Source organism: Nicotiana sylvestris, chromosome 4 (genome assembly GCF_000393655.2).
Source record: "Nicotiana sylvestris chromosome 4, ASM39365v2, whole genome shotgun sequence".
Lineage (NCBI taxonomy): Eukaryota > Viridiplantae > Streptophyta > Magnoliopsida > Solanales > Solanaceae > Nicotiana > Nicotiana sylvestris.
In genome coordinates, this window is record NC_091060.1 from 96260599 (window position 1) to 96332687 (window position 72089).

Sequence of the window (72089 nt, forward strand, 5' to 3'; positions counted from 1 at the left end):
ATTGGGCTTGAGAGTAAGCTGATTGTGACCCATATAGAACGGCAAGCTTGGCCCAGAGATTTGTAGGAAGGTCATATAGTATTGGGGATCAAATGTGGCATAACTATAACATTAAGAAAGGAAATTCCTAGTTGTACTTTTACAAAAATTACCATTCTTAACTATATTTGAATTTTATAGGAAATATACCTATAGTATTGAAACAAGAAAATAATTATTTTAAAATAAAACAAAAGAGCAACAAGCTCTAGTAGGCTAGTTGGTTAGAGCACTTGTTTAGTAAACGAAGATCTAGGTTTGACTCAATTAAAAGTATTGACACAGCTTGTATTCGTTGCGCGTCTGAATACAAATAATTTTGCACTTGATATGACTTTTTAGCCACTAGTTGAAATGTAATCGAAAAATAATTAATACTTTTTAAAGCGAAAATAATTTTTGGACAAAAATACCCCTATCCCAAAAAAGGCTATTGCAGTTCAATCCCCATGATTTAAACCTAAAGTTCTAAAGTTCTCTACAGGGGAAACTCCAACAATGTGTGGCACTTTAAAGGTAAAACTCCAACACTCCTCGCTTAAGGTAGTCATTTTCTATAAAACTATCTTGACTTATAACTTTATATTACTTATTCCAACTAACACTTAGACATAATTATTAATCTTTAGTATCCAAAAATTTCACTAAACACTCTTTGATTTACTACTAATAATAATATTTTAATTTTTAATTTTTTTTTAACTTGCCAACCAAAATCGAAAAATTTATTTTAGGATAACAATTTTTATATAAACATATTATTAAAAGACAAGTTGGACATAGAATGAGAACTGGTTTCACCAGCCACATCAGGAAAAGACAAGAGAGGTTGGTCTGATGGTAAGCAACATCCACTTCCAATCAAGAGGTCGTAAGTTCGAGTCTCCCCAAGAGCAAAGTGGGAAGTTCTTGAAGCAAAGGATGTTCGGGTTTCTATTTGGAAACAACCTCTCTACCCAGGGTAGGGGTAAGGTATGCGGGGTTGATACATACTCTCTATTCATCGAAACACTTTAATGCCAAGACCTGGACTAAACGTGCTCCAATACTGCAAACGTAAAGGACCATTTCTGTTCATGGTTACATTATAAGGACCAAAATACAACCTATTAGTATACTTAAACTATCTCAAAGAGAGAGCGCGAACCAGAAAGCAAGCTGAGTTTCTCATTTTTGGGGTTTAGGGTTTTTGCAATTTTGCTTCCGATCTTCCCATCTCATGGAGGAACCAAATAGTCCTGTCTCTAATCAGTCTCCTCGCAGCTCCACCTCCTCTTCTTCCTTCCTCAGAGAAGTACATTTTTTTTCTTAATAAAAATTTAATAATTTTGAATTTCCATTAGTTACATTGAATTTTAGTATATACTAAGTGTTCACTGAGAGGTGCATGTAATTTCTTGTGCAGGTTCACTTATACGATTGGTGGTTGACTAAAGCCGAGGATGATGCTGGAGGCAAGCAATTGGCTGTTGAAGGTTTCACTTGTAAAGAGTAAATTCTACCCTCTTCTTCAATTTCCTTGTTATTTGTAAAAACATGTTAACAGTTTCTACTTTATTAGAAGTTAGTTTTTAGAGCAGCACTTAATCTTATCAATCAATAAATCAATCCGTCAATCAACCAGGCTTAATCCCAAACTACTGTGGTCGGACTATGAATCCTCTTTATTGATTCCACTCCTGGCTAATTCAATTCATGTGCTACTTGCACTATCTTTCGGGGCATTTCTAATCTTATTTACTTTAATATGACCAAAAATTCATTTTAAAATCCACATTTCTACTACACTTATTTTGTGGATATGTTGGATCTTAGAGGCGCATTATTCACTTCTTTATAACACTGCTTAACCTCATAACCATTTTATAACATGCTTTTATTTTTGTTAAAATTTAATCAAGACGCAGATGATATGTGGATTTCAAAGTTTTGCTTTGATTGTCTCTCAAGTAGCCACGCAAATTCTTATGATCTTTTCCATGTTTTTTCCATTGATCAGGTAAGAAACACGGTTCGAGAAATGTTCTTTTACATGGATTGTTTTCCAAGTTGCATTCATAAGCTTTTAGAACCTTTTCTGGAAGGGTATGAAGATTTCTTTGGCAACGATCTCATTTTCTAGAACATAATTAGCATAGCTCAGTTTGGAGGCCTTCTTTTGATTTCTTTTCCATGAGTATGTCCGATAAAAGATTTAATTCTCTTTGCACCTGGATGCCCCTACTGGACTGCTCATATCCAAACATAGTAATTCATAAGCTTATCTAGTCTAAAAGTGTTTTAATGGAGCTAGCGTACTGTATTTATTTGATTTCATGTGACAAGGCATTTATTGGATTCCAATCATGTGATATTTTGTTGCACCCCCGTTAAATAGGCGACCAGATGATAGACTTTTCACCTCCGCAGCAATTACAAAGAGGCATGATACTGTCACTTTAGTGACAGTGGATGGCATCACCATTCTTGTTAGCGGTTTAATAAATAGGGCTCGGACTCTTCAAAATGGGTTCTCGTCAGAGGTATTGAAGTTATTTTAGTTCCTAACTCCTCATATGACTGCTTTATTTATTGACAGCTGTTGAGATGGAACATATGATTGAGGTTTACGTTAGCTAACAAGTTTTAGAGGTTCTATTTGAGCCCAACTGTAGCATTAACTGTTGAAATCATAGTACTAGCGGTAGTTTGTCAAACTTGGTGGATGACAATGTACGACACAACAGTGTCACACGCACATCTTGTACATATTTTTTCACGTCAACTTAGTGTTTATTAATGAAATTTTTTACTTGTAAAAATATTCATATTACTATCCAATGGGTCCTTTCTTGTTCGTTTATTTTTGCTTACCTGTTCTGAAATTTGCTCCCCACTCCCCTTTAAGTTCTTCTGAAATCTTTCATCAGCTATCAATCTTCTTACAGATAAACTTTAGTCTTTTTCTGCTTTTGTGCTTTTGCTAAAATAGGAAAGAAAGCCTGCTAAATCATAAAAAGGACTCTTTATTAGCACATTAGTTACAAATTAGAATAAAGTTTTTTTTGAAGATGAAGATAATAAAACTAACTTTCAAACCAACAGGTTTGCAACCAGTTCCTTATTGGATTTCCTTACAACTGGAAAGAATCGGCTGCTCTACCATTTGGAGAATCAACCAATGAAGATACAGCCTTTGGACTTCCTGGTTTCTCGGAGTCAAAGGCATCAGCTGATCGCACAAGTAGCTCCTTCTCTATGCCTATTGATCATCTTACCGCCACTGTTTTACGAGATATCTTAATATCGAGTGCTGGTAATCTAGAAGGTGGGATGCTAAGAAATAGTATTTTTCGTGAAATAGTGCAGAAATATGGCACCAATGCTTTTAATATTGGTGAAGCCTCTTGTTTGAACCAAAAAAGTAGTAATCAGGTCACAACCGAAGATCCTTCTTTGAATGAAAGTCCTATTCAAAAGATGAAAGCTAAAACTAACTGGAAGCAAGAGGATAGCTGTACACCAGATGCAAAATCTGGAAAAGAAGACTTTCAGCAAGCTACTCCGGAGGATATACCAGAAAAGAGTGTTTTGAGTAGAATGCTACATAAAAGTGGTGACAATGCTTCTATCCTTGGTGAAAATTCTTGTTTGAACCAAAAAAGTGGTACTCAACTCATAAGCAGAAGTCTTTTACTGGATGAAACTGCTTATCAAAAGAAGAAAGCTGCAGCTAATTTGAAGAATGAAGATGATAACCATGTGCCCGATGCACAAAGTAGAAAAGAAGTGCTTCAGAAATGTAATGATGAGAGTGGAGCTGGCATTGATAACAATAGCTCAAGTAGCAATCCTTTCACAAGAAGTAAAGATACCCTATATAAGAAAATCACAGTTAACCAGAAGGAAGAAGAAAAGAGAGATGTGCATAAAGTAGAATTTTTACTAGGAGATTTTGAGATACTTAACCATGCCACTAGCTCGAATAATGGTCCATTGACAAGAAGTAGAGCTCAAAAACAAGTTTAAGCAACAAGTTCAAGAAGGAAATAGATTTTTGTGAAAGGTGTTATCGGAGTTCCGTTGTGCAGATTAACTACCTCTGAATAGTAATGGAATTTCCATAAATCATAGTGTTTGTAGATTTATCGCCATGTTGTTGTAGTCCATAAGGGAGACCGGGGAACCATTCTTGTTCAAATTTTGAAGTTTATGTTTTGTTTTGTCAATCTAGCATTTCAATTTTTCTTTTTTGTGTTCCTCTTAAGAAGATGGTGATCGTGCTTGGACCAAGAGGTATTAAGAAGATTAAGCAGTTTCATCTTGTGACAGGGTACTTCAATGCTGATGCTGTATTTTGCACTTTGTCAAAGTTACGTTATTAAAAGAATAGCAGTTACTTTCACTCTGTGAAGAAGTAAATGATATAGAACAATTGAGGGATCTATATTTCAATGAGATATTTGTACTACTCATCTATTGACCATACTTCGAGTTTTTGCTAGAACGTTTCTTGAAATTTACCACAACATTAGATATGCCCTAAAAGAAAATCAATCTATGTATTGATTTTGGGTCATAGTTAGGAAGCTAAGTGAAGGTTACCAAGTTTGAAAGTAGGTAAATTAGACGAGCAATGTTGTGAACCAAGTTGACTTCATAAGGGCCTATAGGCTAGAAGAGATAAATGAGACTGGGTCAATTGAGATTATTGGATCGACTAAAATGTTGGAGAATTATATATGGGATCTAGGCCCAGTTAGAAAGTGGATAAAAAGGACTACAAGGACTACGAGGTTAGAAAGAAGGAATATGTGAATTATGTTGAAGCTTCGGCTCGGCTCAAGTCTGTGCTTCTCATCTCATCTTCTGGTTTTGTATCTCATCCTTTTTCTTCTTAGCTTCCTGTTGCAGTTTCTTTTCTCATCTCGTCTCTATTTCTTAAGTGTTATTTTCTATTGTTCTATGAACATTTGGTTATTGTAATTTCGTTTGGTGAATTAATACCATCAGTTGATTTGGGTGTAATCTCTGGTTTGTTACATTGGTGCTTTCACTGATTAGTACTCCAATGACAGTATTATTAGATCGATTCAGCGGTGGTGACCCAGCGGGTTGGATTTTTTGGGCCGAACGGTATTTCAACTTTCGTGGTTTCTCAGAGAAGTACTGGTTATCTTTGGCTTACCTCTACCTTGATGGCGCTGCACTTTCTTGGTTTGATTGGTTGTATCGGAACAACCAGTTTTGGGATTGGAAGCATTTTAAAGAGAAATTAGTAATGCGCTTTCAGAAACGAACCTTTGCCAATTCTGTGGAGCGTCTAGCCTATCTTTCACAGACACGTTTTCAATATGTACATTTCGAGACTATGGTTCCTCTTAAACCTCAGGGCCCTATCGTTGCTCCTCTACATAATAGCTTCAATTCTTCTGATTTAGACGATGGAGTAGATACAGATGCTTTGGAGGCCAAGTTGCAGGGGTCCCAGACAGATACATCTTTGGGATCAAAGGATGAGTTTGTAGCGAAGGATAGGGAGGACTCTAAGTTGTCTGTAACAGCCAAATCCGCTCCTGTCTCTCAAGATGTCGTTTCGGAGCTTGTCGAGTCTGTTAAGAGCTCGTCAGCAACTTTCGAGCACCAAGTGTTTGATAAAATTTCTCATAGAGCCGAGATAATTTTACCAGAGTTATCCCTTATAGAAAATGACTCGGAGAATATTAGTCCGGTTTTCAACAAAAATCTGGAGTCTGAGACTGAATTATGCATGCATCACAGTCTAATAATTGGTGACTATGGAATTTCTCTGGTCATTAAGGATGGAGACGGTTACAAAGTCACTTATGGAGATGAAGAGAACTCACACACTGGTGTGTGCCAGGCGTTTGATAATTATTCTCAAAAAGCCAGAGAATTTTTGTTTAACAGTGCAGTGCTCTACTCACTTTGGGAAAGGAGTGACCCCTTGATTTTGGATGGAACCCGATTGATGCACAAGCATATATTCATACACTTTCCATTTGATCCTGGAATTGATATTGAAGAAAGAGGGAGTAAAAATGGCATCACAGATACTGCTAGCTGTGAATTGCTATTGAAATGTATAGCAAATGTCTCTTGCATTGCTGAGAATGTTCCTGGGACAACTAATAGTGCTGCTAAGCTCAGACAAATGACTTATGGAAGCTTGAGTGACACCGTTAGGAGCTTCGCTGTTTTGGACACATCTCAAATTGTCACACTTCTTTGCCATGTTATTTGGAATACATTTATTGTTCTTCTGAAGCTAAGCAATAAAGATGAACCCAAGCCTAAACTCCAAGCTACCAACCAAATTATTATATTATTCCTAAAAGTTTCTGCCTATCGTAGCCCATGTGTTTATAATACTCTAAATTGACCAACGAGATTTACTTGCTTGAACCTTGAGGACAAGGTTCTTTTTGAGGGCGAGAGTATTGTTGTGAACCAAGTTGACTCCATAAGCGCCTATATGCTAGAAGAGATAAATGAGACAGGGTCAATTGAGATTGTTGGGCCGAGTAAAATGTTGGAGAATTATATATGGGATCCAGGCCCAGTTAGAAAGTGGATAAAAAGGACTACAGGTTAGAAAGAAGGAATATGCGAATTATGTTGAAGCTTCAGCTCAAGTCTGTGTTTCTCATCTCATCTTCTAATTCTGTATCTCATCCCCTTTCTTCTTAGCTTCCTGTTGCAGTTTCTTTTCTCTTCTCGTCTATAGAGAGTTAAGTGTTATTTTCTATTGTTCTATGAACATTTGGTTATTGTAATTTCGTTTGATGAATTAATACCATCAGTTGATTTGGGTGTAATCTCTGGTTTGTTACAAGCAGCAGGCTGTTCACTTAAGTCATTCCTTTTGGTGTTGGTTCATCTAATTTTGCTTTTCTTGAGAATGAGATTTAGTAAACTACCTATGTTAGACTCAAGGGCATTAAACTATCTGCTGATAAAAGATGGCATAAGTTTATTTTGCAAAATAGGTCTATATTCTTGTAACTTCTGTCAAATGAAGGACAATTCATACAATTTGATTTTAAAATTTGGAGGAGGAAGTGTGTGAATTGATTTAGGCAGGTGAAAATGCTCAAGGCTTAACCAACACCGTCTCCCAGGGAACTTCCTTCTGTAATAACAGATACACTTCAATATACAAGGATCAAATTAGCTTAAACGAAAAGAAGAAGAAAAAAATAGTGCGCATTAGCTCTATCTTTTTTTAATTGTACTATTTTCATGCTTAAAAACTATTACAACTATATTTAACAATAAAAAAAAAATACAAAAATTGTACGAAGTCATGATCGAAGTGCTTCGATTTTTGTTGAATATCATTTGCGTCATTTAGAATTGTGTCGTATATAATTTTTTTGAATAATTTAAGATTATCAGTTGTTATTTGTCTATTATACAATTGGATTGAGGGGAACGACATCCAACTTAACCATGACCACCAAGCCCTCCTCCGTTCTAATGTTAACTTGTCAACGGAATGTTTGGAGCAAAGTTTCAAAGGTAACTATTAACTCAAAACACATCATTTAATTAACACCGCAGTATCCTAAGTATCCTAATTTACTTGTTTAGTGTTTACATCGAACAATATTAACTTACTATAGTTAATAGTAGTATAGAGATTTAGTTCCAAGTGGTGTCACGTGATACCGTTTCATTGAAATTTTTATATGTATGTATACAGTCAAAATCGAGCTTACCCGATTTTACTATTTGATCGAGACAAGGGAGTTGCATCGGGGGTAGCCTCGTAATGAATCAGACACGAGCTCGAATACGAGGCATCGAATCTAAATATCGGAGTGTCTGTTGAGACCGAGGCCAGCAGCAATCGAGATTAAGTATGACCGACTTCGAGTGAAGTGCAGTAACGAAAAGGCGAGATATCCATAACCAGTCGAAGATCACGGTGAAAATCTCCGAACAGATCAAATCAAGGGAAGTTATCTGTACCAATCATGAGATTTACTTTCGTAATTCAAATTGTTCTATAATTAAGATTCATCTAGTATATAAAGGGGGTCCCCATTATTTGTAAACACTTTACATTCACGAATACCAAGACAATATAATATTTCTTTCTTCTGCTCATCAACTTACTGCTCTTGAACTGTTCTTACTTTACTATTCTCGAGGGTTCATCAGCTCGAGGGCATTGCCCAAGCATTGGTTTGTTTTACATTCTTGTCAATTTCCATCATTTATCTCTAAATTAATCAATTGGTATTAAGTGAAATCATGTATCCTTAAAACCATATTACAAGCTTAATTGTTACTCGATTTTTAGGGTAAACAGTTTGGCGCCCACCGTGGGACTAAGGATAATAGTGATTGCTTAATATTAACCTTCATAACACACACTGCTTTTACATTTGTTCTCATAAGTGTTTTTGATTTCAGGAATCAACATGTCAAATTATCAAACAGTACCCACTCACACTGACACCGGCATTGGTCTTCAGGACGAAAACGAACACGTAGGCGCCCTGGGAAACGGGGTGCCTCCAATCAATCCCGATGCACCATAGGCGGTGGATCTGGTTGATGTCAATTCTCATGTCGCCATTCATGGGGATTTAGGTGCCAACCCTGAAAATAGCCTCCGTAGAGACGCCTCAGTAGCCGATCGGAATGCACAAAATGGTGAAGAAGGCGGAGTTAGCCTTCGAATGATATTTGACATGCTACAAACTCAGTAGGCCGCAATAGCGCAACTCCAAAATTAGAATCGAGCCTCAAGTAGAATCGAACTCGATACATCACAGGAAGTTGCTCATAAGATCGAACCCGTGTAGGAAAAATTGAATGATAATGGATCGGGAACTAATCCTGCCATCATGAGAATGCTCGAGAAGCTCACCAAACGGATAGAACCAGGTGAAAAGAAAATCGAGGCTAATGACAAAAAGGTAGAAACGTACAACTCACGAGTTGACCAAATACCGGGGGCACCCCCGATCCTAAAAGGTTTGGATTCGAAGAAGTTTGTGTAGAAGACTTTTTCTCAAAGTGCGGCTCCAAAGCCCATTCTTAAGAAGTTTCGTATGTCGTACATCTCCAAATACAACGGGACCACCGATCCTAATGAACACATCACTTCGTACACATGCGGAATAAAGGGAAATGACTTAGAAAATGATGAGATTGAATCTGTTTTGTTGAAAAAATTTGGAGAAACTTTATCGAATGGGCAATGATATGGTACCATAATTTGCCGCCCAATTCCATCGATCGCCATGCTCATCGATTCGTTCGTAAAGGCACATGCTGGAGTGATAAAGGTCGCGACCAGGAAGTCGGACCTCTTCAAAGTGAAACAAAAGGACAATGAAATGCTAAGGGAATTCGTATCTCGATTTCAGATGGAACACATGGACCTACCCCCGGTTACCGATGATTGGGTTGTCCAAGCCTTTACTTAGGCTTTGAACGAGCGAAGTTCGATAGCATCACATCAACTAAAGTTGAATTTGATTGAATATCTAGTGGTGACCTTGGCCGATGTGCATAATCGATACCAATCAAAGATCAAAGTCGAGGATGATCAATTGGGAGCTCCATCCGGTTCCATTTACCCAAACAAGTCCGAAGGAAGGATTCAAAGAGACATAGACAGAGAGCCTCAATCGAACAGAGATCGATACCAACCATATAGCACAGATCGAAGAAATAACAAACTGGGACATAATGTCGTTCGAAATGATCGAAGGAATGATCAAGGTCAAAATTCTCGATGGCTCATGAGAAAGAATGGCTCTGATAAACATGTCGAGCCTAAGGAAGCACCACGGTTATCAGAATACAACTTTAGCATTGATGTTTCAGGTATTGTGTCAGCCATTGGACGGATCAAGGATACTAGGTGGCTCAGACCCCTACAAACCGATCCAGCTCAAAGGAATCCGAATCAAATGTGCAAGTACCATAGAACCCATGGTCATAGAACCGAGGACTGCAGACAATTAAGGGAAGGGGTAGCTCGTTTATTCAATGAAAGCCATCTTCGAGAGTTCTTGAGTGACCGAGCAAAAAATCACTTCAGAGACAGGGATGCAAACATGAAAAATGAACAGGTGGAACTGCAACACGTGATTCATATGATCGTCGGTGGGGTCGATATCCCTCAGGGCCAAACATTTAAACGCACCAAAGTCACAATCACAAGGAGAAACGTACCTGAGGCTACTTACCAGAAGATACCTTATCCTTCAACGATGAGGATGCGGAAGGGATCAAACAGCCTCACAACAACGCACTAGTAATATCTATCCTTATGAATAAATATCAAGTTAAACGTGTATTGGTTGATCCAGTTAGCTCGACGAATATTATTCAATCGAGGGTCGTGGAGCAACTCGGCCTTCAGTATCAGATTGTTCCTGCAGCTCGAGTGCTTAATGGTTTCAACATGGCGAGTGAAACCACCAAAGGGGAAATCATGTTGCCATTAAACATGGTCGGAACTATCCAGGACACGAAGTTCCACGTGATCGAAGGAGATATGAGGTACATGCACTGCTCGGAAGACCTTGGATCCATAACATTAGGGTAGTACCTTCAACGCATCATCAAGTCTTGAAATTCCCAACACTAGAAAGAGTCAAAATGGTGTACGACGAGCAACCAACAACCAAAGAGATGTTTGCAATTGATGAAGTAGTACTGGTATCAGCACTAACATCAACAAAGGGACCAAAATCAAAGGAAAAACAGGATGTCAAATAGCAACCACAGTCGACGGCCTCGACCAGATTGAAACAGTAGGAAATTATCAAGGATGATGCTTGTATGATACCTCAAACCTTCGTAATCCCCGATGATTCCGATGCCATAAAGTTGACGGTCAAAGAGCTGGAGCAAGTCATACTGATCGAGCATCTGCCCCGATCGAAAGGTATACCTGGGCACGGGGTTAACTCCCGAGCTCAGGGAAAAACTCATTAAATTACATATTAAAAATATGGATTGTTTTGCTTGGTCCCATCTTGACATGATAGGGATCCCACCAGAGACCACTACTCATCAATTGAGTTTGGACCCGAAGTTCAGACCGATAAATCAAAAGAGAAGGCCACAATCTGAGGTAAAGCATGCATTCATCAAGGACGAGGTAACCAAACTTCTCAAAATAGGATCCATCCGTGAAGTAAAATATCCCGAGTGGTTAGAAAACGTAGTTGTAGTCCCCAAGAAGGGGAATAAACTTAGAATGTGTGTAGATTACAAAGATTTAAATAATGCATACCCTAAGGTCTCTTTTCCACTACCGAATATCGATCGCATGATCGATGCCACGTCCGGCCACGAGATTCTAAACTTTCTCGATGCCTACTCGGGGTACAACCAAATACAAATGAACCCAGAGGATCATGAAAAGATCTTATTTATCACTAAGTGTGGTACTTATTGCTATAATGTAATGCCGTTTGGGCTAAAAAATGCTGGTGCTACCTATCAACGCCTAGTGAGCTAAATGTTCGAAGAACAAATAGGTAAATCAATGGAGGTTATTGATGACATGCTAGTTAGGTACCTGTGCGCAGAGGACCATTTGACACATTTGCAATAGCCTTCGACATATTGAGACAGTACAACATGAAGCTTAACCCCGAGAAATGTGCATTCGGGGTCGGTTCAGGCAAGTTCCTCAGCTTTATGGTGTCAAATAGGGGAATCGAGATCAATCCCGATAAAATCAAGGCAATCGAGGACATCACAGTTGGTGACAGCGTTAAGGCCGTACAAAGATTAACAAGCGGATAGCCACTCTAGGCCAGTTCATCTCGAGGTCTTCAGATTGAAGTCACAGTTACTTCTCACTGCTCAAAAAGAAGAACAATTTCACTTGGACCCCAAGTGCCAACAGGAATTGGAAGAACTAAAATAGTATCTTTCCAGCCCGTCGTTGCTTCATACTCCAAAAGCGGACGAGTCGCTACTTATATTTGATAGTCTCGAAAGTTCCTGTAAGTGGTGTCCTAGTTCGAAAAGAGCAAGGTACGCAATTTCTTGTTTACTATGTTAGCCAAACATTAGGCGAAGTAGAGACCCGGCACCCACACTTAGAAAATTAGCATTTGCCTTAATAAGCGCCTCTAGAAAATTAAAATTGTATTTTCAATGTCACCCAATTTGCGTCGTAACCACTTACCCCGTTCGTAATATTTTGCACAAGCCCGAACTCTCAGGCTGATTGGCCAAATAGACCGTCAAAATTAGTGGGTACGATATCGAATATCAACCTTGAATGGCCATCAAGTCCCAAATCTTAGCAGACTTCGTGGCCGACATCACGTAAGCCCTCGTACCCGAGGTCGAAAAGGAACTTTTGATAAAAGCGAGTATGTCTTCAGGGGTGTAGACCCTTTTCACAGATGGTACTTTAAATGTGAAGGTATCCCCTCTAGGCATCATTTTTGAAGCCGCCTATGGGAAGTACAATTAGACAATCTATCAAAACTCCTAAGTTGACTAACAATGAGGTTGAATATGAGGCCATGATTACAGGTCTCGAGCTAGCTAAAAGCCTAGGAGCATAGGTCATTGAGGCCAAGTGTGACTCCCAACTCATGGTTAACCAAGTCAACAAAACCTTCGAGGTTAGAGAAGATCAAATGCAGAGGTACTTGGAAAAATTGTAGGTAACCTTACACCGGTTCAAAGAATAGATCCTGCAGCATGTACCTCGAGAGCAGAACGGTGAGGCTGATGCCCTTGCAAACTTGGGATCATTAGTCGAAGATGATGAAATTAGCTCGGGGACTGTCGTACAACTTTCAAAGTTGGTAGTCGAGAAGTCCACACCTAGATAAACTCCACAAGCCTAACTTGGGATTGGAGAAACAAATACATCCATTATCTGAAGAATGGGAAACTTCCGTCGGATCCAAAGGAATCGAGGACTCTGCGAACGAAAACTGCATGATTCACATTGGCCGAAGATGGGACATTGTACAGAAGGACATTCGATGGGCCATTGGCAATATGCTTGGGTCCGAGAGACACCGACTACATCATACAAGAAGTTCACGAGGGCACTTGTGGGAATCATTCTGGTGCTTAATCACTGGTTCACAAAGTCATCAGACCATGGTATTATTGAGACAGCATGGAAAAGGATACTAAGGAGTTCGTTCGGAAATGCAACAAATGCCAAATACATGCGTTGATGATTCACCAGCCCAGGGAGCAGCTTCATTCAGTCCTATCCACATGGTCGTTCATGAAATGGGAAATGAATATCGTCGACCATCTGCCATCGATCCCAGGTAAAGCTAAGTTTATTTTATTTATGACTGACTATCTCTCTAAATGGTTTGAAACACAAGCCTTCGAGAAAGTCAGAGAGAAAGAAGTTATACACTTTATCTGGGATGACATTATATGCAAATTCGGGATACCCACCGAGATAGTGTGCGACAATGGGAAACAATTTATCGATGGAAAAATAACGAAGTTTCTCGAAGATCACAAAATAAAAAGGATATTATCGATACTGTATCATCCTAGTGGGAACGGGCAGGCCAAATCAACGAACAAAACCATCATTCATAACCGAAAGAAGAGGTTGAAAGACGCTAAGGGGAAATGGAGAGAAATTTTGCCTGAAGTTCTTTGGGCATATTGGACAATGACAAAATCCAGTACGGGGGCAACGCCGTTATCCTTAGTATAAGGAGCCGAGGCTCTGATACCGATCAAAGTCAGGGAACCAAGCGTCAGGTTTTGATATATAACAGAAGAATCAAATCACGAGGCTATGAACACAAGCCTCGAATTGTTAAAGAAAAAATGGGAAACCGCCCTCGTCTGAATGGCCGCCCAGAAACAACGAATTGAAAGATACTATAATCAAAGAGCTAATCTTCGACACTTCAAAATAGGGGACTTCGTTCTGAGGAAAGTCACCCTCAACATTCGAGATCCAAAAAGGGGAAACTCAGCCCAAATTGGGAATGACCATATCAGGTCCTCGGTGTCATCGGAAAGGGATCTTACAAGCTTGACACGATGAACAGCGAACAACTGCCAAATAATTGGAACATATCACTCCTCAAACGATATTATTGCTAAGGTATGACTCTCTCCTTTTTTTCGTTTATATTCGATACTAACTTTTTGCAGGTGTTCGGTCAAAGACATCGGGAAATTCTTCAACACAAAGACCTCAAGTTTTAAAACATGCATTGTACGCTTTTTCCCTTAGATCGATTTTTGTCCCAAATGGGTTTTTCCGACGAGGTTTTTAACAAGGCAATAATTACCTGTGCTACTTGGGGACAAATTCAACAGTATCCAAGGCTTCTTTACAATCAACCTCGAATACTGGGGGGCATCACCCTCGGATGTTGTGTTTTCAAGGAAGATGCTTCATGTCAACAGGTCTCAATAGGAAAATTTTGTAAAAGGCCAAACGGTCAAGTGAACCGTGCCCAAGTAGATTGCCCGAGCCCTGATAACAAAACATGTACGCATGAATGGTCTATTGAAAGAAGTACCTTTTCCTTATCAGATATTCCATGCCTTAGTGAAATTTCTACTTTACAATTTCGTACTTACGATATTTTATGGAAACTAGCTCAAGAGCCATTCGCAACTAAAGCTCGAGCAATTAACCCCGTACTCGGGGACTGTCGTCCGAAAATCGACATGCTCGAATCGTTAAACTTCGAAATCTTAAGACCTTAAAAAGGCGATCCTCGATTTTATAGGCCACGACCACCCCACTCAGGGACTAAAACTTCGAACAAGTTTGAAGTATAATCGAGAGACAAGCCCGATGGGAAAATATCAAGTTAAAGGCTACGACCAAACTAAACTAACACGATTCGGAGACGTTCGAATTCCATAATCAAACAGGCCTTCAAATAATTTCATAAAATCGGTTAAAATAGGGCTACCCTTAGCAAATTTACATAGGGTTTCGATAACATCGTGTCACGCCCCAATCCTCGGGGAGCGTGACCGGCGCGCAACCGAGCGAACCCGGTCGAGCAAGCCTATCCAACCTTTCCTACTCGACTCACTCTATATCGGAAGAAGTTAAGTAATGCATCACCAATTATTAAGCACGGGAGAGAGGGAGGGAGTCATTATATAAATGCATAAACGTTGCTAGTTAAATTTTTACTTAAATACAACATGCCATAGTTAAGCTTCCAAAAGGTCATACAGTTGACAATCTATTGGAGAAAGATTTCAAAATACACCGTGATCCTATGACCACCCCGGCACCCATACATGACCCACATAAACATCCACGGAGCCTCTAAGGATACAAGACCAAAATAACAATGCCGGCAACAAGGCCCCGACTATACTTCAAAATATGGAAATTTGTACAAAAGAAGAACTATAAAACCCCTGGAAGAAATGGGGGATCACCAAGACTGTTGTGAAGTGATAAAGAGAGCACTACTATCTGCGATCAGCACGATCAGCAACAGAACTACCTACATCCATTCAAAGATATAGTGCCTCCAGCAAAAGGGACGTTAGTACTGTCGAATAGTACTAGTATATAAGGCAAACATAATTCTTAATAAGATGAACAGTGAACAAATAGAAGACAGTTATAACATCAACAAGTACTTCATAAGATTTCAAGAACACACCAAATAAGGTTCGCATAGTTCCGGTTAAGTCTTTCCATTTCTTTAGGTTAATATTATTTAGTGCCAAGTGCCATAACCCTTAATGCCACCGTGATTTTACACGGAGTCCGGTCTCGGCCTGACTGGCTAAGCCATCCCAAGTAAGACATATCCAAATCCACAATGATAATCAGAAGTCCAATGTAAATGCCACCATGTGTACAACATGGCGTCCGATCTCGGCCCGATCGGCTAAGCCATCTCACTTGGGACATAACCTCTTTCAATTCTTCCTTAGTTCACATTTCCTTCCATTTTTTCATTACATGGCACAACACGCCTCTTTTATTAATTAATTCTTGGCACTTGGATATATTTTTATAATTCAAGTCTTTCCCTTTTTTATTTGTTCATAGAGCTTCATCATCCATGTCGATAAGGGCTATCATATAAGGCATGCGCACATGAGAAAAGAAAAGAACACTTGAAAAACATAATCACATTTTTTAACTAGCATGATTTCAGAGTAAACACATAGCACAAATTTTTGGAACAAAAATCTGTCAACCCAACACATTAATGAAATCCATCTAGTATGATCAATTCGAACTCACGCCAACTATTTGCACATTAAGAATTCAACACTAAGAAGAAGAGGGTTAGCCATACATACCTCAATAGAGCCTTTTCTTAGATTCTTACATAAGTTCCGGAACTCTTAGCCACTTCGATCTATTTTATGAGAATTACAAGTTGAACCAACAATTAGAGAGATATTCAAGATTCTAGCTCACTTGAACACATTATCAAACACCAAGTGGGCATTATGAATTTTAAGGTCTTTTTGTGAAACATTCTATCACCCCACACCCCATTTGTTACATTCTTAGTTCACAATCTCTCCATACCTTTTTATCATACATGCATGCAAGACAATCAACCCTTATACCTATGAACCCATTTGTTAATTACTTATTCTAGTAGAAATTTCGAAATCAAAGGTTAGAGCACAAGTCCTTACCTTTTAGGATAAAGGCTTGGTAACTTTTGAAAATCTTCAAGGATTGAGTAGAGACTCGGTGATGATCACTTTCTCCCTCTAGAACTCTTGCTCTTACTCTAAGTGTAGTGGAAATTAGCTCAAAAGGGTCTAATGGGGTGTTTTTAACCGGATGGGGTCGGGTTTTAAAAGTTAGAAAATAGGAGCCCCAACATATGCGACTGCATAACTGATATGCGGCCCGTAAAAGTGGCCCTCAGACCTGGATACTCTGCCTGGGTATATGACCAATATGTTGTCCGCATACCTATTTTGCGATCGCATAATGCACCGCAGAACTGCCCTATACAAAAATCCCAAGGAGGTTGTGCGACGACTATGTGGCCCACATATCGATTATGCGATCGCATAATTGTCCTCAAATTGGCCAACATACTGACTCACTTTGCGGCAGATATGCGGACCGCATTGTTATTATGCGGCCGCATAATGGGCCGCAGAAACGCGCTCTTCTGAAAAAACATTTTTCCTTAAAGTTTTAATGCACAAATCACCAAACATATTCTTAACTTGGCACTACAAGATTTCGGGTTTTTGAGTAAAAAATTCACGAGGCCTTACATCCTCCCCCACTTAGGATCATTCCTCCTCGAATGAGGAACAAGGTTCACTTAGCAGCACCTTATGCAACTTCAGCTCCACACTACTTACCAACAACCCCCAAATTTGGCTAACGCTCTAGATTTCCGAAATTTTTGCTAGAGTTTCCTTTGTATCTAGGCCTATCCACCTACCAGAAAGCCTCCAAAACACATCTTAACAACATATATATGATCAAATAATACGACAAAATGCATAACAACACCAACTGAGGTCTCATGAAGAACATATAACTAGAAAGGAATGTCTTTATATTAATTAAACAAGTAACACAACAATTTAGGGGAAACAACTTCATAGAACTATTACATGGTTATTCAAACAGGGTGGGGTACTTCTCTTTCATTCATTCTCGGCTTCCCAAGTAGCTTCTTCGACTTGCTGATTTCTCCATAACACCATTACGAATGCAATCTCTTTGTTCCTCAACTTTTGGACCTGTCTATCAATAATAGCAACGAGGACCTTTTCATATGACAACTCTTCGCTAACCTCAATGGTCTCAACCGGCACAATAGCGGACGGATCTCCAACTACCTTTTTCAATATGGACACATGGAATACCAGGTGCACTTGCGACATTTCAAGTGGCAGCTCGAGTTTGTACGCCACCTGACCTATCCTTTGAATGATTCTATATGGTCCGACATACCTCGGGCTCAATTTTCCTTTCTTCCCAAACTGCATGATACCCTTCATGGGGGATACCTTCAAAAATACCCAATCACCTTCCTTGAACTCTAAATCTCTGCGACGAACATCCGAATAGGATTTCTATCGACTCTGAGCAGTTTTCAACCGCTCTTTTATAATTTTAACCTTCTTCATAGCTTGATGCACAAGGTTTTGTCCTATCAGCTCAGCTTCTCCAACCTCAAACCACCCAATCGGTGACATATATCTTCTACCATACAATGCCTCAAACGGCGCCATATGAATACTGGCATGGAAGCTGTTGTTGTAAGCAAATTCTATGAGCGGAAAATGATCATCCCAACTGCCTTTAAAGTCAAGCACATAAGCATGCAACATGTCCTCGAGCATCTGAATAGTTCGCTCTGCTTGTCCGTTAGTCTGTGGATGAAAAGTTGTACTAAGATTTACCTGCGTACCCAAACCTTGCTAAAATTTCTTCCAGAAATTAGCTGTGAACTGGGGCCCCGATCAGAAATGATGGAAATGGGACTTCCATGAAGCCTGACTATTTCCTTGATATAAATTGAGCAAACTGTTCCGTGGTGTCGGTGGATTTAACTGGTAAGAAGTGTGCCGATTTCGTGAGTCGATCCACGATTACCCAAATTGAGTCGAACTTGCGTGGAGTGCGCGGTAGCCCCACCACAAAATCCATATTGATCATTTCCCATTTCCATATTGGAATTTCTATACTCTGAGCTATCCCACCGGGCCTTTGATGTTCGGCCTTCACTTGTTGACAGTTTGAACATTTTGCCACAAAGTCCACTACGCCCCTCTTCATGTCATTCCACCAGTAAACTTCCTTGAGGTCATGATACATTTTCGTAGAACCTGGGTGCACGGAATACCTAGAAGTGTGGTCTTCTTCCATAATTCTTTCCTGAAGACCATACACATTTGGAACACATAGTCGTCCTTAGTATCGTAATGTACCGTCTTCTATGCCAAGAGAAACAACCATAGTCTTGTATTTATGAATCCCTTCCTTCAGTTGTACCAACACTGGATTGTTGTACTGCTTTTCCTTGACCTCCACCACAAGCGATGATTCTACCCTATTCCGCACAATCACTCCCCCTTCGCTAGAGTCCACAAGACGAATTCCCAAACTGGCCAACTGGTGAACCTCTCTAGCCAAAGGCCTTTGACCTACCTCCAAGTGAGCCAAACAACCCATAGATTTCCGACTAAGAGCGCCCGCCACCACATTAGCTTACCCGGGATGATACAGAATGTCGATGTCATAATCTTTGAGTAACTCAAGCCACCTTCTTTGCCTCAAGTTCAATTCTTTCTGTTTGAAAATGTACTGAAGTCTCTTGTGGTCCGTGAATACATCCATATGGACTCCATACAAATAATGACGCCAGATTTTCAATGCAAAAACCACCTCCGCCAGCTCTAAGTCATGAGTTGGGTAGTTCTTTTCATGATTATTAAGTTGCCTTGAAGTATAAGCTATAATCTTACTATGTTGCATTAATACACACCCAAGACCGATCCTTGAAGCATCGTAATACACAATAAACCCTTATGTACCATCTGGCAGGGCCAACACCGGCGCCGAAGTCAATCTTGATTTCAATTCTTGAAAACTCCTTTCACTAGCATCGGACCACTGGAACTTGGCCGCTTTCTGCATCAATTTGGTCAATAAAGAGGCAAGAGTGGAGAATCCCTCCACGAACCTTCTATAATACCCAGCCAAACCCAAGGAACTGCGAATCTCCGTCGGAGTGGTAGGTATAGGCCAATCTTTTACTGCTGCGATCTTTTGAGGATCTACCTTAATTCCTTCTTTGGAGATGACATGCCCCCAAAATGTAACAGATTCAAGCCAAAATTCACATTTCGAGAATTTTGCATACAATTGGTGCTGATAAAGAGTCTGCAGAACTGCCGTGAGGTGGTCGGCGTGATCTTCTCAATTCCGTGAATACACAAGGATGTCGTCAATAATACTATCACAAAGGAGTCAAGAAATGGCTTGAAGACTCGGTTCATAAGATCCATGAAAGCTGTCGGGGCATTTGTTAGCCCGAAAGAATTACCATAAATTCAAAATGCCCATACTGGGTTCTAAAAGTTGTTTTCAGAATATCCTGCTCCCTTATCTTCAATTGATGATACCCGGACCACAAATCAATTTTGGAGAAGAACTTAGCACCTTGTAATTGATCAAACAAGTCATCTATTCTTGGCAATGGGTACTTATTTTTTACTGTGACTTTGTTGAGTTGCCGGTAGTCAATACACATCAGCAGCGACCCATCTTTTTTTCTGACGAAGAGAACCGGTGCGCCCCAAGGCGACACACTAGATCGGATAAAACCCTTCTCTAGCAAATCCTTCAGTTGTTCCTTCAGCTCTTTTAATTCTGTCGGCGCCATTCTATAAGGTGGAATGGATATAGGTTGGGTGCCTGGCTTCACATCAATCCCAAAATCGATCTCCCTGTCTGGAGGAATCCCGGGGAGCTCATCTGGAAACATATCGGAGAATTCATTCACAATTGGTACAGATTCAAGGGTAGGCACCACAGTAGTGGAGTTTGCAACTCGGACCAAATGATAAATGCACCCCTTCCTGATCATCTTCGTGGCCTTAAGGTAAGAAATAAACCTACCTTTTGGTATAACATTATTCCCCTCCCACTCAACAGTTGGCTCATTAGAAAACTCAAGCCTCATGGTCCTAGTTCAGTAATCGAGTTTGGCAAAGCATGAATAAAGCCAATCTATTCCCATTATTACATCAAAATCAATCATTCCCAATTCAATAAGATTGGCCATGGTATCTCGTCCATGTACCGTAACAACATAATCCCTATAAATCCGCGCAACCATAATAGACTCACCAACCAGAATAGATACGGAGAACGGCTCATGAAGCTGTTCCGGTTCTATCCCGAAGCTTGTAGCAATATAAGGAGTAACATAGGATAAAGAAGACTCGAGATCAATAAGAGCATACACATCATGAGATTGAACAGTCAATATACCTGTAACAACATATGGGGAAGCCTCTGCACTCTGACGACCACTCATAACATAGAATTAACTGGTCCTCCCGAACTCTATGCACCACCCCTAGCTGCACCCCGCCCGGCGGGTGTTGGAGAGCCTCGAGCTGGAGGGTGTACTAAAGATGTAGCAGTTGTAGGACTGGATGACTGAGCAGTGCCCCTGCCCGCCCTCTTGCGGGACGCACGACAATCCCTCTGAATATGGCCTCTCATCTCGCATCCGTAGCATACTAGCATGTCTAGGTAGCAGACTCCCGAATGTATCCTTCCATACTTAGGGCATGGGGCCCTCTGCTGTTGTTGGGATCTTTCTCTCGATCGGCCCTGATGGTGGGACCCCCTACTACCCTGGCTGGGCCTAGAGAGACTCCCCTGCTATTGATCGTACCCTGATGGTGGGGCACTGGGTGAAGACTGAGCATAAGACTGGGATGGCCCTGACGATCCTCCCCGAAAAGCTGATCTTTCACCTCCGAATAAATCCCCAAGGTTGCCCGCTGATCGGGCCCTACTATTACCTTCTCGTTCCATCATGTACTTTAACTTTTGAGTCTCGGTAGCTTGGGCAAAGGCCACTATCCTTCCATAGTTCATGTTAGAATTTAGAGCAGTTATGGCAGCTTCATTAATAACCAAAGGGCTAAGGCCCTGCACAAATCAATGCACCCTAGCCTCTATAGTCGGCATCATGTTAACATCATACTTTGACAGGCGCACAAACTCCATATGATACTCCCACACACTCTTACTACGCTGTTTAAGGGTCTCAAACTCTGCAGCACGAGCTGCCTTAGTCTCGGCAGGTAGGAAATGGTCTATGAAGGCATCAGCAAACTCACTCCATCTCGCCGGAGGGCTCCCATCCTCGTGGGAATCCTCCCACATCTCAAACTAGGAATATTCCACCCCTTTCAGATGATAGGAAGCCAACTCCACTCCCTCTGCCTAAGTAGCACGCATAACTCGGAGAGTCTTGTGCATCTAATCAATGAAATTCTGAGGGTCTACTCCAGGATCAGTACCTGTGAACACTGGAGGGTCTAACTGAAGGAACCTATTTACCCTAGAACCAGAAGAATCCCCTTGCAAGCTAAATGAAGTGGTTGCAACATTTGACCTCTATGCCTGAGAAGCCACTAACTGAGTTAGCATCTGAATAGCTCATCTAAGATCGCCCATCAGAAATACCGAAACCAGAAACTGGAGCTGGGGAGGAGCAGGCATATCAGCGGGAGGGACGGTGGTACCCTCCGTAGGTGTAGGAGTTGGGGTAGTGTGCTTTGGAGTAGAGGAACTAGGCAGAGTGATAGTAGGGCGATTGTTCTCACCCGTAATATCAAGTAGGTGATCATCAGCCACTCCTGAGGTGGCAATGGCTTCTTGGCCAATTCTCGCTTTCTTCTTAGGTGCCATTTATTGAAAGATAGAACAATGCACGAGTTAGAGGAAAACAACCTCATATACCACTCTAACGCATGATATAGAACAACAATGAAGGGTATTATTCCTAAATGTCCAAGTAGCCCCCTACTTATAGATGTGGTCAACAACACACCGATAAGAAGGGCTCTACTAGACACGGCTCTGAGACATATTAGGACGCTTTTAAACCTTAGGCTTTGATACCAAGTTTGTCACACCTCAATCCTCGGGGAGCGCGACCAGCGCGCAACCGAGCGAACCCGGTCGAGCAAGCCTATCCAGCCTTTCCTACCCAACTCACTTTATATCCGAAGAAGTTAAGTAATGCATCACCAATTATTAAACACGGGATAGAGAGAGAGAGAGAGACAATCGTTATATAAATGCATAAACGTTGCTAGTTAAATTTTTACTTAAATACAACATGACATAGTTAAGCTTCCAAAAGGGCATACAATTGACAATCTATTGGAGAAAGATTTCAAAATATACCGTGATCCTATGACCACCCCGACACCCATACATGACCCAGATAAACGTCTACGTGGCCTCTAAGGATACAAAAGGCCAAAATAACAATGTCGGCAACAAGGCCCCAACTATACCTCAATATGGAAATTTGTGCAAAAGAAGAACTACAAAACCCCTGGGAGAAATGGGGGCTCACCAAGACTACTGTGAAGAGAGAAAGAGAGCACCACTATCTGCGATCAACGCGATCAACAACGAAACAACCTACATTCATTCAAAGATGTAGCGCCCTCGGCAAAAAGGACGTTAGTACCGTCGAATAGTACTAGTATGTAAGGCAAACACAGTTCTTAATAGGATGAACAGTGAACAAATAGAAGGCAGTTACAACATCAACAAGTACTTCACAGGATTTCAAGAATACACCAAATAAGGTTCGCATAGTTTCGGTTAAGTCTTTACATTTCTTTAGGTTAATATTCTTTAGTGCCAAGTGCCATAACCTTTAATGCCACCGTGATTTTACACGGAGTCTGGTCTCGGCCCGACTGGTTAAGCCATCCCAAGTGAGACATATCCAAATCTACAATGATAATTAGAAGTCCAATGTAAATGCCACCATATGTACATCATGGAGTCCGATCTCGGCCCGATCGGCTAAGCCATCTCACTTGGGACATAACCTATTTAAATTCTTCCTTAGTTCACATTTCCTTCCATTTTTCCATTACATGGCACAACACACCTCTTTTATTAATTAATTCTTGGCACTTGGATATATTTTTATAATTCAAGTCTTTTCGTTATTTATTTGTTCATATAGCTTCATCATCCATGTCGATAAGGGCTATCATATAAGGCATGCGCACATGAGAAAAGAAAAGAACACTTGAAGAACATAATCACATTTTTCAACTAGCATGATTTCAGAGTAAACACATAGCACAAATTTTTGGAACAAAAATCTGTCAACCCAACACATTAATGCAATCCATCTAGTATGATCAATTCGAACTCACGCCAACTATTTGGACACTAAGAATTCAACACTAAGAAGAAGAGGGTTAGCCATACATACCTCAATAGAGATTTTTCTTAGATTCTTACATAAGTTCTGGAACTCTTAGCCACTTTGATCTATTTTATGAGAATTACAAGTTGAACCAACAATTAGAGAGATATTCGAGATTCTAGCTCACTTGAGCACATTATCAAACACCAAGTGGGCATTATGAATTTTAAGGTCTTTTTGTGAAAAATTCTATCACCCCACACCCCATTTGTTACATTCTTTGTTCACAATCTCCCCATACCCTTTTATCATACATGCATGCAAGACAATCAACCCTTATACCTATGAACCCATTTGTTAATTACTTATTCTAGTAGAAATTTCGAAATCAAAGGTTAGAGCACAAGTCCTTACCTTTTAGGATGAAGTCCTGGTAACTTTTCTTGAAAATCTTCAAGGATTGAGTAGAGGCTCGATGATGATCACTTTCTCCGTCTAGAACTCTTGCTCTCACTCTAAACGTAGTGGAAATTAGCTCAAAAAGGTCTAATGGGGTGTTTTTAATAGGATGTGGTCGGGTTTTAAAAGTTAGAAAATATGAGCCCCGACTCAATCTGAGGTCACATATGCGACCGCATAACTGATATGTCGCCCGCAAAAAGGATCGCAAAAATGGCCCTTAGACCTGGATACTCTGCCCGGGAATGTGACCAATACGTGATCCGCATACCTGTTCTGCGGTCGCATAATGCACCGCAGAACTGCCCTATGCAAAAATCCCAAAGAGGTTATGCGACAACTATGTGGCCCGTATATCGATTATGCGATCGCATAATTGGCTGCATAGTTGTCCTTAAATTGGCCAACATACTGACTCACTCTGCGGCAGATATGCGACCCGCATTATTAGTACGCGGCCGTATAATGGGCCGTAAAAATGCGCTATTATGAAAAAACATTTTTCCTTAACGTTTTAATGCACAGATCACCAAAAGGGTCCGAATAATTTTATAAATTCCTAACACATATTCTTAACTTGGCACTACAAGATTTTGGATTTTGAGTAAAAATTTCACGGGGCCTTACACATCGACCCTCGAAAATCTTAAGAGGTACCAAATTGAATAAACTTATGCTAAGGCATAACAAAGTTTTTTGACAACATTGAATCCTAATGGGTACAGATTTGTCTCATGTTATGGCATAATAAATTTTTATATGATTAAACTTTTAAGCCGAAAATGGGAAAAGCCACTGTTTTGAGGTCATATCAGCCCGATTCAAGAGCTAAGGGCCATTACATTGTCGAGCTTGAGGACCCGCACTCGCTTAACCAAAACCTTAGGGTTTTTTCTACTCCGAGTTCGAGCAAGTACTCACTTGACTATAGAAACTATAGTAATCCGATTTCAACAAAATTTTCACAAGGCAACGAAGTGAGTCAAATTTCTCGCAAGACCTAAAGTATATCAGAAGTATCATAAGGCGAAAGAAAAACAATGTTTTTGCAAAACAAAAATCATAGACAAATTGGAAAGAAAAAGGATCTTTCATATATACAAAAGTATTTACAAAGACCACTCAGGGTCTTACACAAAAAATCTAAAAATGAAGAAGAAAAAATCTAAGTGCCTAATCTTCCCAGGGAGCCTCATCTTCATCTTCTCCGCTCTCGGATCCACTTGCGCTCCCGTAGTCACCATCATCAAAGAGCTAAGATTTGTCTTCGGCCTCGAGCATTTTCGCGTTCTCGATATCGGCAGTGAGGTCAAAACTAGGAGCATGAATTTCTTCGAGAGTCTCTCTCCGAGACTAGGACTTGGCATGCTCTGCAACGCAGAATGATCAGACCTGAGCTGCATCGGAAATTTCCTTTGGTCGAGCGTGAGTAGCTTCAACATCAGCTTGGTAGACGACCACGACTTTTACTTTTTCTGCCTCAGATGTGGCCTTTGCAAGCTCAACGGCCAACCGAGCCTTGATCTCCTCAAATTTCTTAGCTCGGGCCAAGCTCTCCTCCTTCACGCTTTAGAGTTGTTGCTCAACCGAAGACAACTGGGCTCGAGCTGTATCTTTCTACGAGGCGAGGCGATCCATGTTCTGCTTCCACCCCAAAGTCTCTGCCTCTTTCATCTTAGCTTGCTCGCAAAGCTGCTCTATATTTTCGGCCTTCTACTGAACCTGTAGGATCTAAGTGTTAGTCGCCGATATCAAATTGATATATCAAGCTCCCCAAAATTTACATTACCTGCTCGATGAGATTGGTCTGCTCTTTATGAGCTATTGCCAATTCAGCTCGGAGGTCCCTGCCCTCCTCTTCTTTTTGCACATAGAAGAGTTTGAGGGCGTCTCTCTCCTTCGTGAACCTTTTGAGATCGGCCTCACACCGGTTCAGCTCAGCTCGGGATTTGGAAATTGCTTCTGAATGAAGCGTCATAGCCTATGAAGAAAGGAATGAAATCAGATAAAAGGAAATAAAAGCAATCGTAAACCTAATAACGGGGGCTGAAATCTACCTGGTTCAGGAGTCGCTAAGCCTCATCGTAAATGATCGATGCATCTAAGTCATAAACATCATCGAACCCCATGAAGCAGCCACAAAATAAGTCATCCCCTTCGTGGGTCGTTCCCACATCGGGGGTCTCCATAGATTGTGCCTCCTGAAATTGCCCTTCAGAAAATGTGGGGAGGGGCGGCGAATCATCAATATTGATTGCCCCAAGCAAGACAGTTGGGGCACTCTCCTTTTCGGAGGGCCTCGAAATTGGACCCTTCAGGCACACCCACCGATTGTTCATCACGGTGGACAAGCACACTCGCCGGTTGTTCGTCACAGCGGGAGACATATTCAGGACCCGATGACTCAGGGACTTTGCTTGGAATATCTTCCGAGATCTCCTCGGTCCGAAGATGAGCCTCCTCGACCATCACCGGCTCAACTGCTTTTGAAGCTTCGGCGTTCCCCTCTTTCGAACCACCAGCTCATAGTCAGCTTCTTCTTTCTCCTCTTTCATCTCTTAGCTTTTGGGCTACGTGTGCAGGCAGAGCGACAGTGTCATTCTTCGATTTACGAGCCTTGCTTTAGGTTCTAAGGCTTATTTGACTAAGAAAAGGGGAGAGTCTTCAGATTGGCTCAAGCTAGTGTGCTCAACTGAGTTGTGGTGGTACGGGAAGGTGCACGAGGTGTTAAACAGTAATTTCAGACAACTCCAGAGCAGTTCTTAGCACGTTCGAGGACGAACATATGTTTAGGTGGGAGAGAATGTAACGACCCGATCGGTTGTTTTGAGCTTTAGCATGTCGTTCAGCGGTTTGAGGCCGTGAGTAGCTTCATTTCAGGTATTGTGACTTGTACGCGTGGTCAGAATTGAAATTGGGGAAGTTCAGAGTAGATTTGGAAAGAGAATTCTCATTTCGGAAGTTTTAATTTGAAGAATTGGTTAAGTTGTGACTTTTGAGTAAACGACCTTGGAATCAGGATTGAAGGTTTTAACAGGTTTTTATGATGATTGTGGACTTGGGCGTATGTCCGGATTGGGATTTGGATGATCCGGGAGCGTTTCGACGCCTATTGTAGAAGTTAGTATTTTAGAAGAATTTCATAAGTTTAGGTTGAAGTGCATTTCAAAGTAATCAATGTCCATTTGAGATTCCGAGTCTGGGAATAGCTCCGTATGATGATTATGGTATTGGGAGTGCGCCTAGAAGAGGATTCGGAGGTCCGTAAGTCATTTGGCTAAAGTTAGAAATTTGAAGGTTTTTGAGAAGTTTGACCGAAAGTGGACTTTTTGATATCAAGGTCGGATTCCGATTCCGGAAGTTGGAGTAGGACTGTAATGTTGAATGCAAATTGTGTGCAAAATTTGAGGTCAATCCGATGTGATTTGATAGGTTTCGACATCGAATGTAGAAGTTGATGTTCTAAACTTCATAAAGCTTGAATTTGGTGTATGATTCATGACTTCGGCGTTGTTTAATGTGATTGATGCCTCAAGAAGGTCCGCATTATATTTTGGAACTGGTAGGTGTGATTGGACGGGGTCCCGGGGGCCTCGGGTGGATTCTGGGTAGTTAACGGATCGAACTTGGAATTTGAGAAAGAGCTGAAACAGCTAGTGTCTGGTGCAATCGCACCTGCGTGAAAAAGGGCCGTAGGTGCGAGCCTGCAGGTGCGGAGTTATGGTCGCAGAAGTGGTCCAGGACCACCTGCACAAAGGGCCGCAGATGCGGAGCTGGGGGCGCTGATGCGCATACGTATAAGCGGAGAGGGTATCGCAGAAGCAGGGTTAGACCTTTGGTGTTGGACCGCAGGAGTGGTCAAGGCTCCGCAGAAGCATGACCGCAGGAGCGGGTTTTTGTCTGTAGAAGTGGACTTGGCTGGTCTTGATGGAAAGTCGCACATGCGATGGGAATGTCCGCAGGTACGGAGCCACAGAAGCGGCTAGTGGATCGCAAATGCGAAAGTCGTCTGGGCAGAAGGGTTCTTTTAAAAATCGGCATTTGGCCCATTTTCTCTCATTCTCTCTTGGTTGGACGATTTTTGGAGAGCTCCAAGTAGGAATTTTCATCATTCAAGTCAAGGTAAGTAATTCCCACCTCATTTTAAGTTATATACACGGATTTTTAAGGATTTAAACATGAAAATTGGTAGAAATTGTGGGATTTTTGGTAGAAAACCTAGAAATTTATATTCTTGCATTTTGACCACGAGATTGGACATGGAATTTGGAATAAGTTATATATTCGAGTTCGTACTTCGTAGTGTTATGGGTAAGTTTATTTTCAAAAAAATTCGGAATCCAAGCCTGTGGACCCGAGGGCGATTTTTATCAATTTTTCGATTGGGGTTAGAAATTGTTATAAATTGGATTATTATGAGTATTTGAGTATATATGTATGGGTTGCACAATTATTGACTAGTCTTGAAGCATTGGGCATCGGTCTGAGTTATCGGAAGGGCTTGAGAGCCGAATATAGAACTTCGAAGCGAGGTAAGTCTCCTTTCTAACCCTGTAAGAGGGAATTTATCCCATAGGTGAAATAATCCAATATGTACTTCTATTTATAGGGGGCTACGTACGCACGATGTGACAAGAGTCCGTACGTAGCTACTATTATGCTTAAGTCCGGGTAGTCTAGGATCCGAAACATGCTATACTTGCAATATTTGTAACCTTATTGTCAATTTAAATTGCTTAAATCATATCGAATTGGTAAATGAATTTCTAAAAAGTTAAACTTCATTTTCTTGATCGTTAAAATAGGATTGACATTTCCTTGGATAAATGCTCCTTTGATTGCATTTTTCTTTTGTGGAACGGGCTGAATGCCTCGGTAGATTAAATAGATACATCTATGTTTGCGCCATTCGACTCTCCGACAGTGCACAATTTAATATTATATTGGATCGAGCCGTACGACCTCGATATGACTTGCGCATGATTGAATTGATTGATTTGACATTGATAGTAAATGATATTGCCTCATTGGCCTGTGATAAGTTGATAAATGATAAAAAATAAAGTTGGAAATCTCCTATTAACAAAAGAATTGTTTACTTGTTTCATGTTATTGAGTTTACAGTCGCTTTATAAAAATCCATGATTAATCATATTATCGGTATATTATTCTTGGCCATAGTAAGTGTCGGAGTCGACCTCTCGTCACTACTTCTTCGAGATTAGACTGGATACTTATTGGGTACGCGTTGTTTTCGTACTCATACTACACTTGCTGCACATTTTGTTGTATAGACACATGTATGTCTAGTGGCCTTGTGGGTGCAACGGCGTGGTCGACACGGGGAATTTGGTGAGTTGCATCTTATGAGACGATCCGCCAACCAGCAGAGTCTCCTTCAGAGTACCTGTATTTTCTTTCTGTCCAAATTTGTATTCCAGACAGTTATTGTATTTAATCTTATTTCATAGTAAATGCTCATGCACTTGTGACACCAGGATCTGGGGTGATTATGGGATATCTAATATTGAAATTGAAAAACGTTATTATTATTATTCTGTAAAGCTCTTCTTTTACTAGTTAAATTGAAGGAAATATATAGTTTCAGAAATATTAAAATGAGAAATTAATTAACTATTTGGTGTTAGCTTGCGTGACAGTGGTGTCCAGCGCCATCACGACCTTTAATGGATTTTGGGTCGTGACAGTAAGGTTATTGGTTTAGTTCCCATTGGCCACAATCTTGTTTAGGTTTTTAACATTTTTTTTTGAACCCCTTACACCTTGTTTGAATGTTGTTACACATTGTTTTATATTGTATCGTATTGTATTGTACTGTATCGTTTGATTAATACAATGTTTGAATAAGATTGTATCGTTTGCTGTTGTTTCATCATATCACGCACCAGCAAAATGAAGGATAAACTTGCAATATTATAAAGCAAAATTACGATAGGGGATAAATTTATTATATAAAAAAGATAGAAAAAACAATAAAATAAAATTATTTAATAATAATAAAGGGTGAGAAGAGAGAAAAAGACAAGATAACGGTGCCACCACACCAAATCGGCCATTACATAAAATGATATATTTCGTCGTTACAACGAATTTAACAATAAGATACAATAAAATTTAAGTAACAACCAAAACAAAATATCGCATTTAAAGTAATAATACGATACAATATAATAGGTAACAATCATCCATAACAAGAGCAAAAATCCTGCTTTCGCCGGTGCTTCCAAGTCGACCATTTTCAACTTTCACTATCAATGATTAAAACATAATCAAGAAAGAGTGTCCATTAACTACCAGATTAACTTCAACCTAATTAAATTTGGTTCACTACACCATTGCAAGGGTTCATTGTTCATGTTAGAGTGCCTTTTATCTTCGGGCGAAACTTCAAAAAGGAATTGAGGGCATATATATTGAATACTCTTCCATTACAATTGTCATTGACTTCTAGAGTTGGAGTTCTACAAAAGAATAGTCGTGAAGCTACCTTAATTGACAATTCTTTTCCAAAGAATTTAAGAACTTCTATATTTATTTTCATTTGTACTTCCTCCGTTCACTTTTACTTGTCATGTATATATTTTTATTTGTCACTTTACGCATATTAAGAGAAGATAATTTTTTTTCCTGTTATAACCACAGTATTTATTAATCATTTCAAATCATTTTTTCAAATCCAATAAAATATGCATCAATTAATATGTGTATCATGGTAAATTATACATTTCATTTATTATTTCTTAAGTGTCATGAAAAGTCAAAACGTGTCAAGTAAAAGTGAACGGAGAGAATATAATTTTCCATGTACTCGGTATCCACAGTCCCACTTTAAAAATAAAATGCTCCTTATCACAAGTGATACTATTATTTCTAGGCTAATAGCATGTTTGGTCTAAGTTTCAAAAATTAATTTATTTCGATAAGTTTGTGTTTGACTAATTAATTTGAAAAATATTTTTGAGCAACAATTTATGTTTGACCAAATTTTTAAAAAGTACTTTTAAGAGTATTCTCCTCAAAATACTTGTCAAAACAACGCTTTTATGGAGAAAATATTTTTTTTTCTTTTCTAAAATTGCTTCTGACCTTTTTTTACTTTTAAAAGCTTGGCAAAATATTTTAAATTAAAAAAATATTTAAAAAAAAAAGAATTTGACTTTTGAAAAAGCTTGGCAAAACAGACAATAAAAAACTCAGAATTTTAGTTAAAAATAAAAAAAATATTTATCGCTCCATCGTAATGTTTTCGTCCAATTCAATTCAATTCAATATAATTGTTTGTTGTGGAGTTTCTTATTTTTTGGAAGTGGTCAATCCTAAGACTACGCGCTTACAAGTTACATTAGCCTATCTAAATTTATCCGAAAACCCTCCCTACTAATTAAACCGCCCTCCCTACTAATTAAACCACCCTCCCTTGCTCTCTCTCTACGTATTATACACGTTTACTTTGCAGACACATATACTTTCTCTCACTAGACTAGATTGTGGGTTTTTATTTGATTTTTCTCAGAGGTAAATTATACCAAGATCTTGACTGCTTCATATCTTATTTGTCTATAAAATTTTGATACCTTTTACTTTGATCTTTCTTTGAGACTGTTTTCTTCATATTTATTGTATAAAGTCATGATCTTGAAATTACTCCTAGTTGGGTTTGCTTCAATTTTGTTCTTCTCTTTTTTGGACCTTCAAGCTTTTATTTGTATTGGATGTTTTTGTTGTGCATTCTAGAAACTAGAGATTTGTTAGGTAGGAAATTGGGAATTCTGATGATCTATTTCCTCTTTGATTTTTGGTGAACTTTGGTATCATTTGTTGAATTGCAGGTTAGTTAAAGTTTGATTCTTGGTGAGGTTCTACTTTGATTTATTTACTGTTTTTGTGTGTTTAAAGGGTGTGTTTATGTTCTTACCTTTGAATTTATCAGTTTTTTAACAATTTTTTTTTCTTTTTCCAGGGAGATCAAAGGTGGAACAATTTGAAGAAAGGGTGGAAAGTAGAAAAAGATGGCTAATAATGCAGCAGCTTGTGCAGAAAGGGCAACAAGTGATATGCTGATTGGTCCAGACTGGGCTATAAACATTGAGCTTTGTGATATTATCAACATGAATCCTGGGTATTTATCTTGACCATATTTGTTTAAGTGATTATCTGTCTTGAAACTTGACTGCACAGTATGCACCATGCTTTGCATTTTGTCTCTTTCAGCATCACAAAGTAATAAAGTGTCATCTGCATATAGAATATGTCATTCTGTCAATCTATGTGGAAGTCCTTGAGCCATCAGTAGCTTTTTTCTAACGAGTAAAAATTTCATTTGACAATTTCAAGCTCCAGCCTTGTTAAGCATTCAGCTTAACACTTCCATGACCATGACAAAGAGGTAAGGATGGATAGGGCCTCCTTGTCTTAATCCTCTTTGTGGTTTGAAAAGACCATCACGGTTCCAATTTAACAATTTATTTATGTGATTGTAAGAATTTCTCCTAGAAGATGTATACCAAATTTGAGAACCTTACATGGTATTTGTTGTTGGTGGGAGGTAGCAGGTGCGCGCAAGCTAGGCCGGACATCATAATTATCCAAAACAAAAAAGAACCTTGCATAAAAACGTGATTCTCTCAAGAGTATCCAATCAAAATTAGTGACTGCTACATCAAAAGTGTTCCGAGAATACACAAAAAACGACATTTTCCGCTAATTTGTGCAATGGAGTTTTCCACTCCTAGAAAACGTTCCACTATTAGTAAATCACATTTTTCTGTTGAAACATTCTGGACTTCCGATGTAAAAACTTTTCTCGAAATGGTTCATCTATTTTCTGTTTTCCTATGTTTAAGAAAATTTTGTCTTGTGCACTAGTGGCTGTGATCTCCTTATTAGGTAACATAGTATATGTCAGCCCTGCCTACTTTTCGGTACTGATATGAGCCTAACTACCTTTTGTTGTATTCTTATCTTTTGACTGGTGCAATTCTTAATATTTAGTAGCTGGGGTAATTGGATATAAATAGTCTAAGCCTTCTTGCTTGACCAAGTCCAAATTAGTGTTTGGGTTAGGCCATTTGGAGTTTTATAACCTTGGGAGCCCACATAGTGGGGATGACAGAAATCCTACTCAATCTTAATGTTCTGGTGCTTGAGCAAATTTTTTTAATTAGTTTGAGATTTGATGTACAATAGGTGCTGTACTTCTGTCCTTTTATTTTTATTTTTATAAATGTAGTTAGTATTGAGCTCTTGCATAAAAAAAAAGAAGGATTTTGACTAGACATCTGCTATCGAAGGCAAATGTGTTTTGGATCTTCTATATCTTATCCAAAAAAGAAAACACTGTGTAAGAAGGATTTTCCGTCAAACTTAGTCCCACAATGTGATGTCATGGAAGAATTAGTCTTATGTTACGTTCACCACACATTTTGGGTAGGTCGTTTCAAGGACTGGCTGTCATGACTCATGAGTGACCACACTTTCAAAATAGCCTGAAATGTGATCCAGCTTTGCATCCTACTTTAGTCTCTAGAAGAAATCCCAGGGTATGATAGCAGTGAAGTAGGTAAACTGTGTATACTTCTTGTATATGGGCCTTTTGTTTGTGCAAACATTAATGCAGTTTATTTACCTTATCAAAGAAAAAGTTGGAGGCAGGCTTTCTGGCTGATAAAGGTTTAAGATGCATTTCTGCTGATTTTTCTTTTGCCTAAATGGTATTTCTGCATTGTTTTATGATCTTCTGAACTTGTTTGTTTTCTTGTAAAATTTCAAATTGCCCTAGTCTTTTTTGCCAGGTTGAGCTTTTCTGTAGTCTTGTACCAGCTTACTGCCTTACTCATTAAACTCTTAATTTTTTTGAGAAGGCTTACTGATTAAACTCTAATTGCAGACAAGCAAAGGATGCTCTTAAGATTATCAAGAAACGTTTAGGGAGTAAAAATCCGAAAATACAGCTCCTTACCCTATTTGTAAGTACATCTCACTTGAACTTAATTTTACTAGATTTCTTTTTGTCTAGGATTCCATAGAGTTTATTTGCTGAAATATCTTCCCTCAAAATTCTAATTTGCTGAAATTTTATCCAGAAAATTATTCTCTTGCTTTTCTCATATATGAATTGTTGAGTTTGTCTCCTTATATGGTCTTGGGCAATTTTACCTCATGATTAAAAGTACCAAGATCCATATTTGAGCTAGCTTTTGAGGTTGAATTAGGCCCAAGCTCCATTTCTTATCATGTTTAAAAGTACAAGTCTAAAATTTGAACTTCCCATATCTTATAAGATCCACTTATCCTTGGTTTAACATACAAATTTGACATGTTACTGGTCTCATCTCCTCATTTCTGACATATCGTCTGTGAAACTGGTATAACTGACAAGAGGTGAATATAGTTGTCAAACTTTAACCTGCTAGTGTACTATGCTGAAATATCTCTTATGTGTTTTCAGTACATCTGTAGTGTTGGCATTTTTCATATAGGTCGATAACAATTGCCAATAGAAATTCACTTATCAATGTGTCATGTTTGACTGCTTATGTCTCGAGACAAAGTTAATTTATCAGTAAAAAATTCAGTGGATATTCTGGGAGTACAGTTGTTCATTCTCATCATGGGATTTGCCATTTGAAGTTGCAAAAAAGTTCATAAAAAGAAACTTGAACTGAAGATCATTTACTATCTATTTTATTCTCCGAACTTTTTATTCAGGTTCTTGAGACCTTGAGCAAAAATTGTGGAGAGAATGTGTTTCAGCAAATTGTGGAGCGGGACATTTTAAAGGACATGGTCAAAATTGTGAAGAAGAAGGTAAACAACTTCCTGATATACATGGTTTCCTCAACTTGTTTCACCTCTTTGAGATCTGTAATAACTTCACGATTATTGTTGTTGATGTAAACTCTGCAGCCTGATTTAAATGTGAGGGAGAAGATTTTGATTTTGATAGATTCATGGCAAGAGGCTTTGGGAGGGCCAGGGGGGAAATTTCCCCAGTATTACGCTGCATATAATGAGCTGAAGGTGATTCTTTTGTGTCCATGTTATTATGTTTAAGCATCTATCAATCTTTTCGTTAAAGCTGTTTGCAAATCAGGGGCGGACCCGCAATAGGGTCAAGAGGGTTCAAATGAACCTGCTTCGTCGAAATTTTTTGGTATTATATATAGGTTAAATTCTGTAAATTTGATATAATAATGTTATATTGAATCCTCTTGAGCAAACATGATCTCGTGGACAGATGGTTGCGCAGGTTCAATGTTTGATGCAGGTTAAGGGTTCGAAACTTTGTAACAGCAACTGTTTGCTGTTTTTTCCTTTTGCAGTTTTTGTTCTTGCATATCTTTTGTGCTTTGTCACCGTATGTGCACAAATGCACATGTGTGTTCAGTCATCAATGCGTGAAATCTAACATTATTTTGCTAAAACATGCAAGTGTAGACATTGAATATTTATAATTCCTAGTTCATCTTAAATTATTTTATGCTAAATTAATTATTTATGTTACGTTGAACAAGTTAGTTTACTTTATCAACTCTCTTATTTTATATTAGTTTAATTTAAGTTATAACTCTTTATTTTTTGTTTGTAAATTAACAATTTTGTTCTTTATAAGAAAAAAATCTAATAAATTTCCAAATTGGTTGAATTTTTTTTTTGTTAAAGTTTTACAAGCTGTAAAATTCGTTTAGGTATAATTGCTAAATTAAGTAGATGAATTGTTAACATTTGCAGCTAAAGTAATTTGTCTTTGTTAAACATTTTAAATATCTTTCTCAACTATTTTTGGAAAGAAAAAAAAGGAAAAAAGAATGTCGATCTCAACTTTTTGGATGTTCGTTTTTTGGTAGCATTATGACTCAAAAAAAAAAGGTCGGGCAAATTTTACTTGTCCGTACAGACCTTATTGTTGGTTATAATTATTTTTTATTGAACTCGCGTGCATAAAATTCTGGGTCCGCCACTTATGCAAAGCATTCTAGGTTGATCTTTCCCTTATTGTAGCACCTTGCTGTAGCAAAGTTTCATGTTTTCAGTTTCAGTTGGTAATAATTTCCTAGATATCTTTATCACAAAAAAGAAAAAAATTCCTGGATGAAGCTGAATCAACTCCTCTATATTGATCTGTTAGATAAGAAAGTGGATATGTTTCCCGGTATCAATTCACATTGACCTCTATTCAGATGTCTTTGGAACTGGATAAAACAAAGTGAAAGGAATGGAAAATGAACCAAAGAAAGATAAAGAAAACTGAAAGAAGAGAGTTCCCTTCCTTTTGTCTAGGACCTCTAGGTGCAGAGCAAAGCTAATGGAAGACAATTTTCTCTCTCATCACTATCCTGGTTGAAATAATTAAGTCTGCCTTAGTAGAAAATAGTTTTCCTGATTTCATATTGCTTCCCTCTCTCCATCCAAACCAAACAGCTTAAATGAAAGTTGCTGCAGCCGTGCAGGAAGAGAAGGCAAAACAACTTTCAGTCATCGAAGTACTGTGCAGAATTTCTGTTCATGATAATGCTATTTTCTCACTGATGTCCCTTAGCATTCTCTTAGGTCTGGCTTATTTTGATAGCTTTTGTCATTTTCCTGGTGGTTTCCACTTTCCAGGACTCGCTTTATCTTGCAGGCAATTGCCTGTTTTCCACAAGAGATTGTTCTCCTCCGAGGCTTGAGAGCTTATTCCCTTCTTGTTCAGCTTTCCATCCAGAAAATAAAAGAGCCTTCACGGAAAAACTGATGGAACGTGATCTCTCATACAAAAAGACATGAACTAACTACTCGCTCAATGTGCATTGCAATTCTAATGAATGCCTTTGATTTCAACTATAACTATATGTCGGTCTTTTCTTTCGAACACCCCATTCTGCAGCGGAGTATGAACACAAGTAGCGGGACATGACAACGGTTGGGGAGAAGGAAAAGCTATCGGACATCAATCCAATGAATAGACAAAGCGGCTTGGCCGAAGAGGGTGTGTGTGTGTATATATATATATGGGTTTTGCTAACCTACAACATGGTTGTAGTAGGTTGGCATTGTAAACATAATTTAGTTCTCCAAAATGCCCATGTTATTTGCTGCCACCACATTAAATTTAGGGGATTTTTTTTGGTTCCAGAAAAATTCGCCATTTTAACTTTCATCTCTGCAATTTGCATTTCCCACCTCTACAACGTTATGGCGGCAAACAAAGTCAGCAACACCTTTATTTTCCATCATCAACAGGCCATTCTTCTCAATCCAGTATCTTTTTCTCTCACAACTTGACAATAATATAATGGAAGTAATTTTTTACTCTAATGTCTCTTCATTTTAGTAAACAGATTATGGTGTAAAATTTTGTCAGTTTGCTTTTTGATTTGTTTATACCCAACAATTAGTCTATTTGATTTGTCCAATAGAATCCACCATTTATTGTTCCAAAATTGGATGTTACAGATTCAAGATTCATTTTTCTTCAATCATGCACAAGGAGTCTATTAAAATAATACAATTCTTATTTTGTGGTTTTGTCTTTAGTCTTCTTCTGAGTATGTACTGAACCTTGCAAAATCACTTTGCTATTTTGCAAATTGTTCTTCGTTGCTATGGAAAGAGAAGAGGGAGAGGTAAAGGGGCTACTGCGGAGAAAGAGTTCTAGTAAGCTGGGTTTAGTATTTCAAGTTTAGAAGGACATAAAAGCCCCTAAATTTAATGTGGTGGCAGCAAATAATATGGGCATTTTGGAGAACTAAATTATGTGTATAATGCTAACTTACTACAACCATGTTAGCAATATGTCTGTGTACATATTGTATCTTGCTAACCTGCTACATGGCTATAGTAGGTTTGCATTGTACCAACTTTTAGTTTCCATATATTTCCCTGTCCGCAAATTAGAGACACATGAATTAAATGGGTTCTTTGTCTTTTAACTCATCCAACTCTTTCCTCCACCGTACCTGGCGTCTCTCTCGGGCAGAGAGGAAATCCAATTTTGCGTCACTGCAAATTCTTTGCAGTTTTCAACCCATTTTCTTGACTTCAATTTCCACCAACAATTCTTTGCAGATTTCAACATTTTCTTAAATGCCTCCCCCATTTTCTTAACTTCAGTTTCCACTGTAAATTACGTTCTTAAAATGAAAATTTCCAGATTAGCGTTTGCTGAATTTTCATTGCTTCTTTCATTTCTTTTCCCGGAGAATCCAATGAAGAGCAAGAGAAAAACGTGAACAGCAAAGTCGGTTATTAGGAGGGGGGGGGGCAATTAATCTGATTTAGACTAATCAATATGGGTCTAGTTTGTTTTTCAATATATTTATTCTTTGAGTTTGGAATTGTGAAAACTTTAATGGTGATACCTATGGAGAATAGCAACAACTAGCCATGTAAAAAGCTTTAGTTAGTTGAATATGAAAGTATATGAGAGAATTGAAAAGAGAGGAGGAAGAGAGAGGGAAGGAGAATTAGATATAAATTTTGGTAAAAAGACAAAAGAGCTCATCTGACACATTGTTAATTTGCTGACAGAGACATATGAAAACTAAAAAGTGGGTACAATGCTACCTACTACAACATGTGTATGTAGGTGCGTAACTTTAAGTAGCTTCAACATTGGCTACAAAATAGGAGATAGATAGAATATAGAATAACGATGTACGAATAAGAACCAACCATAGAACCCCGTTCTATAAGTGGAATGCATTAGCTGTTTGCTCTCAGGTTGGGCAGTCAGGTTGGAGAAGGGCAACGACTCATTCTTAGTTAGAACGGGATTCCGACTCAGCAGCCTTTGAGTTAAATTTTGAGAAGAATTGCTCTTTGGAGGTCTCTGGTAAACTTACCAAGGGCTAAAGTCATATTAATCCTCTTAGTTAGAATGGGCTGCTTTCCAAACACGCCCCATGACCCCTTGGTCGTGCCCCATGGCGGCCTAGAAAGCCTCACAATGCCTAGCGCCATGGTCGGCCTCGTGGTCTTGGCTGCGCCAAGTGACAAGCGTGCATGCGCCTCTGTCGCCCCACCGATGCCTCTCGCCAGCGCCCAAGGGCTGGCCAATGACAACAGCGCCGCGCGCCCTGACAATGCCGCGCGCGCAGATCCTGATGCCTTGCCAGCGCCCAGCTGCAGGCCCATTCCAGCAGTGCCTCGCGCACAGACCCTGATGCCAAGCACCAGCGCCCAGCCTCAGGCCAACACAGCAAGTGTCGCGCGCGCCCACAGCAACGCGCGCGCAGACCCTGACCCGCAAGACAAAGTTGCTGCCATCGGACTTAGTTCTACATTGTAATAAACTAAGTCCTTTTCATTGTAATCATTGGCTAGTTTACATCATTTTCATTGAGTGTGCTTTTACAGCTTTATTAGGACTAGTCATGTAATGTTGGTTTATTTTTCTTAAGCATTATTAGGGGGGATCAAGCAATCAAACATTTTCAGCAATCAATTTTCTGTACTGGTGTCTCTCCCCCTCGACACCGCATCTTTTGTAATCAGCATTTCATTCATCAATAAAATCATCATCATTCAAAACCCAATTCTCTCTCAGCTTTCGCAATTGCTCGTGACATTGGTTTTCCCGCACGACACTGACAATCTAGTCTAGCGTGCGGATGGGACCTCATTGGCGGACAACAACCGCACTGACATCGGTTGCTTAGCCTTACGTTGCCCTTCCAAAGAACATCAGGAAGGCGTTGCGTAACAGTTGGTATCAGAGCCTAGACTCGACATCGGACGAGGGAACACATTTGCCATCATCACCATTTCTGACCATGGTGAATCATGGGGAGCGTCTAGCATCCCTAGAAGAGACGGTTGACCGATTACGACCTATCGTGGATACGGTGCCTGATCAAAACAACAACCTAGTGCAAAGGTTGGACGACCTGGACCGCCGAATGCGGCAGGCAGAAAATGACATTGCAAACATCAGTCGTGACTCTGACGATGACCGACAAACGACATCCATCGAAACTGCCAATATTCATGGCAAATTTGAGGACCTCCAAAAGGAGCGTGCCGACGATTTAGCCCATCGGCAACAAGAGGCAGACAAACTAACTGCCATGCAACAAACCATAGACGACTTGACAGGCAAGCTCAATGTTGTCAATGCTGTCCTACAGAGCCTACTTTGAGGAGGTGACAACCACATAAGGGTGCAGCAAACCTCACCCCCATTCCACAAAAGCTTAAAATACCGGAGCCAAAGCCATACGACGGATCCCGGGACGCTAAAGAAGTGGAAAATTTCATCTTCGACATCGAACAATACTTCGATGCCGTGGGCCATTTGGAAGAATCCAAAAAGGTAGCGACTGCTGCCATGTATCTTTAGGGCGATGCCAAACTTTGGTGGCAGGTCAAATACGAAGCCATCAAGGCCGGTGAAGATACTCTCCAGACCTGGGATGAATTGAAGGTAGCCATACGCCTGCAGTTCTTCCCCGAAAATGTGGAATACAATGCAAGGAGAAAGCTACGGGAACTTCGCCACACCAAATCAGTGCGGGAGTACGTGCGCGAATACTCCGCACTCATGCTAAACATGTGCGACATGGGGGACAAAGACAAACTCTTCGCATTCATAGAAGGTTTGAAACCTCATGCCCGTATGGAACTACAGAGACAACGGGTAGACACCGTGCCCAAGGCCATTCAAGCTGCAAAATGTCTTGGCGATTATCATTTGGGAACTCAGAACGACAGGCCCCAGCTGTCTGTCCGAGGGGATTCAACGGGAACCATCCCAGCAATGGTGGCCCAAGCAAAAGTGGGGGAGATCGGAGTGCATCCAAAACTAAGACTCCTCCTTCCAGCAGCAACAGTGTTGCATCCATCAACAACAATCAGGGGAGAAAGCCTCCCTCAGAATGCCGTCATTGCGGCGGGGCACATTGGAACAATGAATGCCCAAACATAAAGGTCAAATGCTCATCAGACTGTCGAGGATGAGTCAGACGCATCAGACACATCAGAAGAAGACCAGGTAGGCGCCTTCAATGCAATTGTTGGCTCTATCCCGCATGCCTTAGCGGGGACCAGTGCATGTCCTCCTAAGAAAATCTCAGTCCCAATCACCAAGAAAGGGAAGGAAAAGATGAACGAGAGACCTCCTAAACAAGCAAGAACCCTAATGTTCGTCGAATTGAAAGTGAACGGCAAGCCCCTTCACGCATTGATAGACACGGGTGCCACCCACAACTACTTGTCGTCAACTCAAGTAGAGCGCCTGAGTCTTGTTGTGCAAAAGAGCAAAGGCCGCGTCAAGGCTATCAACTCACCACCCCAGACATTGGGTGGAACAGCTACAAATGTCCCAGTGAAACTTGGCCCATACAAAGGAAGCATCGACCTCGCATCGCAATCATAGATGACTTCGACATCATAGTGGGTTTGGAGTTCATGAGGCAAACCAACACCATACCGGTACCATATGGCAACATGCTCCTGATGATGGGAGGAAATGGGGCCAAGCCCTGCACCATACCATGCTTTCCCATAAAGATGGCCGCTGAAAACATCTCGGCCATGCAGTTGGAGAAGGTCGTCAACAGACATGAACCTCAGGTTCAGGCTACCCTTCGCAGCAACAATCAGTCATCATGTCATCGGCCTCAAAAGACTGGTGACGCTCATCATCGTGTGGAGACTTGTCAGCCATGCCACAAGGACAAGTCGGATCACTCATCACAGCCGGGACCCTCGCAGCCATTACATGTCCCTCAGAGACCATGGGAAAGTGTTTCCCTCAGATTCATCACGGGATTGCCCCAAGTCGGCAATCTTGCATCCATCATGGTTGTCATAGATCAGTTCTCAGACTATGCAACTTTCATAGCAGCCCCGCAAAACATCTCAGCAGAAGATACAGCTCGACTCTTCTTCTCGCACATTGTCAAACATTGGGGCCTGCCCAAAAACATTGTTAGTAGGCGCGACTCACGCTTCACTAGCAACTTTTGGACCCATCTCTTCAGGTGCTTTGGGTCAACATTGAGTCACAACACAGACATCCATCCACCATCGGATGGCCAGACAGACCGGTTCGATGACATGCTGGAGGAATATCTCCGCAACTTCGCAACCGGATCACAGAAGCATTGGGTGAAGCTCCTGGATGCTGCTCAACTGTGTTTCAATTCTCAAAAGAGCCATCATACAAACAAGAGCCCTTTTGAAATTGTTACCGGACAGCAACCGCTTCTCCCGCAAACGGTGAATGCATCAACCATGCCGAAATCTCCTCGAGCTGCCAACTTCTCGAGCGAATGGGAGCGCAACATGGGGATAGTGCGGAGCTATCTCGTCAAAGCCCAAGAGCGGGCAAAAAGATTCACCGAACAAAATCTTTGCTTTGCCCAACATCAAACAGGGGACAAAGTAATGCTATGCATCCCAAAGCGGTACTTGTTTGCAGAGAGGACCCATGACCCTCGCCTGCAACAAAAATACATCGGGCCCCTGCCCATTGACAAACGCATTGGGAAGTCCACATACCAGGTGAAAACTCCATCCTGGTGGAAGATCCATCCAGTCTTCCATGTTAGCCGCATGAAATCATTGCGTCGCGACAACAACAAGCTCACAGAACAGAGGGGCGCAAACCTCCCATCCAACAACCACCAGAAGCATCATCATCATCATCATCATAAGGCTCCGAGGACGGCACCAACTCAGGTGGGGGAGAATGTCATGGGCTGCTTTCCAGACACGCCCCATGACCCCTTGCCCGCGCCCCATGGCGGCCTAGAAAGCCTTACAATGCCTAGCGCCATGGTCGGCCCCGTGGTCTTGGCTGCGCCAAGTGACAAGCGCGCATGCGCCTCTGTCGCCCCACCGATGCCTCTCGCCAGCGCCCAGTGGCTGGCCAATGACAACAATGCCGCGCGCCCTGACAATGCCGCGCGCGCAGATCCTGATGCCTCGCCAGCGCCCAGCTGCAGGCCCATTCCAGCAGCGCCTCGCGCACAGACCCTAATGCCAAGCACCAGCGCCCAGGCTTAGGCCAACACAGCAAGTGTCGCGCGCAGACCCTGACCCGCAAGACAGTTGCTGCCATCGGACTTAGTTCTACATTGTAATAAACTAAGTCCTTTTCATTGTAATCATTGGCTAGTTTACATCATTTTCAGTGAGTGTGCTTTTACAGCTTTATTAGGACTAGTCATGTAATGTTGGTTTATTTTTTTAAGCATTATTAGGGGATCAAGCAATCAAACATTTTCAGCAATCAATTTTCTGTACTGGTGTCTCCCCCCCTCGACACCGCATTTTTTGTAATCAGCATTTCATTCATCAATAAAATCATCATCATTCAAAACCCAATTCTCTCTCAGCTTCCGCAATTGCTCGTGACATTGGTTTTCCCGCACGGCACTGACAATCTAGTCTAGCGTGCGGAGGGGACCTCATTGGCGGACAACAACCGCACTGACATCGGTTGCTTAGCCTTACGTTGCCCTTCCAAAGAACATCAGGAAGGCGTTGCGTAACAGTATGTAGGTGCGTAACTTTAAGTAGCTTCAGCATTGGCTACAAAATAGGAGAGAGATAGAATATAGAATAACGATGTACGAATAAGAACCAACCATAGAACCCTGTTCTATAAGTGGAATGCATTAGTTGTTTGCTCTCAGGTTGGGCAGTCAGGTTGGAGAAGGGCAATGACTCATTCTTAGTTAGAACGGGATTCCGACTTAGCAGCCTTTGAGTTAAATTTTGAGAAGAATTGCTCTTTGGAGAGCTTCGTCTCTAGTAAACTTACCAAGGGCTAAAGTCATAGTAATCCTCCTATTCAACTACTTCGACCATTCTGAGCACCTCATATCATTTTTGGGGCATCAGAAGATTCGATCATAAAATTGCATGACTAAAAATCGTAAGCTGTTTGGTTTTAGAATTTCAAAGTCTAATTTCCCTATAAATGTAGGTGTTACTAGCTCAGCTCAAGAGTTTTGAGTGGTATAGACTTTCTCGGATGATTATATTTTTCCACTTTGTTACTAAACTATATAATAGCAATTTTTTTTGATAACTGTGGTGTCCGGGCCAGCTTACGACACCTTGACTAATTCTACGGGATACCTGCTAACTCCTACCAGCAACATGTACCTGGTCACTCTATCCACCAAGGCTTCGACTTATGAGAAGAAATTACGTCGTGTTTTTTGTCTCTGCTGGGATTAGAACCTGAGACCTCATGGTTATAATTGCAAAATTATGCTGATGAACATTAATGTTTATAGTCCTTATGACATGTTAGTGATAATCAGTTTACTTAGGAAATCAATATCCGGATGCTGCCTTTTTCTTTTAGTTTTTTCAAACTTTCCTACATATACTAGTCGCACTTGCATATTACAGTTTTATACGTTAGTTTTTTTTTTTTCCGATTTGTTTTAGAGAATGTTATGCCAACAGAAGTGCTTTTATATTTGAACGTGTTATTACAATTACACTTTTAATGTAAAGGTGCTTTTACATGGCTTTCAGAATGGCCATCTTGGTGGCTTGAGATATTATTATGAGGGCCCATTCGCTTCTTTCTCTCTTTATTTCCCCTTTTTATTTCTTTTGGGTTTTCGTTAATAGGAGTTTAGTGCACAGTAAAAGGAAGTAACACTAACACTTTGCCATAAAGCATGTCGCATGTTTTGCCAGCAAATTGGAGCAAAATGCTCTATTAAGATTAAACATTGACAGATTCGATGGTGAAATAAAGAAAAAACAACCATAGTTTGATTAAACCATCGGTGCAGCAAATATCGGAATGTGAAAGAAAGAGCCCAAGTTGAAGAATGTCCATGTTTCCCGAGAGGATTAAGTAGACAAGCAACACAGAAGAGAAGCTGCAAACAGTATCTTTATTTCTAATGCGCAAAGGAGTGGCTGCAATTATGCAGGAGATCTCCGAATTCACCACACCAAAGCCCCGATTTAGTTAACCTTTCTCAAGTAAAATTTAGAGTCCATCCTCCATATCGAACACTCATTCCTATCTGTATATAGAAAGATATCAAAACTTTAGTTAGAAAGACCGCTAAACCTAAAGCCGTGGCACTAAATACAACACAGGAATTTCCAAAAAACTTTGGTTTCCTATGTAATAAACTATGAAATCACTTGGCATCACCATTGTCTCACTATATTATTTGTAACTTTTGACATGGTTTTGTAATGGGAGAGTTCATCATGTACATGCTATCTTTATCTTCAGTTTTTTATGTTTTCATAATTACCTCAAGTTTTTACCTGAACTAACGGTTTTCCTTGTTTGGGTTTCTTTTAGTGCTCCTTCTGTATTTGATAGTTATACATCTTTTTATTCTTTTATTTATATACTTTTTGCTCTTTTTTTTTTGTACAATTTGGATGGCTGCTCTGTTTTCATGCAAAGTAATTCCGCATACGATCTTAGGGTAGCACCGACTTTGTTTCATAATTGACAATTCTCTTTCTAAATAAGTTTTCTGGTAAGTTCCTTTTTTTTTGAGAATGATCTTTCTGGTAAGTTTCTTTTCCTAAATAAGTTGATTGTTCATGTCCTTTCAACTTCTTTAATGAAGCACATGGTAGATTGGAAGAGCGGACACCATTTTGTATCCATTCTGTTCGAATTAATCATGTGGGTTGCTCACTGAACTAGCGTCCTTACTCTCCCTATAACTTCCTTCTTGTTGTCACAGTTGCTCTGTTATTTTGCATTTGTTTCTTTTAAGACCCTTTTCCCCTCCAATATGGAAATTAGTGGACCTAGTGGTATTAGTTTACTATATATCACTTACAACCTACATCTTTTTTAGTTTTACTATATATCAATTTGATGGATTACCCGTCATATATTCATTCAAATCTTCATGTATTTGCTTTTAATATGAACTTTGCAGGCATATGGTGTAGAGTTTCCACCTCGAGAGGAAAATAGTGTACCTTTATTTACACCACCACAAACCCAGCCAATAGTCCACATGCCTTCAGCTTATGAGGAGGCTGCAGTTGAGGCCTCTCTTGAATCAGATCCTTCTGGACTCAGGTATTGCATAACTTGTTCTTTTCCCTTTAGCATGGCTTCCTGCTCAAAATTTTTAGATTTTTATTTACGGACATCTCACTTATTTTAAGGACACAATTAAGTTTTATATGGATGTTGTTAATATGGAAACATCTCTGCTTTCAGTAAGTGCTCCACTGTTGTTTATGGACACCTATGTTTTAAAGGTCAATAAGTGCTCCTTTAGTAGCCTCAAGTTAACTATCTAGAAATGAAAATCTGAGGCAGTACTTTTTGGTAGTTCAGCATTCATTGGTACCTTGTTCAAGTGTAAGATGAAGTTTTTGATTAAAAAATGCATTGTTTTTTGCTGTTACATTAAGTTGACGAGCTTGCAGTCTGTCCCATTCATACATGTATTCAAACTGGAAGAATGTAGTGAACCATAAATCTCAGGTGAAATAGAGCAACTTTTATCAAAACTCAGTTTCGATATTGCCATTCATTTGGGAAACGTTTTATGATTGGTATAAATACTCCGAATTTTGGCGGGGGTGGTACTATATGAGGAAAGCCCTGAATTCAGCTATACTGTACTGCATCTTTCTTTTGAATGAGTTATCATTGGCATCTAGGCTGCTTGTGACCTCTGGAGCTATATCCTTTTTTCATGGAGTATGTACTCTTAGTGTTGTGGATTTTTTATCTGGCTTTCAAACTTTATTGCAACTTTCTCCAATGCTTTCTGTCCCTTGTCTATGCTGTTTAATGAGGCATAATGTACAAAAGAAGAAAAGCCCTGGGAAGTCCTCATGTTGCATCCTCCTTTTTCAATGAACACAAACCTTTTTTTTAAGCTTCCCAACCACTTTTACCTTATCAAAAAAAAAAAAAAATGAAGAAGAAGAAGAAAGTACTGGTAATTTCAAGTAAGTGACATTTATGGTATCCCGTCTTTCAGTGTTTCGGAGATTCAAACTGCTGAGGGACTAGCAGATGTTCTAGCGGAGATGCTTGGTGCATTGGATCCAAAAAATCCTCAGGTCAGAACTAGTTTTAACTCTCTTGTTTCTCAGGTTCATAGTGTTTACTTGTCCTCACTCGCTACTAAAGTTGAAAACTGGAAGGGTCGTATTTTCAAATGAGTTTCTTTTCTTGGGTTGTCTTTGGTGACTGTATTCGATTAAGTTGACAATTTCAGGACTACACCTTTTAGAATGCTCCCTTTCACCCCTTCACTATTTGAAAAGAGAAGCTTAGATAATAAAGATTAATCCCCCCCCCCCCCCCCCAAAAAAAAAAAAAAAGAACAAAGAAATATAAAAGAAAAGTAAATAGAGAAAAAGAATGAAATTGTACCTTCAGAAATCCTTTAATGTAAAGTATCTGGCATTTTTTTTTTTGAAAACTTTTTGATGGGGGCAGACAAAATGGTTAATGCAGTGAATTAGGTTAAACGGCAAGTTTAGATTGAAACATTGAACGCAGAAATTCAGTAGAAGCTTCAAACATTTTTTGGTGAAGACAAATATGCTAAGGTAGTTTTGGGCATGAAATTGGGAAGAATTAGGAATCTCTAATTTTAATGTTGTTTGGGATATTTAAATTTCTGTGCCTATTATAGGTATCTTGTAGGTTAATCTTGTAGGTTAAATCCTTATGGTTATATAATATATAGGCATCCTGTTCTTCTACCTTTCTCGGCCTTTTAGCTAAGATCAACTGTAGTCCTGTTCTTCCTTTCAGTAGGCCTAAATACTAAGAGTTCCCTGTTTATATTTCATTTTTTGATAAGTGATCTTATGTTCCATCATTGAGTGCTAAAATCCATATAGGTTGATCACCATTGTTATATCCAATTTACGTTGGGCAGTACTTGTAAAATCCAGATGAATTATTGTTTATGCTCTAATTTATTGCTTGACATCTTTACAGGCCGTAAAGGAGGAGGTGATCGTCGATCTTGTCGAACAGTGTCGTTCTTACCAAAAGCGTGTTATGATTCTTGTGAACAACACAGTGTAAGAACCTGTAGGTTTTGTGGTTTTATTTCATTCCTGATCGCCCCTTGACATTGTTCACCTTTCCAAATTTAGAGACGAGGATCTGCTGTGTAAAGGATTGGCACTCAATGATGATTTGCAGCGAGTTCTTCGTAGACATGATGATATTGCCAATGGAACCTCAACAATTACAGTACAGCCCAGAGAAACTCCTGTTGCACCCCTCATGAATGTGAATCATGAGGATGATGAGTCAGAAGATGATTTCTCTCATTTAGCACGAAGGTAATGCTTGGTCATTTTGCTGCTTTACTGTTCCTTCTCCCGTTTTCCTTGTCCATACCAGTAGTATTAGTGTTAGTCTTGCATTTTCTTATTTTTTTTGATTTCTATTACTACCTGTTGTTTCTTTCGCTTCGGTTTTCTTGTTATCTTGTTGGTGTTACTGTCTATCGGTAACAACCTCTCTACCTTCTCAAGGTAGGGGTAAGGTCTGCGTACCCACTACCCTTTCCATATCCAACTTTTGGGATTACACTGGGTTTGTTGTTGCTGTACTATTCCTTCTCCCCCACCCGCACAGTAATTGTCTTCAGTTTTATAATTATGGGTTTGCCGGGTATTTTCTGTTCTTACTGCAAATATTGCCACTTTAGAGTACGTGATGTAGTAAAAGCATTTTGATTAGATCTTTAGATGGTCATTGATATGAGAATATAAATCAACTGCCTCTATTCTCCATCAAGGAGAAGTTGGATTTCATTTTCTGGGAAGAACTTTATGTCAAATGATTCCTAGAGATCATTTTTGCTTTAGTTCTCCTAGCTGGTTAGCACACTTAAACATTTATAGCCTGTTTGGCCAAGCTTTTTTTTGGGGCTAAAAATGCTTTTTTTGGCCAAAAGCACTTTTGACCAAAAATTGAGGTGTTTGGCCAAGCTTTTGGAAGGAAAAAAAGTGCTTTTGAGGAGAAGCAGAAGCAGTTTTTGAGAAGCAGAAAAAAGTAGCTTCTCTCCGAAAGCACTTTTGAGAAAAATACACTTAGAAGCAGTTTTCAAAAGCTTGGCCAAACACTAATTACTGCTCAAAAGTGCTTTTTAAATTAATTAGCCAAACACCTTCTCACCAAAAGCATTTTTTTAAAAAGTACTTTTGAGAAAAGCACTTCTCAAAATAAGCTGATTTTAGAAGCTTGGCCAAACAGGCAGGCATCCGAGGTAACCTACTTTTAGATTTATTATAGGTTATCAAAAAAAGATTTATTATAAAGCAGCAGTGGATAGTTAATTCCATCGTTGCTATTTAAAAGAGACCAGAATTGTGATACTGTTTCAAACTTGGGGTTTCACCAAACTATTACCTTCTCCTTTTGGTATACATTGAAAATAATCGATTTTAGCCAGTTGCTGTTATGTGTACTTTTCATATAACCCTATGTGAAAAAGTCAATAAACTTCAGAGGTTGAAGGTAAGGCGTGTTTGGCTGACTAAGCTCTTCATTTCTAAGGGGATTTTAGTTAGATTATAGAGCAATCAAAGAATATGAGACCACATCAAAATTTTGGTAGCAATAGTGAGAAGAAAAACCGTAGAGCTGATCATAACTAATTTTGGTTGAGGTTTAGTTGATTGATTTTTGGTGAGCAGAAAAAACGTAGTCCTTCTAATATTATTTGTTTTGTCTTTCAGTATAAATTGATATTAACAGTGCTACAGGGATTTGTCTGTGTAATGTCAAAGGTTTTTGCTTTTACCACTATGTAAAAGATTTCTTTGTGTAACATCAAAGCTTTTCGCTTTTTCCAATAGTGTAATTTTTGCATTATAGCATTTCTTTCTTGTTATGATTCGTTTGCTTGATTGCGAGTCTCTGCATAATGATGAATGGATATCCAATAGGTGAATGTAGCTTAGTACAAGATCACTTTCTTCAACAATTTAAGGCACTTCCTTAGGAGTTAGGAGTGATTTGTTGGGCTTAAGTACATTGTTCCAAAACTTTCCCAAGTCCTCCTTAAACTCTTCTTGGAACTCTTCCCATCTTGGCCTTGCAGTTTCCGTGAGTTTCCAGCACATAGTGGTGCAATTTCCTTTTCTCAGTTTTCTTTCTTTTTTTTTCCTTCTGAAAAAGTGCGAAACTCCAGCATTTTATCCATTCACTGTGAGTTCCACACAGTTGGGACTTGTTATCGAGATTCTGTTTAGTACAGAAGAATGGCTTAGAAACAAACAAGTGCATCAGAGCTTAGTGTCAAATGCCACCATGTTATCCTGGTTAAGTGTCCAAGACTGTATGCCTTGCTGGTTGGATCTGAATCTGCTCTATAGTTATCTAATCTCTTTCTTTTTCCTACCTCCCCTACAAAGGGATTCCCTAGGATTTTGATTACAGTTGGAGTTACTATGGAATTTTGCTAAGTACAGAATAATGGTTTAAAGCAAACTAGTGTTGCAGAGCCATTGGAGTTGTGGCTCTAAATCCTGCATTTCTCATGTGCATGAGTTGGATCGCTGGGGAAACCAGCTTCTCTATTCTTCTTTAGAATTTTCTGAAATCATATTTTTGTACCAATATGTACTTGACCTAATTTATATTACAATAAGCCATCAGCACTTGAAAGATTTTGACACTTAGAATCCAAAAACATTATATGGGTGAGTGATGCAATAAGCCGGAACTGCATTTCATCAGTGTACTCAAAGTTTAGAACATGCATAGTTGTTAATTCACAAAAGAGCCGAAGAAGTTTTTGCTCCACATCAAGTAAGCTTCTGATTCTTGGTTTTCCACCAGCATAAACATTTGCTGTTGCTTAATAGGAAATTGGGAGATAAAGAAGAGGAAACGATGAGTTTCATTTCCTGTTTATGGTTTTTAATGGAATAATGGGCTGATGATTATATTACCATTTGAAGTTCCAGGGGCAAAGGCCTTGTGGGGGAAAGTTTGGGATACAAGAGTTTGTCGTACCTATTTCTTGAATCTTTAATTTCTTTTCTCGACCTAGATTTCCTACTTCTGCATCTGGTGGTGTGATGATAACTTCATAATGTTGTCAAATTCTGAGTACTGGTAGAATGTTTCCTGGGTTCTCAAGGGCAAGAGCTTGGCAGATTGATATTGGTCTGTCATGCTTAAAAGACGTGCAGTCTAGTTTTGGTGTAAATCCACTTTATTCATCTGTGTGCTGTCATGTGCACAATTCTATTTCTAGACTAAGAATCCTCATTGAGTGAGAATTTTTGTGCACCGAGTATGAAATTGTACTTCCCTTAGTATATATAATTGACAATGATTTGGACATCCATTAAAATTGGTACGATAAAGAGAAGATACAAGTGCCAATTATTTTTATATCCATCATAGATATAGGTTTGTGCTTTAATTTACTCAAGGATTTCAAAAAGCGCAGAAACATTTGGTTGTGTTTTGTCAAATCTCTACTGGTATCCTCTTGGTGGTGTTGTCCCTGGCTTTGCTCGTCCTTTTCTTGATGTGTTTTTACCATCACTCGTGTTACAGATCTTCAAAGGATCCATCGCAGGCACAGGGGCGGAAGACTGTTGATGTAAAGAGTGAACCTATGCGAATTACCCCTACTCTTCCTCCCCCACCTTCATCAAGGAGACCAGTTTCTACTGATGCGGGAATGGTTGATTATCTCAGTGGTGAAAGGTTTGAATCTGAAAGATCTTTTGGAACAGCAGGATCCTCACCTATTGCTGTCTCAACTAATTCAAACAATGTGAGCTCCATCCCGCGATCAAGTCCCAAGCCTTCTTCATCCGCACCCCCTTCGGATGATTTGCTAAACCCAACAGCTGATGATGATTTCGTGAACCCCACTGCATCCTTGTTTACTGGAAAAAGCAACAATGGCGAATCTGATACAAAAGCCAAATCTGCTGATCACTTGCCTCCAGCACCTTGGGATGCTCCTCCTCCTACCACACTCCCTCCACCACCAGCCAGATATAATCAGAGACAGCAGTACTTTGAGAAAAATGTTTTTGGTGGTGGATCGAGTTCTTATGATAGCGTAGTTGGACAAACAAAGAATCTCTCCATCAACTCTTCGTCGCAATCCAAACAAGAGAAACCTGAGGACGCACTGTTCAAAGATCTTGTTGATTTTGCAAAAGCCAAGTCTTCGTCATCGTCAAACCAATCCAATAGATCATTTTAAGTGATTGTAATGGATATGAATAATTTGTGGTGGTATATATCAGCTTTTACATCTTGTAGACAATAAATATTAAACAGAACTGGGTTCATGGATTACTGGAGCTGCTCCCCCTGCTTTGTTTTAGTTGTGAACCTTGGGCTTTCAGCTCCAAGGTGAGTGAGTGTAGCCGACATGAGATTTACAGATTGGTTATTATGTATTCTTTTCTTCCTTTTCAATTGGTTTGTAATCATAACAATACTTGGGTTCTACTATGTCTCAATTAGTAGGGATGATCGTCTACGACTATATGAGTTCTGTTTACATGATTATATCTTCTGCAGGTGGGCTGAGTGATTCTGCCTCCAAGAAGAAAATCCAAAGGTTCAACACCTCTCTCATATTTCAGTTTGATAGCATCAAACAATACATTAGAGGATGTAATGGTGGTTGCTTAAGAATATCAAAATCCATTTATTTTTGCATCAACTGAAACAGAGGAAAATATGACATCTTCCAATGGACACAATCAGATAATTCTCATTGACAGCATCCTTGGATGTGAAGGCTTAGGCAGGGAAGTCAAACGTATCAACCTTCTGAGTGTACTGTGGTCAATAACCCTTCTGGTTCATCAGAGAGGGATTGTCATAGCGACGCCACCTTGTTCAAGAGATACTTTACAACATCCTGCATGTTGAAGAATTAGTCATTGATTGGACCAGTCATCTTGTTTTTAACCATGTTGATGTGAACTGTGTTTGTTTAGGAACAAGAAAACTTCCTCATTAGCAACTTGAGAATAATCTCCATAGAATCTAGAAGATTGACGCGCAACTTTCTCCAGCCACCTTCTTAAATCGTCTGACCCTCATACCTCTTCTCAATTTTGCTGCTTTCTCCCATAATCCAACTTCAGCATACTTGTTTGCTACCATAACTAAATTCCCACTCCTTTTAGGCTCCAATGCAAGCAACCTCCTTCTGACCTTCTCTCCAACTCCAGTATAGTCATTAATATCATGAATGTGGCAAGAACTCAGTAGTGTCCTCCATATAACTGCATCAGCCTCAACAGGCATGTCCGCAATGAATTTGTACGCTTCTTCAAGACGACCAACACGACTCAAGATATCTACCATGGCACCATAATGTGCCATCATAGGTTTGATCCTATGGACACTTTCCATCTCTCGAAACAAACGTTGCCCCTCTTCTACCATACCAACATGACTACAAGCGCAAAGCACACCTAGAAAGGTCACATAGTTAGGCTTCATAGAGCAATCCTTCATTTTCCTAAAGAGTTCCATGGCCTCTACTGCAAATCCATGCCGTGCTAATCCAAGAATCATCGCACTCCATGTCCACACATTTCTTTCACCAATCCTATCAAAGATCAAACGAGCATAATCTACTGCTCCACATTTAGCATACATATCAACAAGGGAAGTTCCCAATTGACAATTCACAAACATCCCTTGCTCAATCACTTGACAGTGTATCCATTTACCTAAACTCAAGTCACCCAACTCAGCACAAGCAGAGAGCAAAACAACCATAGTTGTCTCATCCGGTTGGAACTGACATTCTCTCATCTCACGAAAAATCTCAACCGCTTCGTAAAACCAACAACTTTCTACAAAAGCCGAAATCGTAGAATTCCAAGAAATAACAGTTCTCAGCGACATAACAACAAACACCTTATATGCATCCACAATCTTCTTGCAAGATCCATAAAAATGAACCAAAGTGTTCTGAACATAAACGTTGTTACAAAAACCGATCTTGATTGCTTCAGCATGAATCTGTTTCCCTTCTTTCAGACCCAAAAAGGACGAACAAGCTTTGAATAGAAAAGGGTATGTGAATTCATCTGAAGCAGCTCCACACCGCCGCATTTCGACAAAAACACGAATGGCTTCACTATGTGAACAGTTGTTGCACGTGGCATAATTTCTAATGAGGATATTCCACCACACATTAGATGAGTTGTGGGATTGTTTGATGACAAGACCCACGTAAGTAGCTGAGTTTATAGGGGTATGAGATGCAAAAAAGTTGACGATTTTAAGGATGATAGAAGTTTGTTGACAGAGTCCGGAGATTATGATGTGAGTATGGATTTGGAAGAGGTGTTTAAGAGAAGAACAAGAGTTGAGAAGAGCCAAGAGTTGTTGGGTTTTGGAGGTGAAGCTCATGCCACAGCACTTTTTAGCAGCGTGACATTTCCCCCCTTCGTTTTCTAGTGTCAACTTATATATGGGAAAAGGGTTAAATTTACCTTTTACTTTAGAAATTGATCCATATTTAATATTCATTTAACAAAAATGACCCTATAATTAAGCTATGTAGCAGACTAGCAGTGATGACTATACCCTTCATATCACATCAATTGTGTACTATAAAACATTGTTCATTCATTAGACATGAAGAAAATTATTAAAGTAGCAAATGATGTTAACACAATAAATGTCTAGCTTTTAGGTTTGCATATCCATCAAGTGTGTCATTGAGCTAGTCCAACCAAAATATGGTTCTTTTGGACTTAAAAAACGAAAATATATGGGAAAAAAAATTTAGTGACCAAAATATATATAGCGTTTTTTTGAAAGATGCTATACCTTAACGATCGTTTGGCCAGTTAAGTATAGCGTCTTTTAAAAGACGCTATATTTGAATTAAAAATAGCGGGAAACTATAGCGTCTTTTGTTAAGACGTTATATATATAACGTCTTAACAAAAGACGCTATATATATATATAATAAAAAACGGTCTCCATCTTCCCCAAAATAAAACTCCAGAAATCGACCCCCCCTCCACCCCAAAATTAAAAAACCAGTGGTCACCCCCCCCCCCCCAAATTAAAAAAAAAAGCGCCCCCCTCCCCCCTTTTAATCCAAAAAAGCTTGAGAGGAGCCCACCCATCTCACAAAAAGTAAAGATTCTCTGTTCCACGTGCTAGCTAAGGTGTTATCTCGGACATTGTTGCTTGTTTCGGCTCCAAATCACAAAATCTTCGACTTTCTAAAAATCTTAAATCGAGGTATTCCGACTTAGTTTTTGTTAAAACTTGTATAAAAAATTCATATTAGTTGTTTTGTATGTGCTCTATGTTATTTTGTGATTGTTTTGCGATTTAACTAATTTATTATTTTTTGTCCGGACTATAGTATTAGTGTGCTAAAAAAATTCGTAAAATAGAGAAATTGTTGTTAGTTGTTAAAAAAATATTAAGTAGTTACTTTTTACTGTGGTATATGTAATTTCGTGATTAAATTGATTTGTTATTTTTATCCGATTTAGATTATTAATTTGCTAAAAGACTAGTAAACTAGATATATTTTAACTTTAGTTCATGTAAGCTAATTCATTCAGAACTCAGTTGACTCCTTCTATAGAGAAGGCGGAGCGTCCTTGGCTCAACATTATAGCACATAGGGCTTCGGCGCTACTACAACTTGGTATCTTGTGGCCTAATGTAGTGCTCGTATTTATAATATAGTGACCTTTTAATGTAGTAAAACGTAGTGCCCTTTAGCGTAGTATCCTTGTAGTTATAGAAATTAATCATTTAAGTATCTCTTATTCCCAAAATACGTCAAAAAACTGATAGTTCAAACACAAACTATCTCCAATTATAGTCAACAAACGTAAGAATATAAGAATTCAGGATACATTGGTGCGTATTGGGCCTCAAATATTGCGTCCGGAACCAAAATGTGAATATTTAATAATTAAATCTTGTATAATTATAAAAATTAATTATTTAATTTTAGTATAGTAAAAAGTAAGTCAATAACAAACAAAAAAATATATAAAATAATAAACTAACATATTAAATAATAAAACCAACATATACAATAATAAACTAACATATAAAATAACAGACTTATTGAGTGAAAAATCGGAAAAAAATTCTCATCATGAACATAAGAATTCAGGATACATTGGTGCTACTAGGCCTCAAATATTGTGTCCGGAACCAAAATGTGATTATTTAATAATTAAATCATGTATAGTAAAAAATAGGTGAATAACTAACAAACATATAAAATAATAAAACTAACATATAAAATAATAAAACTAACATATTAAAGTAACGTATAAAGTATAAAATTATAATATTGAAAATGTATTAACATAAATAACAATATAGTAAAAATATCGAATAAAATTTAATATTCAAGGTATTGCAATATATTTAAGCAATGGAAAAAAAAATTAATGTAATTAATTTTGTTCAATTTACGGTAGTCGTCATAAAGATTCTGCCTTTGTATCCAGGACCTGCCTCCCTAGAGCTACTATTGCTACAGGTCGAGCATAGGTCTTCCTACATATGGGAGGAGCAGTTATTGGCACAGACTTTACGTTCTAGGAGAATAGACGATATGTGGGACTTTCTTAAGGACCGCCAGTTCCATCCCCGTATAGTCAGACGCCTGCAGGATACGGGTTTTTATAGGATCATTGAGATCGGTTGGCTGCAACTGGATTGGTCGTTGATCACGACTTTGATAGAGCAGTGGCGACCAGAGACGCACACATTCCATTTGCCCATTGGCGAGGCCACTATCACGCTGCAGGACGTGGAGGTTCTGTATGGGCTGCCGGTTGATGGACTTCCTGTTGCTTTGCCGCAACCTATGAGAGATTATACGGGAGCTCAATACCTGGACACGTTGCAACGGCTCACCGGTTTCCGGCCAGAGGATAAGGGTGTATTGGTTGGGGCTAGTCGTCTTGCGTTGACGCATATCCGACTGCATTTGGAGGCCATGCATGATGATATGACTCATGATATACCAGAGCTTCATATTAACCGGTATACGAAGTCGCTGCTGCTTAAATTTGGAGGCGTATTGTTCCCGAACACTTCGGGAAACCTAGTCAGCTTGAGATTTCTTCATCATCTTGAGCGGCTAGATGATTTACATCAGTACAACTGGGGTGCTGCTATTCTTGGTTACTTGTACCGGCAGATGTGTCGGGTATGCATGGGCACCCAGTGAGACGTTGCCGGATTTATGCCGCTGCTGCAGGTGAAGACATAGTCAAATACTCTCTTCATTATAACATACATCATAAAAATATACCTTAAATTTTACTTCCAAATTGTATATTAGGTTTGGGCCCAGGAGTGGTTCTTGCAGTTTCAGCCACCTCTACCACCCATAGCTCAGGATGCACCACTTCCACCATTTCTCCCTTTGGCTAGGAGGTGGGTTGAGAGGCGGGGATACGGAAGCGAGTACGAGGCTCGACATAATCTCCCCTATTGCAGAGATATGTTGGATTTGCTGGAGGACGCGCAAATAATTCTATACTTATGTTTACTTGGCCTGCGTTAGATATATGTTTTGTATACGCACGATTCCTGTTTTTACGTAATAGTTCATTTGGAGGCCATACATCGACGAGCTAATAGCTGGTTTGCCCGATTATTGCTCGATCGGAAGACTTATCTAGAGCTATTCCGTCCCGTTGATATGTCTCGATATTGTCGAGCATCATGCCACCGAGCAAGTCCTTCGCCAGTTTGGTCGACCACAACTTGTACCTCCACCGCCCGCTTGGGTTAGGACACATTACTAGCAGGATGATCATTCGGAAATCATTATAATAGGTCTATGGGCCAGGTATTATGTGCATGGTCCTAATTTGTCGATTCAATTATGAATATCCTTATAGATTGGCTTGAAACTTTGTTTGATGTTTAATCAAACAGGATATAGGAGTTTGCACGATTCTAGAGGCCAAGATAATATCTACCATTATATGCTTGATCCTAAGATTGTTTATTATTTACTCTGCTCATCAGCTCTTGAATGCATTTCTATTTGTGTTTTCTTTAAAATTTCCGATGCTCAGAAACACATTTCTATCTACAATTTTAAGAATAAGAATTTAGGATGTTTATGTTCCAACTTCAGTCTTAATTAACTTAAAGGTTTTTGGAGAGAGGGCCTGATTAAAGTTCAAATCTCCGCCATGGTAGTTTTAACTTAAGGATAATTGACTTTTTACATGAGCAAGTTAAAGTAGTTAGTAGTGTCTCTATCATAGACAGCATATTTTGTAATTTGTTGACCTAACAAAATTGAAATTTGTATTAGGCAAAAACTTTAAGCAAAAAAAGATTTCTTATTTATGACAATACCGTTGATTAAAGATATCAAATCAAAAGAATGCTGGTGCGGGTGCTTTTGTATCACTTGCTTTAGCCATGTCTTAGCTTTCTGTTACTGCATTGTATAGAGAGTGAAAGTTAATATAGGGAAAATGATGTTTTCTTGTTGGTCATGCTTTTCAACTGTTAGAGAGCTTAGGAGTTATCTTGCTTGTGGTGTAATGTGGATTCTACATTTTGGTTTGCATGTTAAGAGGCAAAATTATCAGTCATTGGCTAATCTCAGCTACTCAGAGACAGAGTACTTACTACATCATATTGGCAAAGGTTGGAGTCGGGCGCTACAATGGAAGCGAGTCTATCTTCTTGTAGACATGCTTCTATATATCTAAATTCTGTTTTATGCTTTCAGTGCATCCTTACTGTGTGGCGTTTACAGAGTAACTGTCCTCTGTGTTTTTATCCATTGTGTACATTACTCGGAACCAGCGCAGCTTTCAGTATAAACCACACTGATGGAAATTGTTCTTTATGTTTTTTATCCATCAGTTGACGTTTACGAAATTGATGTCTTGTTTCATTACTTCCGTTAGTAACATTGTTAGAACTAACCCTTAATAATGTTTAGCTTTTCTATTGGCTGAAGATGCCTGGTTGCAGTTTCTGCATTTAGTTGTTTTTCTTATCATTGCAGATGCAGTGCATGCATCATCAGCCAATTACTTTGAATAATCTTTGTAAAACATTCATGCACCGGCTGCAACATTCATTTGACCAAGACCCTTTAACGTTATACAGGATCTACTAATGGTTAGCTAGACGGGTTTGTTGGTCTATCAACTCATTGATAGGATATTTTGTTCAAATACTCACGTGTGTGGTGATCCCCATGTGTTTCTGCAATATATACCATTTCATGCAGGATGTGCTGGTAATTCTTTCTCCAGGTATTCGAAATTTCTAAGGCGACCTGTAGATTCTGAATCTCTCTGTTGGTATCTTCATTTTTCATTAATTCTGGATTTGATTACCCTAAAACAAGAATTTAAAGGGCTTGCTGGAAAAAGCAATGCAGTTTATCTTTTACATGTGTTCGGCCCTCAGTATTTGCTGCTATCGCTCCTGTTCTAAGATACTTTTGGAATGAAATATATTTTTATCCTTATAATCCTCATGTTTAGGTCAATATTGTAGCTACTTCAACTGCCTTTCTTATATTTCATGACAAAACGCCACCATAAAAAGGGTTAGAGGAGGGGCCAAAAAAAAAAAAAAATCCTGATATAGGTTGAGCTCTTAGTAACTAGCCATTGATTACTTATCAGAAAAGTTGCATATGTGATCGTAGTTTATGTGTGTATCTTTGTAAAGACCGGCCGGTTGTTTTGAGAGTAATAACCCCGATTCCCTATCTATTGCTTCCCCCGTATCTTTTTTTGCTCACGTAACTTGCCGAGAGGTTTTGTTTTTTGGTTTCAGAGTGTTTTGGGACACTTAGTCCCTAAAATGGAAGCTTAAGTCTTAGGATTTTGACCGCAGTCAGAACTATGGGAAGACGACTCCGGAATGGAGTTTCGTTGATTCCGTTAGCTCCGTTGGGTGATTTTGGACTTAGGGGCGTGTCCGGATTGTATTTTGGAGGTTTGCAGCTGATTTAGGCATGAAATGGCGAAAGTCGAATTTTTGGAGATTTTGACCGGTAGTGGACTTTTTGCTATGTGGAATTATTGTTGATTCAATGGAATGAACCCAACTAGATGCAAAAGTAATGTCAGGAGTACAACAATAACAAACCCAATATATTCTCATATGTGGACTCTGGGGTGGGTAGTGTGTACGCAGACTTTACCCCTACCTAGTGAAGTGAAGAGGTTGTTTCAAATAGTAATGCCAGGAGTAAAAGAGAAAAAGAATACATATAATAAGTAATAAGAAATTACCTAGGTTGAACTTGGGTGGCAGTATCTAGTGTAGTAAAGAATAAAAATGGTAACAAATTTAAAAACAGATATATATATATAGGGCATATCTTCATCTTTTTTATTTCCTTTTTGACCAGAAACCTCGGGTGTTATTACTAATATTTTATTTATTCGGCATATTGCTCATTCTTGCAGTTCACAAGTAAGAAAAATACAGGTATACCATGTAAAAAAGAAGCAAGTCTTTATACAATAAACACCATTATTTACTTATTCATCACTGGTGGTTGATAAACTTGTAGTAACCAGTGACATGCACTTTCTTTAAATAAGGATCAAAGTTCTTAAACGTATGTCTTTATTAAGAGAGGCCAAAAGGAGTAGCAATCAAACAAAAATCATTCTTTCTGCTGGCAGTTACCCCTTGTGTTTCGATCATGTCAAAATCGTCCAGACTAACGTTGGCAGGAAGCTTCCAATCAAAGTGATAAAGCAATTGAGCTAAAGGATACCCGGCATTAGCTAAACCAAATAACATTCCTGCACATATATATTCTTCTTCCCGCGCCAAATGGAATAATTCAAAGTCAATAGCTAGTACTATTCTCAAATCTCTCAGGTATAAAACTTTCTGGATTATGCCAGTACTTAGGATCTCTTCCAATTGCCCATGCATTAACTAGGACTTTGGTTTTGATAGGAATAGTGTATCCATCAATCTTTGTTTCTTCTCTGCATTCCCTTGGGAGTAATAGAGGAACTGGAGCGTGTAGCCTTAATGTTTCTTTTATCACTAATTCTATATACTTTATCCTCGTATGTTTTCTTTGCCTTTAGGACTCCGATCCTCTAACTTCACGTTGTGCTTTAGCCATGACGCTTGGATTTCTTATCAATTCTGCCATTACCCAAATAAGTGTTGTGGATGATGTTTCCGCTCCTGCCATGAACATATCCTGCATGTAAAAACTTACCAAGATTTACTATATGCTGGCCAAAGTTTAATGTTAATAGCTAACGAAATGAAAAGAGAACATAGATTGAGATGTTGTAGAAAGAAGTACACTTACAAAAATAACTGCTTTGATATTCTGATTGGTGATTGGCATTCCAAATTCCACACTCTCCATGACCCTCAGTAGAATATCGACCAGATTTTCTTCTCCAGACTCACCATTACCCTTTTTACCATTTGCTCGATTTTCTTGATGTTCATTTATGATACAACAGCAACAACAACAACAACAACAACACAGTATAATCCTACTAGTGGGGTCTGGGGAGGGTAATAGGTACGCAGACCTTACCCCTACCCCGAGGGGCAGAGAGGTTGTTTCCAGGAGACCCTTGGCTCAAGAAAGTGACAAGAGACGATATATTAGTATTATCCATAGATTCATAATAAAATAACATAAAATAAAATAACATACCATAACATAAAATAAAAATAACAACAGTATAAGAAATATAGGAAGTACGAAAAAGATGGAAGATATAATAATATCCAGCAGATAAAGCCCTACATCAGTAATTGACCAATAGCATCCTAAGACTAACTCCTAACTGGCTAGTCTCACTTTAGTGCGCTGTAGAAATACTCACACCTTCCCCCTAGCCTACAACCTTAATGCTCGACCTCCACAATTCCCTGTCAAGGGTCATGTCCTCAGTAATCCTAAGTCGCGTCATATCCTGCCTGATCACCTCTCCCCAGTATTTCTTAGGTCTCCCTCTACCTCTCCTCGTGCCCACCACAGCTAGTCGTTCACACCTCCTCACCGGTGCCTCAGTGCTCCTCCTCTGAATGTGCCCAAACCATCTGAGTCTTGCTTCCCGCATCTTGTCCTCCATGGGGGCCACGCCCACCTTCTCTCGAATATTTTCATTCCTAATCTTATCCATCCTTGTATGCCCGCACATCCACCTCAACATCCTCATCTCTGCTATTTTCATCTTCTGGATGTGTGAATTCTTAACCGGCCAACACTCGGTCCCATACAATATGGTAGGCCTAACCACTGCTTTATAAAACTTACCTTTTAGTAACGTTGGCACTTTCTTGTCGCACAGGACTCCCGATGCTAACCTCCACTTCATCCACCCCACCCTTATACGGTGTGTGACATCCTCGTCGATCTCCCCGATCCCCTGAATAACTGACCCAAGGTACTTGAAACTACTCCTCTTAGGGATGACTCGAGAGTCAAGCCTCACTTCCACTCCCGCTTCCGTCGGTTCAGCCCCAAATTTGCACTTGAGGTATTCCGTCTTCGTCCTGCTCAACCTGAAGCCTTTAGACTCAAGGGCCTGTCTCCAAACCTCTAGCCTCTCGTTGACACCGCCTCGTGTCTCATCGATTAGAACTATGTCATCAGCAAATAGCATGCACCATGGCACATCTCCTTGAATATGATAAGTTAGTGCATCCATCACCAGGGCAAATAGGAAAAGGGCTGAACGCAGACCCTTGGTGTAACCCCGTAACAACAGGAAAATGCTCGGAGTCGCCTCCTATTATCCTAACCCGAGTCTTAGCTCCATCATATATGTCTTTAATCACCCTAATGTAGGCTGCCGGGACCCTTTTAACCTCTAAGCAGCTCCATAAGACCTCCCTAGGAACCCTGTCGTACGCTTTCTCTAGATCAATAAACACCATGTGGAGATCCTTCTTCTTATCCCTGTATTGTTCCACCATCCTCCTCATAAGGTGGATAGCTTCTGTGGTAGATCGCCCCGGCATGAACCCAAACTGGTTGTCTGAAATAGACACCATCTTTCGCACTCTCATTTCTACCACTCTCTCCCAGACTTTCATGGTATGACTCAGTAATTTGATACCCCTGTAGTTGTTACAGCTTTGGATATCGCATTTGTTTTTATACAACGGAACCATTGTACTCCACCTCCACTCTTCAGGCATCTTATTAGTTTTGAATATAACATTAAACAACCCAGTAAGCCATTCCAAGCTTGCTCTACCCAAACACCTCCAAAGTTCAACATGAATTTCGTCTGGCCCGGTCCCTTTGCCCCTTCTCATCTTACGCATTGCCTTCATGACCTCATCGACCTCAATGTCCCTACAATAACTTAATTCATGGGGACTGTCGGCATTCCTCAGTTCACCTAGTACAATATCTTGATCCCCTTCTTCATTTAGAAGTTTATGAAAGTAGTTCTGCCATCTCCTCTTAATCTGGTCATCCCCCATCAAAACTTTGCCGTCATCATCTCTTATGCACCTCACTTGGTCCAGATCCTGAGCCGTCCTCTCTCTCACCTTAGCGATTCGGAATAACTTCTTCTCCCCGCCTTTGTTCCCTAGTTCCTCATATAGACGAGCAAAAGCTGTCGTCTTAGCCTCCGTTACTGCCATCTTCGCCTCCTTCCTAGCTACCTTATACCTCTCATTGTTCGCTCTCTTCTCCTCCTCACCAGTGCTCCCTATTAACCGTAGGTAAGCCGCCTTCTTTGCTTTCACTTTACCTTAGACAACTGCATTCCACCACCAGTCTCCTTTATGGCCACCGGTGCGGCCCGAAGATATCCCTAACACCTCTATCGCCGCCTTCCTTATACAGTTCGCCGTCGTCGACCACATAGTGTTTGCGTCCCCACTGCTTCTCCAAGCTCCCATTGCCGATAACCTTCCTTCCAAATCCTGAGCTTTATCCTTAGTCAAGGCGCCCCACCTAATCCTCGGGCGTCCTCTTACTGACCTCTTCTTCCTCTTTATCATGATACCAATGTCCATCACCAAAAGCCTATGCTGCGTTGCAAGGGTCTCTCCTGGGATAACTTTACAATCCTCGCACAACCTTCTGTCACATCTCCTGAGGAGGAGATAGTCAATCTGAGTCTTCTCCACCGAACTTTGGTAAGTAACCAGGTGCTCCTCCCGCTTCGGAAAACACGAGTTCGCAATCACTAGATCGAATGCCTTGGCAAAGTCCAACAGCGAAGTGCCCCCTTCGTTCCGCTCCCTGAAACCAAAGCCGCCATGCACCTCAGTATAACCACCTGCCAAAGACCCAGTATGACCATTGAAATCTCCTCCTATAAATAACCTCTCAGAAGGTGGAATACTACGAACGACGTCATCCAACCCCTCCCAAAAGTGCCTTTTAATCTCCTCATCCAAGATCGCTTGCGGCGCGTACGCACTAATGACATTTAAAATACACTTACCCACCACCAATTTAATAGTCATTAGTCTATCATTCACCCGCCTAACCTCTACCACCAACTCTCTAAGATGGCTATCCACCAGGATACCCACTCCATTCTTACCTCTCTGGACTCCAGAGTACCACAACTTATACCCATTCGCGTTTTTCGCCCTCAATCCAACCCACCTAGTCTCCTGAACACATGCTATATTAATCTTCCTCTTCTGAAAGATCTTTGCCAACTCTATAGACTTACTCGTTAGTGACCCTATGTTCCATGACCCGATTTTCAACCTATAGGCTCCCTTACCCCCTATACCTCCCCTACTTCCCGTCCCACCCCCTGACCCCGGCCCACACTCTGCCCTACCCGAGGACATGCCCTTAATCTATCATCCCAGACTGCATCCACTACACCTACGACAATCTAAAGAAGACTCGCTAGTGTACAACGGACAACGAATCAAACTAGAAGGAAACAAGTGACTACTAGTACACTAGTAGAAAGATTTGACTGAACTATTGTGAACTAAAGTAACATCAATTTAGATAACAACAAAAGAGAACGGGAGGTACCAACTCCCAAGAACCAAACCTGTGTTGATTTGCTGTACTCGATGTAGTTGTACGCTCACACACCGCTTCCCACCACCCTTTGCTGAAGCCCGTCCAGGTTACTCCCCTTTGCTAGTGCTCCTGCGCCCAACTTGTCTCCAACACTTTGAGAATTTCCCTTGTCCCTAACTTGTCTCCAACACTTTGAGAATTTCCCTTGTCCCCAACTTGATGTTCATTTATGTTATTGTCCAAAATTACATCCGCCTTTGTGTGAGCCTTCAACAATTTGGACTTCATTCCACTGATTTCGTGAAGCCACTTTTACGAAGGGAACAAATCAGCCAAGTCAAATCCTCCCGACAACGAAACTACCTCCTTCACCAACATTACTAATGTATCTTGATCATGAACAAGTTTTCCAAATGTAGACCTACAAGTTACAGAACTTGTAAACCAAAAAATTTTGTTTGATAGGTGTTGGGATATATATTATTAACCATGGATTGGTTTAGATATAGTATTTATTATGATATAATTGTTCATTCAATTTTAATAAAGTTTTAAATAGATCATATATTAGTCCGTGTCATTTGCTTATATAGTAGATGATTTAGTGTATAGAGTTTAGCTTATACACGAAAGATTAAATCATTGGTTCTTATAAGTATAAAGTTTGAATTCACAATCTAATGATGGAATTGGACAAACCATCAGGGATGATTGTAGCGCAAGGTTAAATATAAATTATCTTGATTATGGGAATGGTTTAATTCCAACTTCTTGTGTTAGTACATTTTGTATGTATTGAGCGGACCAAGTTGAGATAAGTATTTTATACTGACTTAATAAAATAAACTCTCTAGCCATTAAATGTACTTATACTCTTAATCTTGACATAATTATTCTTAGATGTGTACATTATTATTATTTTGATTTATTAAAGGCGAGATTCTTTCGTGGGTCAATATGCCAAGTAAATTGGATAAAAATAATGTACATTGGCAAAGTAATAGTTAGTTGATGGAATCCATGTCTCGGTTTAGAGATTGATGATACACCTTTATGAAAGCTTATAAGTTTTCATGTGTAAACACGGTCGGTGGATTTTGTATCCGACACATGAAATAAGTTAAGCAAAAGTCTAAAGGAAATAATCAATAAATTAAATCGTTAGTAATTTAATTTAATTGATTAGTATCTGAATCTTAACATGGAGAGTTAAATAAGATTTAATGGATGAATTTCGAAATTGAATAAGGAGTGCAATTACTGATTTTTAGTGGAATAATTCGTAATTAATTATGGTGGATATTAATTTCAAAAATTATAAATTAATTCCATAATTGGAAGCCTTGTTAATTAAATTCTGCGGTCCCTGATGTGCCTAAATAATAGGAAATAAAGGAATCCTTTTTCTGGTGGAAAAGAAAACCTAACAGGTTTTGGAAAAGAATTTTAACCAAAAAGCTTGTGATATAAATAAATAAGGTTTTCCTCTTAGAAAAGAAAGAGAAGAGGTGGCCGAAATTTCAGCCCTTTTCCTAGAAATTTTGCCACACGAAAGTGCTATTTTCAGGTATTATTTGGGTAACACAGTAGAAGACCGTGGAACGTTTAAAGATCACGATTGTGCGGGTGATGGAGATTCCATTGAGAAGTTATGGAACTGAAGGTGTTTGACCAAAAGATGTCAAAACCTTTTTGATTAAACAATTAATAATAATGATGAGGTCAATCTTAGTTAAGCACAATAAAATCTAGATGAAATGATTGAATGAGTACGCAAGATGAACGATATAACAAGTCTATTCGAAGCAAATAAATGCTCATAAATGCTAAGAGTTAAATGCACAAGTAGAACCGTCGCAAACGTAATCGGTGTAAGGGAGAATAAGTATGGGATGATTGAGGAATCTTAGGATTTTCTCTGATGAACAAGACTGTTTTTGCATTCAATCTCAAATGATTCTTTTACAAAGTGTTCTTTTATCTTTTTTCTCCGTTCCTTTTCTTCTTTACTCCCCTTTCCTATTTATAAGGGACAATCTCCCAAAAAACCCTAAAAAGTACAATATGGAGAATATTCGAAAAGCATATTCCTACTGTCTCTCACTAAATGTACATTATCGTGGACGTCATGCATCTACTGACTACCCAAAGTTGTTACCTTTCACCACGACGACCATCGGGCGGTGCATCATGATAACCTCATTCCTCATCCTACTCGGTAATGGTCGTGGTAGCCAAATTTAGACCCATACAGTTAGTCCCTCCGCTTGTTGAGGTCGTGGCCTTGTACGTCCTTGATAAGCGGACGCCGCCCATTTTTGTGGAGAAATTTGGCGGTTTGATTGTAACGGTTTGATCAATAACGAAAGAGCGACGCAATCTACAGTATTCCGGATAGCGTAGCATATCGGGAAATGACGTCACTCTCACGTGCGTCATCATTGCGCATCTTCCCGAGGCAGAGACCAACTGGCTTGCTGCTTCGATTTTGGTGCCACTGGCAGCCTTTCGCTTCGCTTCTGGCGCTATCCAAACCTTATAAATAGATGAAGGTTTGGTTCTTTCAAGAACTTTCGATCATTTTTTTCTAGTGTATGTGTTATCTTCTTTGGCCATTTCTTCTCGTATCTTCAGCTCTACTTTCGTAATTTTTCTCTTCACCTTCTTCCGTTCATCGTTCTTTGTTTTATCAATATATCCTCTGCCATCGAGATGCCTAGAACACATCGTTCCCACGAGGAGATTTCTGACACCACCCCGCTTTCCATAGCACCTCCACCTGGTAGTGAAGATGTGGCAGTAGAGGAAGAGGACAGCCTTCACACCGTGCAGGAGATACTACCGAGAAACCCCATGTCTCGAATTGATTTCCTTACAGAGTTTATTCCTTCTCCTGTTCTGGTGATTTCTGAGACTGAGCAGGCTCACATAGATGACCTTCAATCTACGTATAACATTCCCTCACATGTTGAGATGGTTTCGGCCGAGAGGGACTTCGTAGATGTCCACAGACCGGGATATTGTGCCTTTTACATATAACCCTTTGTTATTGGCCACTCTTTTCCCTCTTCTTCCATTAGCGGAAGAATTCTGTCGGTTTTATGAGGTCTTCCCGGCGCAACTTTCTCCATACACGTACAAGATATTCTTGGTACTGACGAAGTACGCGGAGTTGGCGGGGTGTGAAGTTGGCCTCCACCACCTTCTACATTTGTTTTCCCCTAGTTTTCATAGGAGAACTATGGTACATTTGAGGCACCGTGGGACCAGGGGATTGGTGGTCGAAATGGACGACCGGGCAAGCCGCAGATTTTGGCATAAATACTTCTTTGTTAGAACCGAGCATCAAGTGTCGGACCCTGCTGGATTCCCAGAACGGTGGAATTATCACGGTGTCTATGGCCGGCCCAGTGGAGGGCTTGTCACTATGACTTCCGGAGACGACTCGGGGGTGGCGTTCTTCGCTATCATATTCTTTCCCCCGGCTGCAGAGGAACACCTTCTTTCTGGTTGCTTGTTCTCCAGCCGGGGACTTCGTGAAGAAACATTTGTACCCGAAGTAGGCCCAAAGACACATGTTCGAGTTAGCGCCTCCTGAAGAAGCCTCACCGCATCAGTAGGATCAACCAAAACGTCCTCCTCAAAGACGAAAACCGAGCTTGCGGGTAGACCTGATTTCAAAAAAAAAAGGGAAAAAGGATCAATCAATTTCCTCACGTAAAAAAGTTGAAACGAGATGAGTCTAATTTACCACGATTTTTGGCCTTCCACCCGTATTTGAGCACCAGTTCTTTCCACTTGCGGGTTTCGAGCGTAGTGACGTCCAAAATTTTCTGGACCCACTGGTCCAAGCCTTCAACCCTAGGTAGAACCCATCGAGTTGCTGAAACAGCCATTGCCGGAATGATATCATTGGTGGAAACTGCAACGAACCGTTCCATCTACCCACGGTCGTTATCATCATCCATGCTAGATAATAGATCATGGTGGCCGTGTTTGCTGAAGTTTATCATTCCCCCGCGAAAGACTTTGGGGGAATAGAGATTCATCACATGAGCTAAGGATAACTCTTGTCCCGTCTCTTGGCACAAACGCCGAAGACAAGTAATAGTCCTCCACACAGAAGGACTTGCTTGTGCCAAACATACTTGGTAATGGAGGCAGAACTCCGCAATAATGGAGTCAAGCTCTCCACTCAAAGAAACTCTCTCAAAGTAAAGGGATACGTGTAAAAGTATGTAAAACTCTCCTTGTGTAAGGTTACTCGCTCTGTTAGATCAGGAGCAATAATATCCAAATCTTGGCAGCGACAATCTTCCTTCCCAACAGAAATACTGGAAGGAAGGATAGAAGAAGGGTATCTTCCAACGGCCCACGTGCGAGGGTTAGCAGAAGGAAACTTCTCTTTGAAATCTTTAAAGGTGACTAGGATCTTCGGAACAATGGTGAATATCGTAGGAGGGGTGGCATCATCAGCTTTGCCTTTGTTCTTTGAAGATAGGTTTTCTTGAAGAGGAGGCCATTTTTTATCAAGAGGAAGAGTTTCCCTTTACTCAAAGAAGGAAGCTAAAGAATGGTTAAAGTCGGAAGATGAATTGAGTAAAGAGAGTCTTAGAAAATTTAGAGTGTTATAAAGTATAATGAAGGAAGGTGATGCGTATAAGTGAAGGTATATGCGGCTAAATTCATGCCCATTATTACCTCGATAATTGGCAAAAGTTATGCTGAATTGTGGGATGACGCGTGTTTAGGGCATTAAATGCGGAGAGATGTGCATCTAATCAACCGTCAGAAGATTTTCAGAAGGAATTATAGTAATTCCCGCCAAAAAGAGTGTTTCTAGCAACTTACTGGTGCCACAAAGTTATGTCACCAGAAAGCGGGGGGACTATCTGTATAGGGTAAAATATGCTATGTTAAGTAATTGCATAAAAAGTGACACGTGGCATTGATGGCAGAGGATAGCTAAGACCGAAGACAACTGTTCTGTTTGCTACCGAAGAAAATGATGCTCATAAAGATATAATAAATGCCTGCCACCAGGTAGCATTTAATAGAGAATATTCTACATCAATCAGTACACTGCCCATTACAATGAATTTAGCATTTATGCTCACTGTTACACCTTCTTCAATGGCCCTCATAATTGACATTAAAGAAGGGAATGATCGTACGACCTTGTTTCCTAGGTGCAACTATAAATAATGAGCTATGTTGTCATTGTAAAACAGACGAATTTTCTGGCAAACTTGTGCTATAATCGATTCAAAGCTTTATACAATTTTATCTTCTTAGTTCTTGATTTCATTGTTGTTGTGCACGGAAGCCCTGCTCCCGGAATTACTGTTTTTGCTATTTTGTCTTCTTTTCAAGGCTAAGTATTGTGTATTTCTTTAATTATTTTATTATTTTAGGGTCGAATTAATTCACTTGTCTAGAAACCACATATAAATTTAACTGTATCGTTTTACGGGTAAACAATCATGAATATTGTTAACGAACTGCAAAAAATATAAGGGGAATTTAGTCTTTGATACATTATATAACATTGATAAAATTATAGTTTATTCAATCAATATACATAAACAACTAAACAATATTTTAAATGTTTCAGTAGAAAGTTAAAAAGGGTAAAAGAAATTAAAAGCATACTATAAAATAAAAAATAAAGAGAAAAATAAAAAAGTCTAAATGATGCAGGGCGGGGCAGAGCAGGGCAAATTTTTGATAAAAGGCTAAATGGATCAAGGTAGGGTGGGTCAAAATTTGAGCGGGTCAAGGCTTGCGCTGCCCTATCCTGCCTTACCCTATTTACATCTCTAACTTTGGCAGGCCAAAATAGGTTAGGTTAATAAATGGACAGGTCATCATACATTATTTTTTGGGAATTTTACATAAATGTCCTAAATAAGTCCCAACTTACCAACCTCTAGCCATTAATCATAAACTTACCAAAACTAGTTAATCACATATAAAAATTGAAAACTCAAATAAAAAAGGTTCTTTCTCTTCAAGAATCACAAGCAAAGATCTCCTTCCTTATTTTTAAGCGTTATTAGCAACATTAGATGAAAGACAAAAAGGAAATTTCATGGATGAGGTAGCAAATAAGGTGATAAAATAAAAAATATATATATACAAGATTCAAAAAATATAAGCAAACAAGGACATTTTTCAATGGGTATGGTTGACGTTCATTAAAAACATATAGACAAGTCAATATATAAAATTTGAGAAAGATTGGAGGTGATTTGGTATCAAAATTCATAGTTAAAATCGAGTTCAAAAAATTCTTCTGCGACACATGTAATCACGCATGTATCTCACCCATAGGTATATATGGATATACATGTGATACATATTTGATACAAATATGATACATATGTGATATACAATGATACATAGTGTGATACACATATTCTTTTTTTCATATTCATCTTCTAATTTGAATTTTCAATTCAAACCACATCAAAGGTGTGTTTGGTATGGAGGAAAATATTTTTCAATTTTTCCATGTTTGATTGGCTTAAATGTTTTGGAAAACATTTTCCTCCAATTGGAGGAAAATATTTTCTTTATCAAGAGAAGGGAAAATATTTTTCAAAACTCCTTCTCAACCTTCCCCACCCTCACCAACCCACCCCATACCCACCTCACCCAACCCCACACCCTCTCTCTAAAAAGTTTTTTTTTCGTCCCTCCCCTCTCCCCCTGCAAAATAATATTTTTT

At 39.6% G+C, this 72089-nt stretch overlaps 5 protein-coding genes across 15 annotated transcripts in view; 2 read left to right on the top strand and 3 right to left on the bottom strand.

Annotated features, from left to right (window-relative positions):
* Positions 1 to 75, bottom strand: part of LOC104243561 (small ribosomal subunit protein uS5x-like) — a 1788-nt gene extending 1713 nt beyond the window's left edge. Inside the window, exon 1 of the mRNA XM_009798769.2 lies at positions 1 to 75. This exon is cut by the window's left edge and continues 771 nt beyond it. The gene's annotated coding sequence lies outside the window, so the exon portion shown is untranslated.
* Positions 76 to 1140: 1065 nt separating this feature from the next.
* Positions 1141 to 6894, top strand: LOC104243519 (kinetochore-associated protein KNL-2 homolog). 9 transcript variants are annotated; one of them, XM_070172113.1, is made up of 5 exons: positions 1181 to 1333; positions 1445 to 1523; positions 1941 to 2124; positions 2417 to 2561; positions 3124 to 6894. In XM_070172113.1, exons 1-5 carry the CDS (start codon positions 1259 to 1261, stop codon positions 4045 to 4047), a joined length of 1407 nt encoding a protein of 468 aa, XP_070028214.1. In that variant the 5' UTR covers positions 1181 to 1258; the 3' UTR covers positions 4048 to 6894. The 9 variants fall into 9 exon arrangements, with proteins under 9 accessions (XP_009797034.1, XP_070028214.1, XP_009797025.1 ...); XM_009798723.2 differs by having other exon boundaries at positions 1947 to 2124; XM_009798726.2 differs by having other exon boundaries at positions 1222 to 1333; positions 1445 to 1530; positions 1947 to 2124.
* Positions 6895 to 20711: 13817 nt separating this feature from the next.
* LOC138889867 (uncharacterized) lies at positions 20712 to 21059 on the bottom strand. Its single transcript, XM_070173207.1, has one exon. The coding sequence runs from the start codon at positions 21057 to 21059 to the stop codon at positions 20712 to 20714; it is 348 nt and encodes a 115-aa protein (XP_070029308.1).
* Positions 21060 to 31826: 10767 nt separating this feature from the next.
* Positions 31827 to 52857, top strand: LOC104243502 (TOM1-like protein 4). Of its 3 annotated transcripts, none has more exons than XM_070172115.1 (10): positions 31827 to 31937; positions 32383 to 32541; positions 34309 to 34387; positions 35130 to 35228; positions 35328 to 35441; positions 46292 to 46437; positions 47357 to 47438; positions 48331 to 48416; positions 48492 to 48683; positions 51922 to 52857. In XM_070172115.1, exons 2-10 carry the CDS (start codon positions 32432 to 32434, stop codon positions 52583 to 52585), a joined length of 1572 nt encoding a protein of 523 aa, XP_070028216.1. In that variant the 5' UTR covers positions 31827 to 31937; positions 32383 to 32431; the 3' UTR covers positions 52586 to 52857. The 3 variants fall into 3 exon arrangements, with proteins under 3 accessions (XP_070028216.1, XP_070028217.1, XP_070028218.1); XM_070172116.1 differs by lacking the exon at positions 31827 to 31937 and adding an exon at positions 31945 to 32251; XM_070172117.1 differs by lacking the exon at positions 31827 to 31937 and adding an exon at positions 32184 to 32273.
* Positions 52858 to 52945: 88 nt separating this feature from the next.
* LOC104230320 (pentatricopeptide repeat-containing protein At2g36730) lies at positions 52946 to 54868 on the bottom strand. The gene has a single exon (XM_009783086.2). It carries the CDS (start codon positions 54763 to 54765, stop codon positions 53383 to 53385), a length of 1383 nt encoding a protein of 460 aa, XP_009781388.1. The 5' UTR covers positions 54766 to 54868; the 3' UTR covers positions 52946 to 53382.
* Between the last annotated feature and the right edge of the window lie 17221 nt (positions 54869 to 72089).

What these genes read in the sequence shown, in the direction of transcription:
- LOC104243519 (XM_070172113.1), top strand. Translation starts at nt 1,259, where the DNA reads ATGGAGGAACCAAATAGTCCTGTCTCTAATCAGTCTCCTCGCAGCTCC. An exon ending in TTAGAACCTTTTCTGGAAGG is followed by an intron (nt 2,125 to 2,416) that starts GTATGAAGATTT and finishes CCCGTTAAATAG; the next exon opens with GCGACCAGATGATAGACTTT. An exon ending in AAAATGGGTTCTCGTCAGAG is followed by an intron (nt 2,562 to 3,123) that starts GTATTGAAGTTA and finishes TCAAACCAACAG; the next exon opens with GTTTGCAACCAGTTCCTTAT.
- LOC138889867 (XM_070173207.1), bottom strand. Translation starts at nt 21,059, where the DNA reads ATGAGTGGTCGTCAGAGTGCAGAGGCTTCCCCATATGTTGTTACAGGT.
- LOC104243502 (XM_070172115.1), top strand. Translation starts at nt 32,432, where the DNA reads ATGGCTAATAATGCAGCAGCTTGTGCAGAAAGGGCAACAAGTGATATG. An exon ending in ATTATCAACATGAATCCTGG is followed by an intron (nt 32,542 to 34,308) that starts GTATTTATCTTG and finishes CTCTAATTGCAG; the next exon opens with ACAAGCAAAGGATGCTCTTA. An exon ending in TCAAAATTGTGAAGAAGAAG is followed by an intron (nt 35,229 to 35,327) that starts GTAAACAACTTC and finishes TAAACTCTGCAG; the next exon opens with CCTGATTTAAATGTGAGGGA.
- LOC104230320 (XM_009783086.2), bottom strand. Translation starts at nt 54,765, where the DNA reads ATGAGCTTCACCTCCAAAACCCAACAACTCTTGGCTCTTCTCAACTCT.